Source organism: Lycium barbarum, chromosome 10 (genome assembly GCF_019175385.1).
Source record: "Lycium barbarum isolate Lr01 chromosome 10, ASM1917538v2, whole genome shotgun sequence".
NCBI lineage: Eukaryota > Viridiplantae > Streptophyta > Magnoliopsida > Solanales > Solanaceae > Lycium > Lycium barbarum.
The window spans coordinates 8,450,982-8,512,279 of NC_083346.1; the positions used below are offsets into that span (position 1 = coordinate 8,450,982).

General features: G+C 35.9%; 4 protein-coding genes and 2 long non-coding RNA genes across 10 annotated transcripts; 2 read left to right on the forward strand and 4 right to left on the reverse strand.

Moving 5' to 3' along the window:
- Positions 1-2,166: 2,166 nt before the first annotated feature.
- Positions 2,167-4,538, reverse strand: LOC132614676 (uncharacterized). The gene is made up of 3 exons (XR_009572400.1): positions 4,239-4,538; positions 4,071-4,140; positions 2,167-3,573 (listed from the first exon to the last, which is right to left on the reverse strand). It is a non-coding gene; the product is annotated as an uncharacterized LOC132614676 (long non-coding RNA).
- A 5,505-nt stretch (positions 4,539-10,043) lies between these two features.
- Positions 10,044-15,153, forward strand: LOC132614814 (protein MOS2-like). 3 transcript variants are annotated; one of them, XM_060329359.1, is made up of 2 exons: positions 10,044-11,657; positions 14,881-15,153. In XM_060329359.1, exon 1 carries the CDS (start codon positions 10,155-10,157, stop codon positions 11,520-11,522), a length of 1,368 nt encoding a protein of 455 aa, XP_060185342.1. In that variant the 5' UTR covers positions 10,044-10,154; the 3' UTR covers positions 11,523-11,657; positions 14,881-15,153. The 3 variants fall into 3 exon arrangements, with proteins under 3 accessions (XP_060185342.1, XP_060185341.1, XP_060185343.1); XM_060329358.1 differs by having other exon boundaries at positions 10,044-11,585; XM_060329360.1 differs by lacking the exon at positions 14,881-15,153 and adding an exon at positions 11,968-14,863 and having other exon boundaries at positions 10,044-11,585.
- A 198-nt stretch (positions 15,154-15,351) lies between these two features.
- On the reverse strand, positions 15,352-28,158 carry LOC132614815 (cytoplasmic tRNA 2-thiolation protein 1-like). Of its 3 annotated transcripts, none has more exons than XM_060329363.1 (9): positions 27,913-28,158; positions 26,502-26,663; positions 18,748-18,867; positions 18,291-18,403; positions 18,106-18,202; positions 17,929-17,965; positions 16,498-16,564; positions 16,259-16,370; positions 15,352-15,763 (listed from the first exon to the last, which is right to left on the reverse strand). In XM_060329363.1, exons 2-9 carry the CDS (start codon positions 26,541-26,543, stop codon positions 15,443-15,445), a joined length of 909 nt encoding a protein of 302 aa, XP_060185346.1. In that variant the 5' UTR covers positions 26,544-26,663; positions 27,913-28,158; the 3' UTR covers positions 15,352-15,442. The 3 variants fall into 3 exon arrangements, with proteins under 3 accessions (XP_060185346.1, XP_060185345.1, XP_060185344.1); XM_060329362.1 differs by lacking the exons at positions 26,502-26,663; positions 27,913-28,158 and adding exons at positions 20,345-20,487; positions 21,317-21,473; XM_060329361.1 differs by lacking the exons at positions 26,502-26,663; positions 27,913-28,158 and adding exons at positions 20,345-20,487; positions 20,714-20,747.
- Positions 23,553-25,083, reverse strand: LOC132614398 (ATP-dependent DNA helicase Q-like 2). Its single transcript, XM_060328841.1, has 2 exons — positions 24,867-25,083; positions 23,553-24,083 (listed from the first exon to the last, which is right to left on the reverse strand). The coding sequence occupies exons 1-2, from the start codon at positions 25,026-25,028 to the stop codon at positions 23,895-23,897; spliced, it is 351 nt and encodes a 116-aa protein (XP_060184824.1). The 5' UTR covers positions 25,029-25,083; the 3' UTR covers positions 23,553-23,894.
- Positions 28,159-44,598: 16,440 nt separating the features above from the next.
- Positions 44,599-50,691, reverse strand: LOC132615399 (uncharacterized). Its single transcript, XR_009572681.1, has 4 exons — positions 50,538-50,691; positions 49,703-49,774; positions 46,837-46,887; positions 44,599-45,537 (listed from the first exon to the last, which is right to left on the reverse strand). It is a non-coding gene; the product is annotated as an uncharacterized LOC132615399 (long non-coding RNA).
- A 1,246-nt stretch (positions 50,692-51,937) lies between these two features.
- On the forward strand, positions 51,938-58,693 carry LOC132614208 (putative ribosomal large subunit pseudouridine synthase SVR1, chloroplastic). Its single transcript, XM_060328612.1, has 11 exons — positions 51,938-52,228; positions 52,902-53,126; positions 54,271-54,350; positions 54,463-54,563; positions 54,665-54,737; positions 54,961-55,054; positions 55,165-55,213; positions 55,850-56,000; positions 57,104-57,160; positions 57,500-57,555; positions 58,223-58,693. The coding sequence occupies exons 1-11, from the start codon at positions 51,982-51,984 to the stop codon at positions 58,281-58,283; spliced, it is 1,194 nt and encodes a 397-aa protein (XP_060184595.1). The 5' UTR covers positions 51,938-51,981; the 3' UTR covers positions 58,284-58,693.
- Positions 58,694-61,298: the final 2,605 nt, after the last annotated feature.

Here is a 61,298-nt window from a genome sequence, read left to right on the forward strand (position 1 = left end):
TAATATAACATTGTAGTTTGTGCTCCGTATCTAAAACTTTATTATATTCGTGTTTGCTATGAATACAAAGTCGGCAAAAATTTATTAATACTTTTTAAAAGAGAAGACTTGTTTAAAAGGAAACTATTTTCTTCTCTTTGAGATAAAACAATAGCAATATTTAAGCATCAGTTGATACTTTCAATTTTAATTCGATTAATTTAAAAGTATAAAATACTTATTATTTTCTTATCAAATTTTGATTTGGATAATTCTAATTCAAATTATTAAATTAATTTTACATATTTAAAACGAAACAAAGTAGAAATTGATTTTCTATAAAACGAAGAAATACTATTTTTAAATTTTTGGTAAATATTCTCAGTTTAGCTCATTTTACTTGTCATGTTGTCTTTTGCATGGTTTTTTAAGGAAACGCGAATTAGAATTAGAATTTGACTAATTTACCTTATTCATTATTTGATCTCCATTTGATATTAATCTCTTTTCACATTTATTAGAGTAAGAATAAAAATGAAAAAGTAATTAAATTCTATCTTATTTTAAAATATAAATATTTTAAGTATATTTATTTTAGTAAACATAACAAATAAATGACATGACGGAATAGCAAATACAACAATTAAATATCTAGATTAGATTTCAGGCTAATATAAGAAAAGAAAGGAAATTGTATGTATTTGCCTACTTAACCTTTTGAAGAAAAACAATAATATGGGGTTCATGTTTTTTGTTGTGCAATAATTTCATTTGCTCCCACTAATGAGTTGATACGCATGTGGCAATGAATCCACTATTATTGACTTGATGAGACATGAATATTGTTTGATTTTTTAATATATGGGGTGCACGCTTTTTTTTTACATTATTTGTTTTTTTAATATGGGGTTTACTTTTTTTTTCTTGAGTTTGGAGAGGGTGGTGCCCACTTTTTTTTTCATGAGTTTGGAGAGGGTGGGATCCACTTTTTTTTTAATATTGCTTGGAGTTTATTTATTTATTTATTTATTTTTATATGTTTCTTATTACATAGCGGGATGGGGAAGAGGATTACAATGTGGGGATTCGAATCTTTACCAACAAGGTGAGCGTTCAGGTAGCCAACCAACTGAGCTACTAAATCCCTACTTGCTTGGCGTTTTTAGTATGGGGTCCACTTTTTTTTTTTTAAGAGTGACTGACGACGAAGCATGGGTAAACCGATGCTTCTATATAGTAGAAAAATAGAAATATAATAAAGTATTTCTATCTACTTTTTAGAAGAGTTGGTAATATAAAGTATAAAATGTCATTTTTTGCCCTTAAATAAAGAAGTGGGTGGGACCACAAACGATTTTTTTTCCCTTAAATAAAAAAGTGGGACCAAAGGACGGACGGCGATCTTGCTTATAAACCGGCTCTTCTATATAGTAGTAAAGTAATATATATATATATATTATGTTCAAAACACGATTAGTATAACATTGTAGTTTGTGCTCCGTATCCAAAACTTTATTATATTAGTGTTTGCTACGAATACAAAGTTGGCAAAAATTTATTAATACTTTTTAAAAGAGAAGACTTATTTAAAAGGAAACTATTTTCCTCTTTTTGAGATAAAACAATAGCAATATTTAAGCATCAGTTGATACTTTGAATTTTAATTCGATTAATTTAAAGGTGTAAAATATTCTATTATTAATGTATGTAGATTGAGCCTAAACAATACATATTATTTTTTATCAAATTTTGATTTGGATAATTCTAATTCAAATTATTATATTAATTTTACATGTTTAAAATGAAACAAACTAGAAATTTGATTTTCTATTTAAATGAAGAACTACTTTTTTTTTTAATTTTTGATAAATATTTTTGGTTTAGCTCATTTTACTTGTCATGTTGTCTTTTGCACGACTTTTTAAGAAAATGTCAATTAGAATTATAATTTCACTAATTTACCTTATTAATTATTTGATCTCTATTTAATATTATTTTTTATTTTATGACATTAATCTCTTTTCACATTTATTAGAGTAAGGAAAAAAATAAAAAATAAAATTAAATTCTATCTTATTTTAAAATATAAGTATTTTAAGTATATTTATTTTAGTAAACATAACAAATAAATAACATGGCAGAATAGCAAATACAACAGTTTAATATCTAGATTACATCTGAGGTAATATAAAAAAAAAATTGTATAGTTTGGCTACTTAACCTTTTGAAGAAAAGCAATAATATGAGGTCCATGTTTTTTGCTGTACAATAATTTCATTTGCTCGCACTAAACGGGTTGATACGCATGTGACAATGAATCCATCATTATTGATTTAATGAGATACTTTGAAAATTACATGAATATTGCTTGATTTTTTAATATGGGATGCACTTTTTGTTTTGACATTTTTTGTTTTTTTTAATATGTGATTCACTTTTTTTTTTATATTGCTTGATTTTGTTAATATGAGGTCCACTTTTTTTTTATGAGTTTGGAGATGGTGAACTCCACTTTTTTTAAAAAAAATATTGATTGGTGTTTAGTATGGAGCCCACGCATTATTTTTTTAATGGAGGACGGACGAACGAACGAAGCATGGGTTACCCATGGGTCTAAACCCATGCTTCTATATAGTTAAAAAAATGTTGCCGCAAGTAGATGCAAACACATTGAGCTTCGACTTAGCTTATAGTATTGTACTACGGTCATAATTATGCTCTTTGCAAACCAAACTACACTTGCATTTGAAGTTGCCTACTGTAGTTTGCATTTCTGAAAGCCCTAGGATTAAGCCTCTTGGATGTTCTGTTCATTTACGCTTACGAAGCTTGTGATGGAATATGCAGGAAACACTGGTTCATGTGTTAATGAAGGTGCTGCGTGGGAAGTAACATTTGCTGAAGAAGACTCTCATGTTGCTTATACATGTATTTTAGCTCATTTGGATTGTACATTTCGTAACTGCCTGAATTTCTTCGATATATCAGGGTTCTAATTCGTATTGCTGAAGTGTTGCAATAAGCTACTTTATAGACTATAAGTAGCTCATTTTGGTGATCGAATTCTAATCACAATTCAATACGTTGGATGAAATATAGTCAATTTGGAGATTTTTTTTAACGGAAAAGGGCCAAATATACCCCTGTACTATCGAAAAAGGGCCAAATATACTCTTCGTTATATTTTGGGTCTAAATATACCCCTGACGTTATACTTTGGGTTTAAAGTTGTCTAAGATGGACATTCAATCTTACGTGGCACTAACATTTTATGTACTGCCAATAGTTTGACATGTTAACTTCCATGTGCTTTGTTTTCAAAATTCTCCTTAACATTCTCTCTGAGGCTTGACATTGAACCTGATATTGTTCCTAAAAATAAAAATAGCAGCTATGGCCAACGCGCAGAGAATTTTAAAAAAAGGAATATGGCTAATAAATTAGAGAAGATAAATAACAATACTGATATATGAAGGCTCCTTCTCGCACTTCTGCACTGTGCTATCTCCTTCAAAAGCTAATAAGTCTCTTACAAGCTCATCTCCTTTATTACAAGCACATCTCCTTTAGAGCAGGATTAATCCTTTTATAATTCTTGCAAAAGTAAAAACGTAGAGGAGATTAGAGTAATTGAGTTGTACTTTTCAAAAATAGAAATAGAACTTTTAAACACTAAACCGACAAAAATATTTGCACAAAATGAAATGAAAGATTTACCATGAGAGAGAATGGATGTAACGAACACTACTCCGTACAGCAACACACTTCAAGTTCTCAAGTGGACTTACACAAAAAAAAAGCACAAAAGAAAGGATCTTTCTTCCAGCATTTAGATCACGAATCAAGTATGTAATGGAAGTTCAACTATTCTACCACGTCATTTTTCTTACCCACTACATATCAAATAAAACATGTTTCTTTTATCGGAAGAACTATTTAAAGTTACTGCAGAAGCAAATGCAATTTCTCAGCTTCCATACTCGAACACTTAGTAAACTTGAGTTTCACAAGGAATACACCCACATATAAAAATCACGAGAGACACACACATATAGCATGAGAATTGGAAAACCGGAATATAGAGATATTACCTGGAATAAGGTGATTCGGACAACCGCCATAGCCTTGGTTTCCTTTTCTAAAATCCGAATTCATTAGCATCTGAGTAAGAAAGAGGCGGAAGAGTCATTGGCCAAAGCAGAAATACCAAGTATATGAAGAATATTAAAATCCAATTAGCAGGACATATCTATACACACCTTTATCGTACACCAACAACATATCCTGCAAAAATCAAGAAACAGGACCTCTGAAATTTAAGAATTTGATGAATTCCTAAACACATGACTAATGAACTAAGAAATAATTAAGAAGAGGAAAAAATTATTTCAAATGAAGGAAAATTCAGGGCATGTAAGACCGAACGGAGAAGAAAACCAGCGGTGGAAAGTTGGCTCTTCAATTGAGGGGGAAGAGGAAGGTGGCGGTAGGAGTAAAAGCCACGTAGCTAATTAGTAATGCTCCACTAAGACAAAATGACTAAATTACCCTTGATTTGAAATTTGTTGCCACTTAAGCTGACATGTTGAAACCCCCTTTATATAATACTAGACGACCTATGCCCCTGCGCACGGACCCAATATTTTAGATTATAGTGTATTTATGTATATGTAATTATTTTTGAATAGTAATAATAATATATATATATATATATCATGTTCAAAATACGATTAATATAATATTGTAATTTGTGCTCCGTATCTAAAATTTTATTATATTAATGTTGGCTATGAACACAAATGGGCAAATTTATTGATATTTTTTAAAAGAGAAGACTTGTTTAAAAGGAAACTATTTTCTTCTCTTTGAGATAAAACAATAGCAATATTTAAGCATCAGTTGATACTTTCAATTTTAATTCGATTAATTTACAAGTGTAAAATACTTATTATTTTTTATCAAATTTTTATTTGGACAATTTTAATTCAAATTATTAAATTAATTTTACATGTTTAAAACGAAACAAAGTAGAAATTAATTTTTTTAAAATGAAGAAATACTATTTTTTAATTTTTGGTAAATATTCTCGGTTTAACTCATTTTACTTGTCATGTTGTTTTTTGCATGGTTTTTTAAGAAAACGTCGATTAGAATTATAATTTGACTAATTTACCTTATTCATTATTTGATCTCCATTTGATAATTTTTTTTAACCACATTAATTTCTTTTCACATTTATTAAAGTAAGAATAAAAATTAAAAAAGTAATTAAATTCTATCTTATTTTAAAATATAAATATTTTAAGTATATTTATTTTAGTAAACATAACAAATAAATGACATGGCAGAATAGCAAATACAATAGTTTAATAGCTAGATTAGATCTCAGGCTAATATAAAAAAAATTGTATGGTTTGACTACTTAACCTTTTGAAGAAAAACAATTTCATGGATTGACACGCATGCGGATATTTTTTTTAATACGGGGTTCACTGTTTTTTTTTTATACTGCTTGATTTTGATAATATGGGGTCCACTTTTTTTTCCCATGAGTTTGGAGATGGTGAGTTCCATTTTTTTCTTCCTTTTTTTTTTATTGTTCGGTGTTATTTAGTATGGGGCCCACCCCCCTTTTTTTAAGGGACAACGGACGAAAACCCATGCTTTATATAGTTTCTTTTTTTATTTTTTTATATTGCTTGGTGTTATTTAGTATGGGGCCCACTCTTTTGGACATTATTAGTTTGCACTATTTTTATACATATATATATATATATATATATACATTATGTTCAAAACACGATTAATATAACATTATAGTTCATGCTCCGTATCTAAAACTTTATTATATTAGTGTTTGCTATGAATACAAAGTCTGCACTTTCTTTTTGACATTTTTTTTTAATATGGGATTCACTTTTTTTTATATTGCTTGATTTTGTCAATATGGGATACTATGTTCAAAACACGATTAATATAACATTGTAATTTGTGCTCTGTATCTAAAATTTTATTATATTAGTGTTTGCTAAGAATACAAAGTCTGCACTCTTTTTTTGACATTGTTTATTTTTTTAATATGAGATTCACTTTTTTTTTATATATATATATTACTTGATTTTGTTAATATGGACTCCACCTTTTTTTTTCCCGTGAGTTTGGACATGATAGCTGTATAATAATTTCATTTGCTTCCACTAATGGGTTAACACGTATGTGGCAATAAATCCATCATTATTGATTTAATTGTTTGATTTTCTAAGCACTTTTGTATTTTAAGTATGTTACTATACAATAATTTCATTTGCTCCCTCTAATGGGTTGATACCCATGTGACAATGAATCCATCATTATTAATTTAATTGTTTGATTTTTGAAGCACTTTTTTTTATAACATTGTTTGTTTTTTTAATATGGGATTCACTTTTTTTTAATATTGCTTGATTTTGTTAATATGAGATGCACTTTTTTTTTTCCCGTAAGCTTGGATGTGCTGGGTTCCACTTTTTTTTTTTTTAAATTACTGGTTGGTGTTTAATATAGGGTACGCATGTGGCAATGAATCCATCAGGCTATATGGGCTCACATTTTATTTTTTTAAAAAAAAATTGGAAAACGGATTTAATATATAAATATTTTAAGTATGTTGTTGTACAATAATTTCATTTGCTCCCACTAATGGATTGATACACATGTGGCAATAAATTCATCATTATTGATTTAATTATTTGATTTTCTAAGCACTTCTGTATTTTAAGTAAAATATTGAGCATGTTGTTGCTCCCTCTAATGGGTTGATACGCATGTGGCAATGAATCCATCATTATTGATTTAATTGTTTGATTTTCTAAGCACTTTTTTTTTAACATTTTTTTTTAATATAAGTTTTTTTTTAATATTGCTTGATTTAATTAATATAGGATCAACTTTTTTTCCCGTGAGTTTGGATGTGGTGGGTTCCACTTTTTTTTTCTTCTTTTTATTTATTTATTACTGGTTGGCGTTTAATATAGGGCATGGTGTTTAATATGGGGCCCACATTTTTTTTAAAATATTAGTAGTTGTTTAAAATATACACTATAATCCAAAGCATTGCTGCGTACGGGCCCAACACTTTAGATTATAGTGTATCTGTGTGTATGTAGTTTTTTAATTTTTGGTAAATATTCTTGGTTTAACTCATTTTACTTGTCATGTTGTCTTTTGTATGGTTTTTTAAGAAAACGTCGATTAGAATTATAATTTGATTAATCTACCTTATTCATTATTTGATCTCTATTTGATATATTTTTTTTACGACATTAATGTCTTTTCACATTTATTAGAGTAAGAATAAAAATAAAAAAATAATTAAATTCTATCTTATTTTAAAATATAAATAGTTTAAGTATATTTATTTTAGTAAACATAACAAATAAATGACATGGCGGAATAGCAGATACAACAGTTTAATACCTAGATTAGATCTCAGGCTAATATAAAAAAAAATTGTATAGTTTGACTACTTAATCTTTTGAAAAAAAGCAATTTTATTTGCTCCCACTTTTTTTTTTAAAATTACTGGATTGATATGCACGTAGCAAGATATATATATTTTATAATTATATATTACTACTATTTAGAAAGGTGGATTGGGCACTTTTCGTCGTCAACAATAAGCTCACTTTTTAGAGCACCTACAGAAGAGGAGTACGTGTGATTTGCTAAAAAATAAAGAGCAATACACGTGTTTAATAGAAATAGGTCAAAGATATGTACTAAATAGGTGGGCCAAACACAAAAGTACCGTTCATATTACTTTTGGTACCATAAATGAATGCAGTGTTCGTCCCACCCAAGGCTCATTTATATTAATCGTGTTTTGAACATAGTATCCCATATTGACAAAATCAAGCAATATAAAAAGAAAAAGTGAATCCCATATTAAAAAAATAAACAATATAAAAAAAAAGTGCAGACTTTGTATTCATAGCAAACACTAATATAATAAAATTTTAGATACGGAGCAGTTGTTATATTAATCGTATTTTAAACATAGTATAGTATATATATGTGTGTGTATATATATATATATATATATATATATATATATATATATATATATATATATATATATATATATATATATATATTGCAAACTAATAATGTTCAAAAGGGTGGGCCCCATACTAAACAACACTAAGCAATATAAAAAAATAAAAAAAGAAGAAACTATATAAAGCATGGGTTTAGACCCATGCTTCGTCGTCCGTCGTCCCTTAAAAAAAAGGGGGTGGGCCCCATACTAAATAACACCGAGCAATAAAAAAAAAAAAAAAAAAGTGGAACTCACCATCTCCAAACTCATGGGAAAAAAAAGTGGATCTCATATTATCAAAATCAAGCAATATAAAAAAAAAAAACTGAACCCCATATTAAAAAAAATATAATGTTAAAAAAAAAGTGCAGACTTTGTATTCGTAGCAAACACTAATATAATAAAATTTTAAATACGGAGCACAAACTACAATGTTATATTAAACGTGTTTTGAACATAGTATATGTATATATATTATATGCATAAAAATAGTACAAACTAATGTTATATTAATCGTGTTTTGAACATAGTATGTTATATATATATATATATATATATATATATATATATATATATATATATATATATATATATATATATATATATATATATATATATATATATATGCATAAAAATAATGCAAATTAATAATGTCAAAAAAAAAAAGTGCACTCCATATTAAAAAATCAAACAATTTCATTGCTACGTGCATATCAATCCATTAGTGGGAGCAAATGAAATTATTTTTTTTTCAAAAGATTAAGTAGCCAAACCATAATTTTTTTTTTTATATTAGCCTGAGATCTAATCTAGGTAATAAACTGTTGTATCTGCTATTCCGCCATGTCATTTATTTGTTATGTTTACTAAAATAAATATACTTAAAATATTTATATTTTAAAATAAGATAGAATTTAATTATTTTTTTATTTTTATTCTTACTCTAATAAATGTGAAAAGACATTAATGTTTTAAAAAAAATATATCAAATGGAGATCAAATAATGAATAAGGTAGATTAGTCAAATTATAATTCTAATCGACGTTTTCTTAAAAAACCATACAAAAGACAACATAACAAGTAAAATGAGCTAAACCAAGAATATTTACCAAAAATTTAAAAACTACATACACATAGATGCACTATAATCTAAAGTGTTGAGCCCGTACGCAGCAATGTTTTGGATTATAGTGTATATTTTAAACAACTACAAATATATTTTTTTAAAAATGTGGGCCCCATATTAAACACCATGCCCCATATTAAACGCCAACCAGTAATAAATAAAAAAAAAAAAGAAAAAAAGTAGAACCCACCACATCCAAACTCACGGGAAAAAAAAGTTGATCCTATATTAATAAAATCAAGCAATATTAAAAAAAAAAAAGTAAATCCCATATTTAAAAAAAAATGCTTAGAAAATCAAATAATTAAATCAATAGTGATGGATTCATTGCCACATGCGTATCAACCCATTAGAGGGAGCAGCAACATGCTCAATATTTTACTTAAAATACAGAAGTGCTTAGAAAATCAAATAATTAAATCAATAATGATGGATTTATTGCCACATGTGTATCAATTCATTAGTGGGAGCAAATGAAATTATTGTACAGCAACATATTTAAAATATTTATATATTAAATCCGTTTTCCATTTTTTTTTTTTAAATAAATTGTGGGCCCATATAGCCTGATGGATTCATTGCCACATGCGTACCCTATATTAAACACCAACCAGTAATTTAAAAAAAAAAAAAGTGGAACCCAGCACATCCAAGCTTACGGGAAAAAAAAAGTGCATCCCATATTAACAAAATGAAGCAATATTAAAAAAAAAAGTGAATCTCATATTAAAAAAACAAACAATGTTATAAAAAAAGTGCTTCAAAAATCAAACAATTAAAAAATAATTACATACACATAAATGCATTATAATCTAAAATATTGGGTCCGTGCGCACATAGGTCGTTATATATATAAAAGAGTATTACTCACAATTCGCTACTACACCTTTGTGTTTCCGTTTACAGGCGACGACCTGCCCACTTCGGCTTCTACCCGAACTGACCGACGTTGAAGTTTCCGATCAAGGGACAATGAAGCTCTCGTTTTCCCTCTCTTCAAAACCCTCTTCCAACCTCAGAAACCAGCAACCTTCTTCTTCTAGAGCATTCTCCGCCAACAATCCCCAAAATTCCTCAAACCCTATCGAAAAAGAATACGTCACCGAATTCGACCCTTCAAAAGCCCCTTCATCTTCCACTAAACAAACACTCATAATCCCTCCAAAACAAAACGAATGGCGCCCCATCAAACGGATGAAAAATCTCGACTTACCAGATTCAACGGCCACAGATCAACCACTCCAATTCGAAATTGACAACGGCGGCGCTACTGCCGAACCAACTGTAGATGGTATCTCTTACGGCCTCAATGTTCGCCAATCCGAAAACCCTAACCCTAACCCGAATGCGAATTCGAAGCAGTTGATTGATCCGATGTTGCGTCAATTTAAGGAGGATTTGAAGAGGTTACCTGATCATAATGGGATTGATGAGTATACTGATATGCCTGTTGAGGGATACGGTGCTGCTTTGTTGAAGGGTTATGGGTGGGTTGAAGGTAGAGGGATTGGTAGGAACGCCAAAGAGGATGTTAAAGTTGTTGAGTATAAAAAATGGTCAGCTAAAGAAGGGATTGGTTTCGTACCTGAAGTACCGAAAATAAAGGGTGAAAAATGTAGTGTTAAAGTAGATAATGTTGAGAAGAAAGATCGAGAAGATGGAACGAAAGGGTTATATGTAGGGAAAGAAGTGAGGGTAGTGAGAGGAAAAGAAATGGGGTTGAAAGGGGTTGTTTTGGAGGTGAAAAGTGGCGGGGATCTGGTGGTTTTGAAGGTTGCGAAACGAGATGGTGAGATGAAAGTTAAGGTACGGGATGTGGCGGATTTGGGTTCGGTGGAGGAGGAGAGGTGTTTGAAGAAGTTGAAAGAATTGAAGATTAGAGAAGAAAAGAGTAATCTTGATGAAAGGAGAAGTAGATACGAAGGGACGATAGAGAGGAAAAAGGAAAGTAAAAGAAGTAGTGATGATGAGGTGTCTTGGCTTGCTAGTCATATTAGAGTTAGGATTATAAGTAAGGATTTAAAAAGGGGAAGATTGTATTTAAAGAAAGGGGAAATTATGGATGTGGTTGGGCCGACTTGTTGTGATTTATGTATGGATGAAACTAGGGAGTTGATACAAGGTGTGGATCAGGATTTGCTCGAGACGGCTCTTCCAAAGCGTGGTGGTCCCGTTCTTGTTCTGTATGGTAGGCACAAAGGTGTGTATGGTCACTTGGTTGAGAAGGATAGTGAGAATGAGACTGGAATTGTCCGAGATGGTGATACCAAGGAGTTACTCAAAGTGCGACTTGAACAAATTGCTGAGTATCTTGGGGATCCGAGCTATATTGGTTATTGATCCTAGTCTTTGTGAGTAGGAATTTGGCATTGACAGGATGAGGAATTACTACACAAATCAAAGGTATGGAAGTTTATACTTCCTTGGCCTCTCATGCTATACAAAAACACACATTATCTTTTCTTCTTTAATGATGTAAGTGCTTTGGAGGTTGTCTTTGTGATTTTGATGCATTTTAAGTATTGTTGCTAATGGTTTTTCTTTTAAGCACTTTTAGTTATTAATTCAGTTATTTCATTTTTCCTCCTCTATAATGCTATAACAATCTTCTCTGTTTGTTCTAATCTATTGCCTTAATTTTAATAAACTTTGATTATAGCAACGATTTAATGAACTTTGATTATAGCAACTCTTCTTGCATGAAACTAGCTTCCGCCAAGTTCCTTTGGTGCACAAGTTTGCTCAAAACTCTATTCACCAGTTTGACACTTAAAACAATCCACAGAAACAGAGTTGGAGTTGATAGTGGTAGCATTTTGGATCTCCTTGCCGTTTCTCTATCCTTCATCTTGTATGGAGTCACTGACTGCAGCAATGGTAATTTATCCCCAAATTTCACACCAAAATTGTATAAAACCAAGTGGACTGGAAAAAAGGTATCTCCTATACTAGAATCTTCGTAGGAGTGCATTGCGGAACTGCGGATTCCAAAAATGTATCCTAGTCAAATCAAATAGAGGCGTCAGTAAATATGGCTTCAGCACTGCCCTAGTGCTATCAACACCAATGTTACCAATTTCAAAATAAAAATAAAAATAGAGGTGTCAGTACATTTTACCTTTGCTGCAACGTGTTTCAATTCTAGCAAACCACAGAAAGATCTGTACAAGTCTTAAATTTGCAAGGGACTTTCTTAGGTGATGTGCCTATATTTGTGACGTATGCTTGAATATCAAATGTAGCTGATTAATTAAGTGAACTCTCCCCAGCACACTTCAGTGATTTATTTTTCCATCCTTTGGTTATGCTAATGATATGCTCAACTAGTTTGTGCAGGCTTAGTTTCAGCTTTCTAGAAATAGAAAGACCCTAGGTATTTTGATGGTAGTTAACCATTAGCAGACCAACCGAGTCCATAAACTAGAATTAGCTAATCTACTGATGCATGTGTTAATGTACAGATGCATATTCTGTTAATATAATGATGCAAATTATATTATTAGTTTATTATGGATATGAATTTATTTAGTAACACTTACCTCTTCTACGTGATAATTGATTCTACACTTTTTTAATCGGAAGAGGCGAATAGCGTAATAATAAGTTTTAACGAGTAAGGTAACCGAAAGGACTTAATAAAAAGAGCATGTTTCAGTTCAAACACATATTTCTGGTTCTTTAATATTATTATTTTGACGATTAAATTGTATAACCGATAGGAGTACATTTAATTGTTCGACTTTAGTTTGTGCAGGCTTAGTTTCAGCTTGCTAGAAATAGAGAGACCCTTGGTACTTTGATGGTAGTTACCATTAGCAGACCAACCGATCCAACCAAGTCTTCCTCCTCCCTCATTTGATATTCCTGATAGATGAACACATTCTCTTGCAAGCATCAGCAGAACCTTAAAATTCTTGAAAATCATGCGGCAGGCCTTGATGGACGTAAATGTGACTGCTCAGTGGCTCTAATATTGCAAAATCTGTGTGAATATATGTTGTAATTTTCACTCTTGACATCTCCAATAAAAATCAGAAGTATGAGCACGAAAACTTATGTTGAAACTGGTCTGTGAACACGTCCATTCCAGTAGCAGAAGGCTGGAAAAACATGCGCCTCCCCACCCCAACACCCACAACCAAAGCCCGCAACCACTGCCAAATAGCCCACTGGAACACCACCTCACACTGAGAATCTTGCAGTAGCTAAGCGAGTATCAATGCAATTGACAAAGAGTGGAAAAAATTCAATAGGATTCACTGAAGAAAAGCAAGAGAGAACCTGATTACTTACCATTCTTGTAACTAACATGGTTAGGTGATACAGTCTGCCTAAAATTTCATAGGAAAGATGCTGAACAGATTAGTATATTTGAAGCTGACATCTTGGGGCTCTTGTGTAGCCATACTTACGGGTCAGAGTAAAACAAGTTATACTTCTAAGAGAGGTGGAGCAAGCGCACTATGCTATACCATTGTTGGGTGAGCGAAGTGGTACACTTACTCTTCAGCCAAAAATTGGTGCTAGAATATTCAATGCAATGTGATGAACCATTTGGTTGTTTTTCCTGTTTACAGCTACTCTTGAAATTTGTTTGGAGCATTCAATTGCTGAATTGGTTAATTCTGGCATATTTTGGACTTGCATCACTCCACATAGCTGTATCAATAGTGTCAATGTGGAGTCTGTGTGCTATTTCTTTTTTAGATTAATAATGCTGTGTGGCTGTGATGTCTTCCATGAAAAGACTGCTTCTATCAGGTTTACGGTTAGTAGCACCGTATAATGATAGAAGCAACAAAGTACTAGGGGTTTCTATGAATATTTTCTTTTTTGATAAGGTATGATTAAATTAGTTCTATCAACATACTAAATTTTCTTCCTTTTATCTTTTACCCTACCTGTATTGACAAGTTTAGCAATGTTAGATGTACAATTGCAATCCTGATCCTTCTATGCTTAGGTTCATATCTTTTTGTTCTTGGCACTTAGTACCTTAACTGTTTGTGGCTTCTAAGGTAAGCTCTTGGTAACATATGCAAGTGGAGATCTTAATTTGGTTACTGGACTTGCCATATGTGCACTGATGTCGTTGATTCTTGATTGACTATCCTGTGTTGTGGTTTAGAGACAATGCTCCGAGAAGCTCTGCATTATTAGCTCAGAAGAAAAGTATCACATTACCACTTAATAAAGCATCTGAGAAAAGTGAAAGTAGTTTGAAGCCCTAGCAATTGTAATGCACATCTGGAATACATTTCCATTTATATTTGAGGTTCTTGAGTTTGTTTGTATATGCCTGATATATAGGTATTGAGTGAGTATGGAAAAAAATGTTGTCCATACTTTGGGCTTGGGTTAGAATTGATTTACTAGTTAGCAAAGTGAGGATGTACTAAGGAGAGTAACATGATTATATCTCTCATATCTTGTCTTCTCACTACGACGTATATAACGTGCAGCAAAGTTGGTTTACGTTGGTATTTCTAAAGGGGGATGTTGCCTCAAGTTGATCCAAACACATTGAGCTTTGACTTAGCTGATAGTATTGTACGGTCATAATTATGCTCTTTGCCAACCAAACTACACTTGCATTTGAAATTGCTCTACTGTAGTTTGCTCTTCTGAAAGCCCTAGGATTAAGCCTCTTGGATGTTTTGTTCACGTACGCTTACGAAGCTTGTGATGGAATATGCAGGAAACACTGGTCTGAAAACAGTGGTTCATGTATTAATGAAGGTGCTGAGCAGGAAGTCACATTTGCTGAAGAAGACTCATGTTGCTTATACATGTATTTTAGCTCATCTGGATTGTACATTTCGTAACTGCTTGAATTTCTTCGATGTATGAGGGTTCTAATTCGTATAGGCAATTTGGTGATTTTTTTAATTAATAGACCACCGATGGAGATTGTAATTTGGTTTCTCGTAGGTTAGGCAAAAAATCAAATCAGTAAAATTTAATTTTGTGAGTTAGTGTTGCATACTGTGTTTGCTATCATCAACACCAAGCAAGTATTGATAGCGTGTAAATGTGCTGTGGAAATTTTGAACTGCTAAAGTTGTATTTACCAGCTAATTGTTTCCTAGCAGGACTCTTTTTAACTTTTTCACAGAAGATTGGGGATATAGTCGACTACTTGTACGAATCATTGAGAAATTGTAGCACATCAGTGGACAGCAGGAATATTTTTTTGAAAAACTGACGGTATGAAATTTTTTGAAAAATTGCGGATGAATTTAGGAGGCTCTTTTCAACCTCTATAAATACAATAAGCTACATAGATGATTTATTAATGTGGAACTCCTAATTAAAGCCCTTCTTTTAGCTGTTCCAAACCAACGATTGCAACGATCATCACTGAGAAGCCCTTCATTTAGCTGCATACAATGATTTATGCAGCTACATGAGAATTCAGAAGTCCAAACTTCCACACTGCTTGCTTTGTAAACTCTGTGTTCCATTCGCTTGTTCCATATTCGGGTTACGTTCGCTATTGATCCCCCTCGACTTCGCCCGATCCCTAATTTTGGTAAACCACGATTGAGGCCCTCAAGCAAGACACATGCTTTGCACCATTTCTGCATAATTAAACAAGGAATGGACAAGGCAGGATCCAGTCAGTTAAATGCAAGCATTAGCAAATAGCCTATTCTGTACAAGAATAAGTTAGTAAGAAACATCATTTATAACATCCCTGCAAGATGGAATAGTAGATTTAATAAACATAAAAGACAAGAAAAATAACTCATTACAGATGGGGAAAAAAGATCTTTGCAAGCCGGTAAGTTAAAGGCCGTTGATGACAAAAAGGTCTCTGTCACATAAGCAGTGACAGTAATCCATCTATCTCAACACGGACTAACAATACTTCAGAAGAAAATTTTAACCAGTCAAGTTTTGCTCATGCACAGGAGACAGATGGATCACAGTCCAATGACAGCAATAATGTCTCGAGGAAGCAATAACCATTAAAGGGGAAGCATACTGATCGATCCACTAAACAAATTAAACTTCCAAGATTCTAGAACTCTCGAGTATCGCAGAATGTTAGGCAGTAGAAGAATCATCTTTACCTGGCTGGATATATAACCACATCTTTCACAAGTTCCTTGTTTTGGCATTTTTGTAGAGGTGGAGATCCGAAAGTCTTCACCTGATTTGATAATGTCGAGAATGGCTCTTGGTCTGTCATTATGATTACTTAGTTATTTGTCAAGAACAAAAGCATTTTGCATCCATAGAAAGACTACTTTATACAACATAATCTTTTGACAAAATTTTCTATTATTAAAAGAATTCAACTGGGAACTACCTCATTCTTTCTAAATCTTGAATGAACTCACGAGCAAAGCCACGGTAAGCATTAGGGGAATAAATGCCTGCATTTTCATACAACTAACTTTTTAGGATGAAGCACAAGGATATGACACAAAGCCAAACAAATTAGTGAGATAATATCAGTATTGGATCATATGGCCACAACAAAAGAAACAAGCACTTGGACTGCCACTTGCTCCAGACAATTATATTGAAAATCTGTTTGACACGTGCAGCAGAGAGGAAGCCCTAAGGATGTTGAGTGCTCAGACCTTCACAATATATATACGTAAAGAAGTGTCCAATAACCAGAAATGAAAGTAAAATCCTAATAAAAAGATGGCTGGCATCTGCAAGAATTTCAAATATTTAAATATAGACATTATATGTCAGTTATACTTTACTTATCTAAAAGAAGGCAGCATATTTAAATATAGACATTATATGTAAGTTATACTTTACTTATCTAAAAGAAGGCATCATATGTATGTCATACACAAAACTATATTTTGAGAAAAAGCAACAAAAAAGAACTATTACTAGTAGATGATATGTAATCTTGTTAAGTGCAAGAAGAATGTATAATGAGGTAGTTGCAGATTCAAAAACATCCAAATTACTACTTTTTCCATCCCATTCTAATTGATTAGGTCAACTCTCACAAAGCTTAAGAGTAAAATTTGGTGGATATAGTATTATACTGAATTTGATAAAAAAGAACTTCAAATAATAGTTTGAAGTGAAACAGTAGGTCGGAAAATATCATATCAATTATGGGACAATACAAGGTAGCCTAGGTCTTTATTGTTGGATCTTTGGGAGACAATGTTTACCATGGTTAAGCTAAAAGTAGCTTTGATCAAAATAGGATGGAGGGAGTACTTCAGTCCAAATGCTGCTATTTCATATAATTCTAGACAAAATATATTTGAGGTGTATTTTGCAATGTAGATAGTATCTGGTATAAGACAATCATTATGTTCAGTAAAGGGAAATAGAATGATCAGATGTTTAGCCATAAGTCAGCAAGAACTCTTTGCTTTTGGGGATTATTCCCCTGAAAAAGTATACTCAGATCAAGATGGTGCATGAAGCAGCCAATTTAGTTTCTCTCTCATCCTTGATCTATTTTCTGACGCATAAAAGTAGAAACAGATTCAAGGTTCTTAATGTACTCCATATAACTCCTCTACCCAGCCTTCTAAAATGAATTAAAACATTATTTCCTTTCAGATATTGAGAGAATTTTTTTTAATAACATGCCCACATTATCTCATACCCCACTTCTTCCACAACACCTGATGCGGACAGACATGACCACAACACACATTCTTCAACAAAATGAACGGAAATACTAACAGCAAATAAAGAAGACCAGAAGTCCTAGTACTAGAACTGAAAGTTGAAGGAAAGAGAATACACTTACATTCTGTAGAGAAGTAGTCCAGCTTTTTAAAGTATGCATACGTAACAGCAAGTTAAGGCAACACAGTCATAAGTTATCACAATCAGAAAACTATGATTTTAACAAGGAAGATGCAGCCGCTTGGGGTATCTACTATATAGTAAGGGGTAGCCCAATAAAATCCTATAAAATAAAAGGATACATGACAATTTCCTTCTCATATGTGTATTTGAAGGGCTTGCATCTGGGTATTGGCCCATCTTCTCCGGTAATTATCGATGTGCATCTACTCAACCTGGTTTATTAGAGGTAAAAGCCAGTCAATAATTTGGGAAGAACAGAAGGAAGAGAATCATAAAAAACTAAATTACAATTATTTTTACCTTGCAATATCACCTCGTAAAATATTTAAAAGGACTGTTTCAGCAATATCATCTGCATTATGTCCGGTAATGAGCTTGTCTACCTTTAGCAATGCAGCACCTCGATCAAGGGCCTTACAAATGAAAACTAATCACTATGATATCTATATTACCAGTTTCAACGAAGAAGTAGCAAGAAACTGCAACTGCTAGTGGAAAAGAAAGTATTCCGAACATATTTACTACAAAAAGAATGCAAAGAAAGCCGCTTCAGAAGACTGAACTAAGCTTGGTCATTCTCATATTGAGAAACAGAAAATTATGTTAGCTACAAGGTAGAGTTCCACATATTTCAAAAGCTGTTTGGCACTCTTGCGTATAACTTATGTGCAATGAATTGTGTGAATTGTGTGCTGAATGTTGGAGAAATTTATGCAAAATATAATAGTCAAACCCAAAGGCAAGTGTGTGGAATTACCTGCCGACGGAAAACACCACAAAATGTGCAGCTGCTCTTCAAGCCTATCAATTTCACTATTTCGTCCATTGTCCACCCATACAATTTGCTGTAGGAAACTACTTTTAAAGGAAGTCCATACTGAAAAGAGAAGATTGCAATAACACGGTCACAATAAGTAGAGAAAATATAGAGGTTAAAATTTGTAAGTTAAAAAAATTGAACTCATCTAGCGTAGAAACTGTAGATGCTGCAAAGCCACAGTAAGACTCAGAAAATGACAACTACAGATGCTGATGTGAAAATGCCATAGTAACTATTCATTAAAATTACAAAGGAAGAAAGCCATCATGAGAGGAGAATAAAACTATAGTCAAAGAACCAAGAGATATTGGTGGAAGATGAGAGCTCCTCAATTTAGAACAAACAGCAACTACGCCCCATTTCCAAGTTAGTTGGCGTCGACTATATGAATACTCACTATCATTCGCTCCATTTGATGTTTCACTCCTATATTCAATAATTTATGTTCTCTAGTATTAGAAGCTCCCAACATTTTCTAATGACACAGAAATCTCTAACAAGATTAAGAAAACTCCAAGCACACGCTGGACTTAAAGCAAGCCTACCAAACTTGACTAAGCCATAATCCCAACTAGTTCGTTTCCTCAACGTCACTTACAGGCAGAAGAAGAAGAAAAGAGAGAAGAAAACATCAGGGAAATTATGTTTTCAATTTTCACTGAGTATTGCTTAACGCTATGTCCTGGAAAAGGATACGAAATATCAGCACTTCTAAAAAATTTGTGCACCAGCCAATGCGAATATATGAATCTCCCGTGACTCTAGTAAAGAAAGGGATTATGAAATAATAATATCTGGACAAGTTATGGAGTCCAGATATTTAGTTGTGATCATAAAACATATAATTCCATAAGCCAGAGAATGTTTGCGAATAGCAAGTTCCTATTGAACATTACTGAATCTGGAAGTACAAAAGAGTTGTGATCATCTTCTTTTGCATTGTCTTTTTGACATGAAAGTGCAGATGAGATCGTCTGTGACCATGCAAGACACCATTCTTGCCCTTGCTGATGGTTCAAACTCAGATGCTGGTAAAGGAGGAGAGGTAAAATTTGGAATTTCTCTGATGTTTGACAATACTATAGGAAATATGGTTTTAATATAAATGCCTAAGCAAAAAAAAAAAAAAAAAGGGCAAAACGCCTTACAGCTGGTATATGCAAATAGAACTTGGCCAAGAAAAGAAGCGTTGATGATTCAGCTGCACTATTAATATTCGGAGTTCGTTCGGACTAGTTTAGGCACTATGATTTATGAAGGACAGGGTTCCATTCCTCTTCTCCACCAAAGGATTGTAGCATCTAGCACAAGATGGCTAAACAAGCTATGTCCCAAGATATACACAGACTATATTAAACAAGTTCAAAAGAAGAAGAAAAACAAGTGACATAAGTTGGCCTTCGCCCAGTTTTACTCTCATAATTAGCAACAAAGCCAAAGATAAAGATGAAACATAGGCAGATCACAAAGTTAATAGTTGTTTAACTAGACCTAGGAATTCAAACTAACAGCTTAACAAGATTATTTTCCTTGCCTGTATTTCATTTCTTTTGACTGTTTCGAGAGAGTCGTCCCTGTAACCAGTTATTCCTTCATCCACTGACAGTAAGAAGAGATCCAATCCATAGTTGTGTCTACGGTTCAACTCTGACATTACATATGCAAGCACTGTTGAATCTGTAAACAAACCCCATTACCATCACACCTGAGATTAATTCCATCACGGAGGAAAGAAGGCATGCTTAAAATGAAACACCATTTATCACATATGAAAAACATCCTGTGCAAACTCAATTCCAGTTAACAGAGCAGCTCTCCACTATAGGACCTTTTACAACAGCAGCACATTAACCAAGGTGACGACATACTAATTTTGACAAGTTTAATGGGGTTTGCAATATACCGTACAAATCAATGTTCATTACAGCTCGTTTGGTTGGTTGCTACCTATTGTATTGTATCATATTGTTACTTTAAACACAATGTTTTGATTGTTATTTGACTTTTATAGCAGTGTATCATTAAATCCATCTTTATATAAAAACAACAAGTCACATCTTATGCTCCGTCCGTTCCATAATAAGTGGTGTTTTTAGCTTATGCACACCTCTTAAGAAATTGCTCGCTCCTAGAAAATTAGGAATATTTTTGCTAACTTACCGCTAATTCTAAAGAAAGCTACTTTATGATTCTTGATTACGTAAATAAGGGTAATTTGGAAGAATAAGATCAAATTCTTTGTGAAATCCTAAAGCACCGCTTACTTTAAAACATAATGAAAAGCTTAAAACAACATTTATTTCAACTTTATTGTCCATTTCAAAATGTATGGCATAATAAATTTAAAGTCTCAGGTCAAAGATATCTACTACAAATTATGTGAAATAAGTAGTCGGTATAAAAACACTGTATAAAAACACTCCCTGCATATCTTTTCATAGAAAGAATACAACTTTAGCTGCTACTTTTTTAAATATGAGAAGCAAAATACAAAAGCAGTGATTACTTGTTCAAGGGTTTTAGGCCGTTTTAAGGCGGCGCGTTTTTCATTACACAGTTTGCCCTTCGCCTTTTCCATATTTTTAGCAGTCTGATCTGAGGGCTGTCACCGGTGAAAGCATATATTTTCAGATGTCTTGTTATCTCTATGGTTCTTTATGCATTCTAAAATTAAAGACACCCTTTCTTTCAAGTTGGGGTCAAATTTGACCATGTATCGTCCGAATGGTGTATTGTATCGTGCTCTTAGTTTAAATCCTTTTGATTGTTACTTTAATTTTATTATATCATTTCGTTAAGTTCATAAATGTCTCATTTTATGTAATGATTGATTTGATTTTTTTCCGTCATTATCTTATTTATTTTTTCTCATTTTATCTTTACTTATTATCTAGTAATCATATTTTATCATTTATTACGCTTTTTTGTGATAGCTCTACTGCTTTGAAAAAGGGTCAAAAATACCTCACTGCTTTGAAAAAAAAAAGGCTAAAAATATACTTCAAACTTATTTTGAATCAGAAATATACTCCTGTCTTGACTGAAATTATCCCTTAAAATAATCCGAAATTATTTTTAAACCGCTCTATCATTTAAACCCGATCCAATTAACATACCGGGACAATAAGGAGATCTTATGAGTTATTATTTAGTTGGATCGAATTTAAATGATGGAGCGGGTTTAAAAATGGATTTTGAGTATTTTGGGGGATAATTTCTATCAAGACAGAGGTATATTTGAAAACTTTAATGATGAGAGGGGTATTTTTGACCCAGAATAAGTTCAGAGGATATTTTTAGCCTTTTTTCTAAAGTAGAGGGGTATTTTGACCCTTTTCCCTTCTTAAATTGCAACAAAAGACATCCTTTTTTCAAGTTTAGGGGTCAAATTGTATTGTGTATAGTCCGAAATTGAGTAACTTTAATTTTTTATTAAGCTTTTGATCCAATGTTATTTAATTTGGAAAAAAAGTTCTGTTTTTGCCCTTATAGTTATACCTCTAATAAAAATTTTAATTTTAAGTAATTTTAAATCATCATTAAAAGTAAAGGGTAAATTTGAACCTTTTTCTTTAAAATTTGGTAACCAAATTCTATCTATTTCATGCTCGAGTTCCATAATTTTAAGAGCCTACTCCCGAGTTTCAAATTTTACTTTTCATGTTTCAGAGTTAAACTATATGGAATTTGACCAATATTTTGAAATATTTTTTTTTCATCTTATAAATATGAGAAGAACTGCAACTCATAGTATTTTTCGTGTAATTTTTGAACATCTAAATTTTAATTCTAAAATATTAAATTAATATATTTCTATTTAGCTCTGAAAATTAATCAAATTAACTCTTGAAAAGCGAAACTGACAAGTAAAAGTATACTGAGGGAGTATTTGCAAATGACAATGGCGTGAATGAATGAAAAGTATAATGAAAGATGAATTTGAGCAATTTCCTACAACACAGTCAAATTTGAATACAAAAAAGGTTCAAATTTGCCCTTGAACTTTGTGAAAAGGTTCAAATTCACCCGTGGTAATAACACATTAGACTTTTTTCCCATGGAAAACAATCTCATTTGGCCACCAAATGCTTTTGCAAAATTGTGCAAATTTCATCTTTCTTAAGTATTATCCACGATTGCTCAATCAACACCATAGCAATTGATCCTCTCGACTTTCAAAAAGCACCATTTGAAGACCAACGCTACTCCCACCACCGCACCCCAGCGACACCCACAGAAAAAACACACATAGAGACTATACAAAATCAACACTTTCAAACACCTTAATCTTTACCACTTTCTCTTTTACCTTTGCCATATGATCACCTATCCTCAACCACCATAATTCCACTTTGACTGCATGATACTGCTCTAAGAGCCTGTTTGGATGGGCTTATGCCTATAAGCTGTTTTCAGCTTATAAGCTACTTTAGATAAGCTAAGTCAAATGGGCCCAATTATTTTTTTTTGAGCTTATTTTAAGCACAAAATGACTTTAAGCTGGCCAGCCAAACACTCAAAAAAGCTGAAAACAACTTATAAGCAACTTAATAAGCCAATCCAAACGGGCTCTAAATAATTTAGAAGCTAAATAGTCTATACCCAAAGCCGGCTCAAGAAGGAGGCCAAAACGGATTGAATTTTTATGTGAAGTTGAATTGGTTTGCTTTTAGTAAAGAACACCTTATTTGCCTACGTTTGAATTCACCTTGAGCAAGAGAAAGTAGTCTCAGATCAACTACTATCCAAATAAGCCCACTTCAAGGAAAATTGGGTGATTTACAAGAATGGCCTCGGAGGTGGGTGGCCATGAACTTTTGATCTCACTTGTCCCATGGAACAAAACTTCAAGTTTAACAAGTTTTTAACTTTTGACCTTGAAGGTTTGCCCATGAGGCACGTAGGGTTCAAAAAGTTCAAGAACGCCCATTTTGAAGGTCATTGGGTGCAATTTCTTGTGGAAAATTTGATTCACCATTTGATATAGATATTACGCACAAATACTATCATTAGATTTCTCAAAAAAGATAACAAAAATGATACTAGAAGAATTTTAGTAGCCTTCCTAATGCGTTGTTGTATCTTCATGCTTCATCTTCACTACTTTCAAGGACAACAAGAGCTTTCTTGGTTTTCAACTTCTTAACAGCATTGCCTTTGGTCTCTTTGCTTCCATCTGCATCTTTTTGGGGATCTGACTCATAACTAGCAATCTCTTCAAGAATTCTGCTTCCGTATTTTTGAGTCTTCAACTTGCCAATCAACTTCTCCAACTGCATAAAGGAAGAGAGTAATTTTTGGATGATTGCATCACATGAGTAGCTGTAAGGCTGTGCTATCAATGCAATTGTGTAAACTATAGCAGTCTCAGTTCTTAGCTAGAGGGATCTTTACATTTCCATAACCAAAGAAACATTGCATCTCCAGTTAAGAGGCCATAAATGAGCATGAGTTGGAATAACTGTGTGGCGTGCACACGAAGCATACAGTAAGTACATTTGCTATGCAAAGTCCTCAGACCTTAGATTATACCATTAAAAAATCTGAACTTTTTATGTCGACTTACCTGTCCTACTTCTCTTCTTCAGCCATACCCAAAAACTATCCATTTCCCCCAAAAAGTAAACTTTTTCCTATTTAACACTAAATCGTATTACCAGATGCTCAACTTGGGACTCACTTTTTATATTACTAAAATGTCTACTTGATTTGGCACTATTACTACAGTAAGAGTTAAAATGTGAACATAAGCGAGGAAAACTGTGGAAGCCATTGCTTACTTTTCTTGAATTTTCAGAATCAAATAGAAGAAAACATTTCATGAGAGAAGTAAAAGCGGGGTCCAGAAATTTAGCGGATAACAGTGCCAGTCACTAGATTTTCCTTTTAGCAAAAGTAGATATTACTTTGACATGGACGGAAAGGAATATTGGAGGGAAAAAGTTCAAATTCCTCTTTCCTGAAGATTTTAGTGAACTTAATAGATAACAAGTAATGAAACACCAAAAGTCAGAAATTAAAACATCAACTCTATAAGCAAAGCAGTAGGAATGCACCTCTTCAGTTGATTTTGGTTTCTGTGCACTCAAGGTACCGATTTGTTGCGTAGATAATACAGAATGAGGGAATATTCCCCCATGGATGGATGTGAGTTCCTTTCGTAGCTCATCAAGCTTATCATCCAATCCTGATGATCTTTCTCGTTTGGATGATTTCATACTGCTTGAGGTCCTTGACTGTCTAGTCGACAATTCAACCTCTGTGTCTAAGCGTCTTTGCTTATTTAGAAAAATCCATGTTCATGATTTTATTTTTGTGTGTTCTGATAATGAATGCTTAAAGCATGAGTATGATTCTACTTTGGTTAAGTTAATTTATTTTTCTTCTGCTACCTGTCATACTTAAATCTTCTTGAAATCCTATTTCTTGTTCCTTTCATTTATCACGTGGATAAGCATAAATGTTGTCATGACTTAGAATATTTATTTTTGATAGGTTGTTCTTATTCATCCTTTTAATCACATGTATGAAGGTTTAATGAAAATGTTACTGTCTTGGTTCATATTTCTATGTGTTACTGTCTCGATTTATATTTTCATATGGTAGAAGTATGACCTTAGGTCTCTGTTCAAAGCTTTAGTTATTAAGTCATGATACTTTCCTTATGAACTTGAATGGACATTATTATACTAGTAGTAATGGTTAATCTTTTAATCAACACAAAAAATGATCCATGACCTCCTTGCTCGTGTAATTCATACTGTCTTGATGCATTATGTCCTGAGTCTCGGTGTTGACACTAAAGTTGTATTCTGATATTCTTGGTGGATCCCGGTTAGTCACCAAACTTCCAGCATCACTTCTAAACGATAACCCTCGGTTGTTCGATGGACGCTCGGTTCTTCTATCTCCTCTGCTGGAGAATTGACCGGGGCCTGACCTCGGCTTTTCCGGTCTGAAGCTTGTTTTCTCTGATTGAGAATATGGCCGGTATCTTTCCCTTGATGACCGTGTCTCCGGGTCGTAATTTTTTCTAATCCTCTCAGATCCTTTACTTAGGTTGACCGGACCCGGAGGAAGTTCGAGCTGATCATCCTCCACCCGAATCTTAGACTCGTATCTGTTGTGTACGTCAGCCCAGGTCACGGACTCGTATTCCAGTAAATTTTCCTTTAGTTTGAATGAGGCTGTCGAACTCCGGGGATTAAGCCCTTTGGTGAATGCCTGTGCAGCCCATTCTTCTGGAACCGGTGGGAGTTCCATCCGTTCCCTTTGGAAACGATTGACGAATTCCCGCAGTAACTCGTCGTCCCTTTGGGCTATCCGGAAAATATCCGTCTTCCGGGCCTAGACCTTTTTGGCTCCGGCATTTCCCCGAATTTTTTCAGCAAAAGGGACTCAATCTCGTCTTCTTCAACATCATTGCCCTTTATGGCACAGGTGTATGAGGTCACGTGTTCCTGAGGATTGGTTGTGCCATCATATTTCTGGATATCGGGCATCTTGAACCTCTTTGAGATTAACTTCGGAGCCGCACTTGGAGGAAAGGGCCTCTGAATATACCTCTTCGAATCTGGACCCTTTAGAATGGGAGGAGCCCCCGGAATCTGGTCCACCCGAGAGTTATAGGTATCGACCCTTTTCTCAGTTGAGTCTACCCGTTTTGCCAACGTCTCTAGCATCCTTAATACCTCGGTAGACGAACCAGCTCCGGACCCATTGCTTTCGACCATTTGAGCCTCTTCTCTCCGTGGTTCGGCAACACTCTTATTCTTCTCCGGTGCCGCCTGATCCTTCTTGCTCTGTAATTGGGCTATCGCAACCCCCTGTTCAGCAATTGCTGCCCTTTGTTCCTGCAACATTTCAAAAATGAGACGCAAGTTAATATCCTCCGGGACATCCCGCACTCTTTGGACATGTGCCCGGTTCAAAGTGACAGAATTAAAAGTATTTAAAGGATCAGTGGCCGGGTGAACGGCGTTCTCCTGGTTCACGGTATTTTGTCGATTGAGGCCTTCCCTCGAATCGATAGAATTCGGGCCATGGGATTCACTGGTACCCCCTGTAGCCCGATGTTATCATTTTCGGCCACAATCTCGTTGTTGATGTGACCAGATTCTCCACTGTTTGCCATTTTGTCCGTTTTGCAGAGACGAACAATAGAGATGAAACCCTTAACGAATGAGTTGCAACCGAAATCAAACACCACTATTATCCAATGCCCCACGGTGGGCGCCAAACTGTTTACCCCCGAAATCGGATAACAAGTTAAATTTGTAAATGAGGTATAGGATATGTGGTTCTTTAATTTATTTCTCGGTGAATGAAGATATACGTAAATGTTTGTGCTACGAAATAACTTTGATATGAATTGGTGAGCTACCGACTAGGTAAAGATAACAGGAATTATATGTTTAAGTTAAGGTTTTATATATAATCCGTGCAATATTTAAATGAAGAGATTCAATGAGCTTTTTAAACTGTAAACCGGACCAAAGTATGAAGAAACCAAAGCGAGAGAGAATTTTTATATATATTCAAAGTACAAAGCTTCTTGGATCTGAAAAGCCAACCCCAAAATTTAGGGAATGCCCCCTATTTATAGTTTTCATCTATGGACCTTCTATACATCATGGGCCCCTTTTAGGATAAAAAAAACCTAATATGGATAAGGTTAGGTAGCACGATCTGACACCCGTACGACTGTCAGAAGCAGGCGGCAGATTCTCACACGTGGCGGATGAATAACCGATTTTTCGGACCAACGGTCACGATCAAAATGGTCACGAAGAAACCAGGCTAACGGCCATGACTGGTTCCGCTATATTCAAACTGGGCGAACGGCCATAATTAACTAGGCCATATAAAGACCGGACACCGGTCCAACCGTGATAAGAAGTTATCTCCGGATACATCGAATTCATGCAGAGAATCTTCAGATCAGACACTACCGTTTATTCCCTTCCTTTTACCGATCTCGAGTTGCACCGGATAAGCTTTACCCGATTTTTATCGTATACAGGAAGAGTCATTGGCCAAAGCACAAATACCAACTATATGAAGAATATTAAAATCCAATTAGCACGACATATCCATACATACCTTTGTCGTACACCAATAACATATCCTGCAAAAATCAAGAAACAGGACCTCTGAAATTTAAGAATTTGATGAACTCCTAAACACATGACTAATGAACTGAAATTTAGGAATTTGAAAAAATTATTTCAAATGAAGGAAAATTCAGGGCATGTAAGACCGAACGGAGAAGAAAACCAGCGGTGGAAAGTTGGCTCTTCAATTGAAGGGGAAGAGGAAGGTGGCCGTAGGAGTAAAAGCCACGTAACTAATTATTAATGCTCCACTAAGACAAAATGACTATATTACCCTTGATTTGAAATTTGTTGCCACTTAAGCTGACATGTTGAAACTCCCTTTTATATAATATATATATATATATATATATATATATATAAAAGAGTATTACTCACAATTCGATACTACCCCTTGTGTGTTTCCGCGCACAGCAGACGACCTTCGCACTTGGGCTTCTACCCGATATCGACAAAATTGGCAGACGTTGAAGTTTCCGATTACAGGGACAATGAAGCTCTCGTTTTCCTTCTCTTCAAAACCATCTTCCAACCTCAGAAACCACCAACCCTATCGAAAAAGAATACGCCACCGAATTCGACCCTTCAAAAGCCCATTCATCTTCCACTAAACAAACACTCATAATCCCTCCAAAACAAAACGAATGACGCCCCATCAAACGGATGAAAAATCTCGACTTACCAGATTCAACGGCCACAGATCAACCACTCCAATTCGAAATCGACAACGGCGGCGCCACTGCCGAACCAACTGTAGATGGTATCTCTTACGGTCTCAATGTTCGCCAATCCGAAAACCCTAACCCGAATGCTAATTCGAAGTAGTTGATTGATCCGATGTTGCGTCAATTTAAGGAGGATTTGAAGAGGTTGCCTGATCATAATGGGATTGATGAGTATACTGATATGTCTGCTGAGGGATATGGTTGTTACACCCCATAATTTCATATATTGAAATTCGAGCTTATCTGTATTTAACTTATGGTTATGAGGATTTAAGTTTATATATTAAGCTATGAAATGATTAAAGGACAAGCGAACCGACAAAAAAAAATTAAGTTTGTTGGATGTTGGGGAAAATGTGAGAAGCTATTTTGGTCCAAGTTGGGGGATGAAAACCTCTTAGCATATGAATCATTTTAAGGTGAAGCAAGAGCCTAAAATGAAGTTCCACGAGTCTAGTTTCCAATGCAATAAACCGCTCTTCAATTGGATATCGGGGTAAGGAGATATGGACATTAAAATGTGGATGGGAAAGCCAGGAAAATGGCCTACGCGAACGCGCCCGAGAGTGGCGCGAACGCGCAGAAGGCCAAACGGCCGATACAGAGCGAACGCGGGCCCACGTGGTGCGAACGCGCAGAATAAAAATTTAAGAATCAAGTTCGGAATGAAGTTTGTGTTATAAGAAGGTAATAATAACATATACATGGCATTTGGAGACCTTATGGGATGAACTGGTTCATATGGCGCTCAATCAGAAATTCTCGTTACTGGATGCCTAGTGGGGCCCACACATCAGAGTTTCATAAAGAACATTCGAAGGTACATATGAGTAGTATATGGAAAGTTGAGCAAGTCCCAAGAAGAACCCTTAAGCCAAATATGGGCATAGGCCCTCCAAAAGGACGATTTAAGGAAACATTTTGGGATGATCTGACTTGGAGGGGAAATAACGGTATCATACGTTTGGAATTTGGAAAAGAATGAAGAAATATAAGTTGTTGATAATTGAATTAGCTTTCCAACCATAGGTTGTGGGCCCTCACACGATATCAGGATAAAAAGTTATGACTGTTTAACTGAACGAAGGTCCAGTTAGAAAAACTGGACCAGGGCGAACGCGCCCAAAGCAGGCGCGATCGCGCTGAAGGTTTTCTGGACGATTCTGGACATAACCCAGAACGTTATAAAAAGGGGTAAACCCCCATTTCTTCAGCCAAAGACCCTAAAAAACATCCCAAAAATTCTGGAAAATTCCCCAACCATTCCACAAACACTTTTTAGCGAAAACCAAGTATAATTTTCAAATTTCAGTCTGTATAGCGTATAGTTTTCGGTGCAGAATCATATAACGACGTGTGGTGATCTAAAATTAGCGTGGAAAAGTGAATATAAGGCAATATTAAGGAGAGAAAGGTATGAATCTCTTTCTATTTGTATGAATATTGGTTTATTTACGAAGAAGACGCGATTAAATAATTGTATACTGAGTTAATTAGTTATAAAAGTTGGAAAACAGCGTGTGGGCTGTTTTATGAGATATTTTGGAGTTGGAAACATTATAATTAATGTTGGTATTGTTGTTGTTGTTGTTGGTTGCTGAATTAAGAATTCGGGCTAGGCATATAAGCAGGGGAGGTGCTGCCCGATTTTCGGCAGGATATAAAATAGTATAATTTGGAATATGGTACGAATGTGCGATAAAGAGGCTAATGTTTGTGTAAATTCTCTTAAATGTAGATTTACGGGCTTGAACGAATAAGCGTAGCCAGTAGGAGATTGAACAGGTATGTTAAGGCTCGTCTCTTTTCTTCCAAAGGCATGATCCCCACGTTATAATGTCTTAAAGGTTTTTATCTACATCTTCTTTGCTTTCAGAAGCTAGAAATCTATGACTCCAAGGTATAATTCTTTTCCTAATAGTTTATAATTTTTTTTTTTTAAAATGTCCATATTTTCCAAAAATCAAGTTTTAAGAGATTGAAAGCTTTTATGACTAAAACGACGAATATGATTTTATAATGACTACGACGACACCAAATATGAGAAAATGTTTATGACGAATATGTTGGGGATATGTTCCTACCATGAATAAGACAATATGAAAATGTTAAGCTATTTCTTGATTTCTCTACTCTATTTATGGGCTTCTACCCCAATTCGCTAGTACCCCTTGTGTGTTTCCGCGCACAGCAGACGACCTTCGCACTTGGGCTTCTACCCGATATCGGCAAAATTGGCCGACGTTGAAATTTTTTATTACAGGGACAATGAAGCTCTCGTTTTCCGTCTCTTCAAAACCATCTTCCAACCTCAGAAACCACCAACACCATAGTAAAGTCGGGGTGTGACAAAGTGGTATCAGAGCAGGTCGGTCTAGGGGATGTCTCCTGTTTATGGGTGTGAAGCCGGCCACATTTATAAACAGGAGGCTGCGGGGCATCTAGGGATTGTTGACCTTCTTTCTGTCTTAGATCGTGTGAGAGAGCCAAGTCATAGGAAAAAGAAATTCCTTGTATAAGCCTCACGTATGACTGTAGAAGTGAGGAAAGGGAATACTGCGAACAAGTAAAACGTGAGACGTGTTGTTTCGGAAAGGTTATGGATTTGGTATGGCGACGAAGGTGTGATCACTACCCTCGGGAACTCGGAAATCCAGGATGAGAGATAATTATGTACAGGAGTGAAAAGTGAACACTGGAAACTGAAAAAGGGCGAAATGGTAATTGCAAAAAAAATGAGTAATATATTTTGACGGACAAAGCGGTACTGGGTTAAGAATAGGTTTCCTTGTGCGAGGAATAAGGGATTAATTACAAAACGGAGTAAGTATGAGCATGGAAAGAAAAGGACAAGGGGAACCCTCCCGAAGTATTATAAGACCCCATGAGATCAGTTGAACATTCGAGGACGAATGTTCTAAAGGGGGGAAGGATGTTACACCCCGTAATTTCATATATTGAAATTCGAGCTTATCTGTGTTTAACTTATGGTTATGAGGATTTAAGTTCATATATTAAGCTATGAAATGATTGAAGGACAAGCGAACCGACAAAAAAATTAAGTTTGTTGGATGTTCGGGAAAATGTGAGAAGCTATTTTGGTCCAAGTTGGGGGATGAATACCTCTTAGCATATGAATCATTTTAAGGTGAAACAAGAGCCTAAAATGAAGTTCCACGAGTCTAGTTTCCAACGCAATAAACCGCTCTTCAATTGGATATCGGGGTAAGGAGATATGGACATTAAAATGTGGATGGGAAAGCCAGGAAAATGGCCTACGCGAACGCGCCCGAGAGTGGCGCGAACGCGCAGAAGGCCAAACGGCCGATACAGAGCGAAAGCGGGCCCACGTGGTGCGAACGCGCTGAACAAAAATTTAAGAATCAAGTTCGGAATGAAGTTTGTGTTATAAGAAGGTAATAATAACATATACATGGCATTTGGAGACCTTATGGGATGAACTGGTTCATATGGCGCTCAATCAGAAATTCTCGTTACTGGATGCCTAGTTGGGCCCACACGTCAGAGTTTCATAAAGAACATTCGAAGGTACATATGAGTAGTAAATGGAAAGTTGAGCAAGTCCCAAGAAGAACCCTTAAGCCAAATATGGGAATAGGCCCTCCAAAAGGACGATTTAAGGAAACATTTTGGGATGATCTGACTTGGAGGGGAAATAACCGTATCATACGTTTGGAATTTGGAAAAGAATGAAGAAATAGAAGTTGTTGATAATTGAATTAGCTTTCCAACCATAGGTTGTGGGCCCTCACACGATATCAGGATAAAAAGTTATGACTGTTTAAATGAACGAAGGTCCAGTCAGAAAAACTGGACCAGGGCGAACGCGCCCAAAGCAGGCGCGATCGCGCTGAAGGTTTTCTGGACGATTCTGGACATAACCCAGAACGTTATAAAAAGGGGTAAACCCCCATTTCTTCAGCCAAAGACCCTAAAAAACATCCCAAAAATTCTGGAAAATTCCCCAACCATTCCACAAACACTTTTTAGCGAAAACCAAGTATAATTTTCAAATTTCAGTCCGTATAGCGTATAGTTTTCGGTGCAGAATCATATAACGACGTGTGGTGATCTAAAATTAGCGTGGAAAATTGAATATAAGGCAATATTAAGGAGAGAAAGGTATGAATCTCTTTCTATTTGTATGAATATTGGTTTATTTACGAAGAAGACGCGATTAAATAATTGTATACTGAGTTAATTAGTTATAAAAGTTGGAAAACAGCGTGTGGGCTGTTTTATGAGATATTTTGGAGTTGGAAACATTATAATTAATGTTGGTATTGTTGTTGTTGTTGTTGGTTGCTGAATTAAGAATTCGGGCTAGGCATATAAACAGGGGAGGTGCTGCTCGATTTTCGGCACGATATAAAATAGTATAATTTGGAATATGGTACGAATGTGCGATAAAGAGGCTAATGTTTGTGTAAATCCTCTTAAATGTAGATTTACGGGCTTGAACGAATAAGCGTAGCCAATAGGAGATTGAACAGGTATGTTAAGGCTCGTCTCTTTTCTTCCAAAGACATGATCCCCACGTTATAATGTCTTAAAGGTTTTTATCTACATCTTCTTTGCTTGCAAAAGCTAGAAATCTATGACTAGTCTATGACTCCAAGGTATAATTCTTTTCCTAATAGTTTATAATTTTTTTTTAAAAATGTCCATATTTTCCAAAAATCAAGTTTTAAGAGATTGAAAGCTGTTATGACTAAAACGACGAATATGATTTTATAATGACTACGACGACACCAAATGTGAGAAAATGTTTATGACGAATACGTTGGGGATATGTTCCTACCATGAATAAGACAATATGAAAATGTTAAGCTATTTCTTGATTTCTCTACTCTATTTATGGGCTTCTACCCCAATTCGCTACTACCCCTTGTGTGTTTCCGCGCACAGCAGACGAACTTCGCACTTGGGCTTCTACCCGATATCGGCAAAATTGGCCGACGTTGAAATTTTTTATTACAGGGACAATGAAGCTCTCTTTTTCCGTCTCTTCAAAACCATCTTCCAACCTTAGAAACCACCAACACCATAGTAAAGTCGGGGTGTGACAAAGTGGTATCAGAGCAGGTCGGTCTAGGGGATGTCTCCTGTTTATGGGTGTGAAGCCGGCCACATTTATAAACAGGAGGTTGCGGGGCATCTAGGGATTGTTGACCTTCTTTCTGTCTTAGATCGTGCGAGAGAGCCAAGTCATAGGAAAAAGAAATTCCTTGTATAAGCCTCACGTATGACTGTAGAAGCGAGGAAAGGGAATACTGCGAACAAGTAAAACGTGAGACGTGTTGTTTCGGAAAGGTTATGGATTTGGTATGGCGACGAAGGTGTGATCACTACCCTCGGGAACGCGGAAATCCAGGATGAGAGATAATTATGTACAGGAGTGAAAAGTGAACACTGGAAACTGAAAAATGGCGAAATGGTAATTGCAAAAAAAATGAAGTAATATATTTTGACGGACAAAGCGGTACTGGGTTAAGAATAGGTTTCCTTGTGCGAGGAATAAGGGATTAATTACAAAACGGAGTAAGTATGAGCATGGAAAGAAAAGGACAAGGGGAACCCTCCCGAAGTATTATAAGACCCCATGAGATCAGTTGAACATTCGAGGACGAATGTTCTAAAGGGGGGAAGGATGTTACACCCCGTAATTTCATATATTGAAATTCGAGCTTATCTGTGTTTAACTTATGGTTATGAGGATTTAAGTTCATATATTAAGCTATGAAATGATTGAAGGACAAGCGAACCGACAAAAAAATTAAGTTTGTTGGATGTTCGGGAAAATGTGAGAAGCTATTTTGTTCCAAGTTGGGGGATGAATACCTCTTAGCATATGAATCATTTTAAGGTGAAACAAGAGCCTAAAATGAAGTTCCACGAGTCTAGTTTCCAACGCAATAAACCGTTCTTCAATTGGATATCGGGGTAAGGAGATATGGACATTAAAATGTGGATGGGAAAGCTAGGAAAATGGCCTACGCGAACGCGCAGAAGGCCAAACGGCCGATACAGAGCGAAAGCGGGCCCACGTGGTGCGAACGCGCTGAACAAAAATTTAAGAATCAAGTTCGGAATGAAGTTTGTGTTATAAGAATGTAATAATAACATATACATGGCATTTGGAGACCTTATGGGATGAACTGGTTCATATGGCGCTCAATCAGAAATTCTCGTTACTGGATGCCTAGTGGGGCCCACACGTCAGAGTTTCATAAAGAACATTCGAAGGTATATATGAGTAGTATATGGAAAGTTGAGAAAGTCCCAAGAAGAACCCTTAAGCCAAATATGGGCATAGGCCCTCCAAAAGGACGATTTAAGGAAACATTTTGGGATGATCTGACTTGGAGGGGAAATAACGGTATCATACATTTGGAATTTGGAAAAGAATAAAGTAATATAAGTTGTAGATAATTGAATTAGCTTTCCAACCATAGGTTGTGGGCCCTCACACAATATCAGGATAAAAAGTTATGACTGTTTAACTGAACGAAGGTCCAGTCAGAAAAACTGGACCAGGGCGAACGCGCCCAAAGCAGGCGCGATCGCGCTGAAGGTTTTCTGGACGATTCTGGACATAACCCAGAACGTTATAAAAAGGGGTAAACCCCCATTTCTTCAGCCAAAGACCCTAAAAAACATCCCAAAAATTCTGGAAAATTCCCCAACCATTCCACAAACACTTTTTAGCGAAAACCAAGTATAATTTTCAAATTTCAGTCCGTATAGCGTATAGTTTTCGGTGCAGAATCATATAACGACGTGTGGTGATCTAAAATTAGCGTGGAAAAGTGAATATATGGCAATATTAAGGAGAGAAAGGTATGAATCTCTTTCTATTTGTATGAATATTGGTTTATTTACGAAGAAGAAGCGATTAAATAATTGTATACTGAGTTAATTAGTTATAAAAGTTGGAAAACAGCGTGTGGGCTATTTTATGAGATATTTTGGAGTTGGAAACATTATAATTAATGTTGGTATTGTTGTTGTTGTTGTTGGTTGCTGAATTAAGAATTCGGGCTAGGCATATAAACAGGGGAGGTGCTGCCCGATTTTCGGCAGGATATAAAATAGTATAATTTGGAATATGGTACGAATGTGCGATAAAGAGGCTAATGTTTGTGTAAATCCTCTTAAATGTAGATTTACGGGCTTGAACGAATAAGCGTAGCCAGTAGGAGATTGAACAGGTATGTTAAGGCTCGTCTCTTTTCTTCCAAAGGCATGATCCCCACGTTATAATGTCTTAAAGGTTTTTATCTACATCTTCTTTGCTTTCAAAAGCTAGAAATCTATGACTAGTCTATGACTCCAAGGTATAATTCTTTTCCTAATAGTTTATAATTTTTTTTTTTAAAATGTCCATATTTTCCAAAAATCAAGTTTTAAGAGATTGAAAGCTTTTATGACTAAAACGACGAATATGATTTTATAATGACTACGACGACACCAAATACGAGAAAATGTTTATGACGAATATGTTGGGGATATGTTCCTACCATGAATAAGACAATATGAAAATGTTAAGCTATTTCTTGATTTCTCTACTCTATTTATGGGCTTCTACCCCAATTCGCTACTACCCCTTGTGTGTTTCCGCGCACAGCAGACGGCCTTCGCACTTGGGCTTCTACCCGATATCGGCAAAATTGGCCGACGTTGAAATTTTTGATTACAGGGACAATGAAGCTCTCGTTTTCCGTCTCTTCAAAACCATCTTCCAAACTCAGAAACCACCAACACCATAGTAAAGTCGGGGTGTGACAAAGTGGTATCAGAGCAGGTCGGTCTAGGGGATGTCTCCTGTTTATGGGTGTGAAGCCGGCCACATTTATAAACAGGAGGCTGCGGGGCATCAAGGGATTGTTGACCTTCTTTCTGTCTTAGATCGTGCGAGAGAGCCAAGTCATAGGAAAAAGAAATTCCTTGTATAAGCCTCACGTATGACTGTAGAAGCGAGGAATGGGAATACTGCGAACAAGTAAAACGTGAGACGTGTTGTTTCGGAAAGGTTATGGATTTGGTATGGCGACGAAGGTGTGATCAGTACCCTCGGGAACTCGGAAATCCAGGATGAGAGATAATTATGTACAGGAGTGAAAAGTGAACACTGGAAACTGAAAAAGGGCGAAATGGTAATTGCAAAAAAAATGAAGTAATATATTTTGACGGACAAAGCGGTACAGGGTTAAGAATAGGTTTCCTTGTGCGAGGAATAAGGGATTAATTACAAAACGGAGTAAGTATGAGCATGGAAAGAAAAGGACAAGGGGAACCCTCCCGAAGTATTATAACACCCCATGAGGTCAGTTGAACATTCGAGGACGAATGTTCTAAAGGGGGGAAGGATGTTACACCCCGTAATTTCATATATTGAAATTCGAGCTTATCTGTGTTTAACTTATGGTTATGAGGATTTAAGTTCATACATTAAGCTATGAAATGATTGAAGGACAAGCGAACCGACAAAAAAAATAAGTTTGTTGGATGTTCGGGAAAATGTGAGAAGCTATTTTGGTCCAAGTTGGGGGATGAATACCTCTTAGCATATGAATCATTTTAAGGTGAAACAGGAGCCTAAAATGAAGTTCCACGAGTCTAGTTTCCAACGCAATAAACCGCTCTTCAATTGGATATCGGGGTAAGGAGATATGGACATTAAAATGTGGATGGGAAAGCCAGGAAAATGGCCTACGCGAACGCGCCCGAGAGTGGCGCGAACGCGCAGAAGGCCAAACGGCCGATACAGAGCGAACGCGGGCCCACGTGGTGCGAACGCGCAGAATAAAAATTTAAGAATCAAGTTCGGAATGAAGTTTGTGTTATAAGTAGGTAATAATAACATATACATGGCATTTGGAGACCTTATGGGATGAACTGGTTCATATGGCGCTCAATCAGAAATTCTCGTTACTGGATGCCTAGTGGGGCCCACACGTCAGAGTTTCATAAAGAACATTCGAAGGTACATATGAGTAGTATATGGAAAGTTGAGCAAGTCCCAAGAAGAACCCTTAAGCCAAATATGGGCATAGGCCCTCCAAAAGGACGATTTAAGGAAACATTTTGGGATGATCTGACTTGGAGGGGAAATAACGGTATCATACGTTTGGAATTTGGAAAAGAATGAAGAAATATAAGTTGTTGATAATTGAATTAGCTTTCCAACCATAGGTTGTGGGCCCTCACACGATATCAGGATAAAAAGTTATGACTGTTTAAATGAACGAAGGTCCAGTCAGAAAAACTGGACCAGGGCGAACGCGCCCAAAGCAGGCGCATCGCGCTGAAGGTTTTCTGGACGATTCTCGACAGAACCCAGAACGTTATAAAAAGGGGTAAACCCCCATTTCTTCAGCCAAAGACCCTAAAAAACATCCCAAAAATTCTGGAAAATTCCCCAACCATTCCACAAACACTTTTTAGCCAAAACCAAGTATAATTTTCAAATTTCAGTCCGTATAGCGTATAGTTTTCGGTGCAGAATCATATAACGACGTGTGGTGATCTAAAATTAGCGTGGAAAAGTGAATATAAGGCAATATTAAGGAGAGAAAGGTATGAATCTCTTTCTATTTGTATGAATATTGGTTTATTTACGAAGAAGACGCGATTAAATAATTGTATACTGAGTTAATTAGTTATAAAAGTTGAAAAACAGCGTGTGGGCTGTTTTATGAGATATTTTGGAGTTGGAAACATTATAATTAATGTTGGTATTGTTGTTGTTGTTGTTGGTTGCTGAATTAAGAATTCGGGCTAGGCATATAAACAGGGGAGGTGCTACCCGATTTTCGGCAGGATATAAAATAGTATAATTTGGAATATGGTACGAATGTGCGATAAAGAGGCTAATGTTTGTGTAAATCCTCTAAAATGTAAATTTACGGGCTTGAACGAATAAGCGTAGCCAGTAGGAGATTGAACAGGTATGTTAAGGCTCGTCTCGTTTCTTCCAAAGGCATGATCCCCACGTTATAATGTCTTAAAGGTTTTTATCTACATCTTCTTTGCTTTCAAAAGCTAGAAATCTATGACTAGTCTATGACTCCAAGGTATAATTCTTTTCCTAATAGTTTATAATTTTTTTTTTTTTAAATGTCCATATTTTCCAAAAATCAAGTTTTAAGAGATTGAAAGCTTTTATGACTAAAACGACGAATATGATTTTATAATGACTACGACGACACCAAATACGAGAAAATGTTTATGACGAATATGTTGGGGATATGTTCCTACCATGAATAAGACAATATGAAAATGTTAAGCTATTTCTTGATTTCTCTACTATATTTATGAGCTTCTACCCCAATTCGCTACTACCCCTTGTGTGTTTCCGCGCACAGCAGACGAACTTCGCACTTGGGCTTCTACCCGATATCGGCAAAATTGGCCGACGTTGAAATTTTTGATTACAGGGACAATGAAGCTCTCGTTTTCCCTCTCTTCAAAACCATCTTCCAACCTCAGAAACCACCAACACCCTAGTAAAGTCGGGGTGTGACAAAGTGGTATCAGAGCAGGTCGGTCTAGGGGATGTCTACAAAGTCGTGTCCGGTAGAGTCTTGTTTATGGGTATGAAGCCGGCCACATTTATAAATAGGAGGTTGCGGGGTATCTAGGGATTGTTGACCTTCTTTCTGTCTTAGATCGTGCGAGAGAGCCAAGTCATAGGAAAAAGAAATTCCTTGTATAAGCCTCACGTATGACTGTAGAAGCGAGGAAAGGGAATACTGCGAACAAGTAAAACGTGAGACGTGTTGTTTCGGAAAGGTTATGGATTTGGTATGGCGACGAAGGTGTGATCACTACCCTCGGGAACTCGAAAATCCAGGATAAGAGATAATTATGTACAGGAGTGAAAAGTGAACACTGGAAACTGAAAAAGGGCGAAATGGTAATTGCAAAAAAAATGAAGTAACATATTTTGACGGACAAAGCGGTACAGGGTTAAGAATAGGTTTCCTTGTGCGAGGAATAAGGGATTAATTACAAAACGGAGTAAGTATGAGCATGGAAAGAAAAGGACAAGGGAAACCCTCCCGAAGTATTATAACACCCAATGAGATCGGTTGAACATTCGAGGACGAATGTTCTAAAGGGGGGAAGGATGTTACACCCCGTAATTTCATATATTGAAATTGGAGCATATCTGTGTTTAACTTATGGTTATGAGGATTTAAGTTCATATATTAAGTTATGAAATGATTGAAGGACAAGCGAACCGACAAAAAAATTAAGTTTGTTGGATGTTCGGGAAAATGTGAGAAGCTATTTTGGTCCAAGTTGGGGGATGTATACCTCTTAGCATATGAATCATTTTAAGGTGAAACAAGAGCCTAAAATGAAGTTCCACGAGTCTAGTTTCCAACGCAATAAACCGCTCTTCAATTGGATATCGGGGTAAGGAGATATGGACATTAAAATGTGGATGGGAAAGCCAGGAAAATGGCCTACGCGTACGCGCCCGAGAGTGGCGCGAACGCGCAGAAGGCCAAACGACCGATACAGAGCGAAAGCGGGCCCACGTGGTGCGAACGCGCTGAACAAAAATTTAAGAATCAAGTTCGGAATGAAGTTTGTGTTATAAGAAGGTAATAATAACATATACATGGCATTTGGAGACCTTATGGGATGAACTGGTTCATATGGCGCTTAATCAGAAATTCTCATTATTGGATGCCTAGAGGGGCCCACACGTCAGAGTTTCATAAAGAACATTCGAAGGTACATATGAATAGTATATGGAAAGTTGAGCAAGTCCCAAGAAGAACCCTTAAGCCAAATATGGGCATAGGCCCTCCAAAAGGACGATTTAAGGAAACATTTTGGGATGATCTGACTTGGAGGGGAAATAACGGTATCATACGTTTGGAATTTGGAAAAGAATAAAGCAATAGAAGTTGTAGATAATTGAATTAGCTTTCCAACCATAGGTTGTGGGCCCTCACACGATATCAGGATAAAAAGTTATGACTGTTTAACTGAACGAAGGTCCAGTCAGAAAAACTGGACCAGGGCGAACGCGCCCAAAGCAGGCGCGATCGCGCTGAAGGTTTTCTGGACGATTCTCGACAGAACCCAGAACGTTATAAAAAGGGGTAAACCCCCATTTCTTCAGCCAAAGACCCTAAAAAACATCCCAAAAATTCTGGAAAATTCCCCAACCATTCCACAAACACTTTTTAGCCAAAACCAAGTATAATTTTCAAATTTCAGTCCGTATAGCGTATAGTTTTCGGTGCAGAATCATATAACGACGTATGGTGATCTAAAATTAGCGTGGAAAAGTGAATATAAGGCAATATTAAGGAGAGAAAGGTATGAATCTCTTTCTATTTGTATGAATATTGGTTTATTTACGAAGAAGACGCGATTAAATAATTTTATACTGAGTTAATTAGTTATAAAAGTTGAAAAACAGCGTGTGGCCTGTTTTATGAGATATTTTGGAGTTGGAAACATTATAATTAATGTTGGTATTGTTGTTGTTGTTGTTGGTTGCTGAATTAAGAAATCGGGCTAGGCATATAAGCAGGGGAGGTGCTGCCCGATTTTCGGCAGGATATAAAATAGTATAATTTGGAATATGGTACGAATGTGCGATAAAGAGGCTAATGTTTGTGTAAATCCTCTTAAATGTAGATTTACGGGCTTGAACGAATAAGCGTAGCCAATAGGAGATTGAACAGGTATGTTAAGGCTCGTCTCTTTTCTTCCAAAGGCATGATCCCCACGTTATAATGTCTTAAAGGTTTTTATATACATCTTCTTTGCTTGCAAAAGCTAGAAATCTATGACTAGTCTATGATTCCAAGGTATAATCCTTTTCCTAATAGTTTATAATTGTTTTTTTTTAAATGTCCATATTTTCCAAAAATCAAGTTTTAAGAGATTGAAAGCTTTTATGACTAAAACGACGAATATGATTTTATAATGACTACGACGACACCAAATATGAGAAAATGTTTATGACGAATATGTTGGGGATATGTTCCTACCATGAATAAGACAATATGAAAATGTTAAGCTATTTCTTGATTTCTCTACTCTATTTATGGGCTTCTACCCCAATTCGCTACTACCCCTTGTGTGTTTCCGCGCACAGCAGACGACCTTCGCACTTGGGCATCTACCCGATATCGGCAAAATTGGCCGACGTTGAAATTTTTGATTACAGGGACAATGAAGCTCTCGTTTTCCCTCTCTTCTAAACCATCTTCCAACCTCAGAAACCACCAACCCTCTTCTTTTAGAACATTCTCCGCCAACAATCCCCAAAATTCCTCAAACCCTATCGAAAAAGAATACGTCACCGAATTCGACCCTTCAAAAGCCCCTTCATCTTCCACTAAACAAACACTCATAATCCCTCCAAAACAAAACGAATGACGCCCCATCAAACGGATGAAAAATCTCGACTTACCAGATTCAACGGCCACAGATCAACCACTCCAATTCGAAATCGACAACGGCGGCGCCACTGTCGAACCAACTGTAGATGGTATCTCTTACGGTCTCAATGTTCGCCAATCCGAAAACCCTAACCCGAATGCTAATTCGAAACAGTTGATTGATCCGATGTTGCGTCAATTTAAGGAGGATTTGAAGAGGTTGCCTGATCATAATGGGATTGATGAGTATACTGATATGCCTGTTGAGGGATATGGTTGTTACACCCCATAATTTCATATATTGAAATTCGAGCTTATCTGTGTTTAACTTATGGTTATGAGGATTTAAGTTCATATATTAAGCTATGAAATGATTGAAGGACAAGCGATCCGACAAAAAAATTAAGTTTGTTGGATGTTGGGGAAAATGTGAGAAGCTATTTTGGTCCATGTTGGGGGATGAATACCTCTTAGCATATGAATCATTTTAAGGTGAAGCAAGAGCCTAAAATGAAGTTCCATGAGTCTAGTTTCCAACGCAATAAACCGCTCTTCAATTAGATATCGGGGTAAGGAGATATGGACATTACAATGTGGATGGGAAAGCCAGGAAAATGGCCTACGCGAACGCGCCCGAGAGTGGCGCGAACGCGCAGAAGGCCAAACGGCCGATACAGCGCGAAAGCGGGCCCACGTGGCGCGAACGCGCTGAACAAAAATTTAAGAATCAAGTTCGGAATGAAGTTTGTGTTATAAAAAGGTAACAATAACATATACATGGCATTTGGAGACCTTATGGGATGAACTGGTTCATATGGCGCTCAATCAGAAATTTTCGTTACTGGATGCCTAGTGGGTCCCACACGTCAGAGTTTCATAAAGAACATACGAAGGTACATATGAGTGGTATATGGAATGTTGAGCAAGTCCCAAGAAGAACCCTTAAGCCAAATATGGGCATTAGCCGCCCTCCAAAAGGACGATTTAAGGAAACATTTTGGGATTATCTGACTTGGAGGGGCAATAACGGTATCATATGTTTGGAATTTGGAAACGAATAAAGCAATAGAAGTTGTAGATAATTGAATTATCTTTCCAACCATAGGTCGTGGGCCCTCACACGAGATCAGGATCAAAAGTTATGACTGTTTAACTGAACGAAGGTCCAGTCAGAAAAACTGGACCAGCGCGAACAAGCCCAAAGCAGGAGCGATCGCGCTGAAGGTTTTCTGGACGATTCTGGACAGAACCCAGAACGTTATAAAAAGGGGTAAACCCCCATTTCTTCAGCCAAAGACCCTCAAAAACATCCCAAAAATTCTGGAAAATTCCCCAACCATTCCACAACCACTTTTTAGCCAAAACCAGGTATAATTTTCAAATTTCAGTCCAGATAGCGTATAGTTTTCGTTGCAGAATCATATAACGACGTGTGGTGATCTAAACTTAGCGTGAAAAAGTGAAGATAAGGAAATATTAAGGGGAGAAAGGTATGAATCTCTTTGTATTTGTATGAATATTGGTTTATTTACGAAGAAGACGCGATTAAATAATTTTATACTGAGTTAATTAGTTATAAAAGTTGAAAAACAGCGTGTGGCCTGTTTTATGAGATATTTTGGAGTTGGAAACATTATAATTAATGTTGGTATTGTTGTTGTTGTTGTTGGTTGCTGAATTAAGAAATCGGGCTAGGCATATAAGCAGGGGAGGTGCTGCCCGATTTTCGGCAGGATATAAAATAGTATAATTTGGAATATGGTACGAATGTGCGATAAAGAGGCTAATGTTTGTGTAAATCCTCTTAAATGTAGATTTACGGGCTTGAACGAATAAGCGTAGCCAATAGGAGATTGAACAGGTATGTTAAGGCTCGTCTCTTTTCTTCCAAAGGCATGATCCCCACGTTATAATGTCTTAAAGGTTTTTATATACATCTTCTTTGCTTGCAAAAGCTAGAAATCTATGACTAGTCTATGACTCCAAGGTATAATCCTTTTCCTAATAGTTTATAATTGTTTTTTTTTAAATGTCCATATTTTCCAAAAATCAAGTTTTAAGAGATTGAAAGCTTTTATGACTAAAACGACGAATATGATTTTATAATGACTACGACGACACCAAATATGAGAAAATGTTTATGACGAATATGTTGGGGATATGTTCCTACCATGAATAAGACAATATGAAAATGTTAAGCTATTTCTTGATTTCTCTACAATATGAATAAGACAATATGAAAATTTATATAGGCAGAATGGAAGAATACCATAAGGTATCACAAACTTACAAATTAAAATATGGGGGTTATGGGCATGAAAAATTAAAGTATGAGAGTTAGGGATATTACTAAGAGTAATTAAAGAGGTGTGAGTTATGAGTAGTTACTCCTTGTAAAAATATTAAATACAAAAGAGAAAAATACTTAAAGTAATAGGTGATATTCTCATTTTATAATTACAATAAGGCCAAGAGAAATAAATAAAAAATAATTTTGTTAATTGAACGCGAGATTTGAGACAATTTTTGGACATGACAGAAAGGTGATCAACTCTTTAAATAACCAAAAAAAAAAAATCAAAGAAACTTAGGAGTTATGAATCTCAGACGTGGGCAGAGGATGAGTTTTTTGCTTTTTACTAACATTTAGTATACATTAATTGGAGGAGAAAGAGAAAAGATTTAAAAATACATTTAGAGACTAAAAAATCTCAAAAAAAGGAGAAAAAAGATAAATAGTTTTCTAGGCCATAGAGAGGTGTCACATTTGTCACGATCCAGCCCCGTGGGCCGCGACTGGTGCCCTATTTGGACACCCAAACTGACTTACATACCAGATCGACATATCAAAGATTTATCCCGACTTAACGTACGTTATTTCAAACAGATATTAAGAACAACTTAAGCGGTTGCTCGTACAGAAATATCATATCAAATCTGGTAGGCTGGCGGAATACACATCGCCCAGACCTACAAACATATACAAACATATGGGCCGTTTTGGCCATAACAGCAACGGGGACCGCTTATGTCACAACCCAACCCCGTGGGCCGCGACTGGTACCCTAGCTGGGTACCCGTACATACCTACCTGACCGAATTTCGTATCGAACAGATTTTTTTTTTCAAACGGATATTACAGAAGTAGGCCGATACAGATACGGCACGCGCGCAAACATATATATATACCTGAACATGCAGACATTTACAGATAAGCCGATAAGGCTAACATACAGACGAAACTCGTAACCCACACATCTATCTACAGGCCTCTACAGACATACAGAATCAGATGACGGGACAGGGCCCCGCCGTACCCAGAATTTCCATACATACAGAACATACGGAAAACAGAAGATATATACCAAAAGTGTACGCTCCGGATCAAAGGAGCTCTTCGAACAGCAGAGTCAGAAACCTACGCTGGCGGCGTATCACCTGGTGCGTCTGTACCTGCGGGCATGTAGCGCAGCCCCCGAAGAACGGGGGTCAGTACGAAAAATGTACCGAGTATGTAAAGCAGAAACATAACAGATACAATCATAGTCCGAACCGGAGTCACAGAAATATAACGGACAGAACCATACATCAGACAGACGGGCAGAGTCATGATCCAGACAGACATACAAAATCGTGGTCCATACAGATAAACAGAATCATGGTTCGGACAGACCGACAGAATCATAATCCGGACAGACGAGCAGAATCAGAATCCATACGGACATACAGAATCATAATCCATACGGACATACAGACATAGTCGTAGTTCAGACGGACAGACAGAAGTATACCAGACAGAATTATGCATGCAGAGTAGTGCAGAGTCATACTGAATCATACAGAATCATACAGAGGCATGTGCTTATATACATACTGATGGCACATGCATACAGACATACAGATCCCGGCCCTGTCTGGGGGCGCGGTAAACAGAACCCGGCCCTCTTAGTACGGGACGCGGTGGACAGACAGAATCAGATCAGATCAGATCAGATCATATCAGATGCCATCCTGGCCGCCATCCCCATACACAGATCAATATATCATAATCATACAGATATAACAGATCCCGGCCCGCACACCGAGGGACGCGGTGAACAATGCAGAGGAATATGCACGATAACAGAACCTGGCCCGGGACGCAGTGAAGGAATGCATTGAGACAGCCACGAACAGATCCATGGGAAACCACATACATACAAACTCACATACAGACTCAATCAGACTGAAGGGTGCCAAACGACGAGCCAAAATCAGAGTATACGGATAGTATGCATAGTACGCGCCTATATCCTACTTGGGAAGGCACGACAGATTATTATCAGAATCGGATTCTCAGATGTTCAGAAGCCATTTTATAAGAATTTCATAAAAATAGTGGTATCATAATCAAAATAATAGTTCAGATGTTTTCTGAGAAAATCGGACAAAATGGGAGTATTTAAAGTATTACAAAAGATACCGGGCCTTGTGGGCCCGCCTCGGACCAACTCGAGGCAACATGTGTAGATTATCGCTAATAGACCTTATGAGGTCATCCATAATCGTTTGGAAGTGTTCCGACTCCGTTTAGGGAAGTTTTGCACAAAACTCACTTCAAAGGCAATTGCAAGAAAATAGCTTCAATTGGATTGAAGGAATTGGAGCGGTTTTCCGTCTCGAATTCCGGGGAACAGAGTCGTACTTAAGGCTCGCGGCCGAGCCTATCACATCCAGAACATGCCTAGGAACAAAGGGAAATGCTTCACATACCTCGATAGCGCCTTACGCTCGCTTGACGTCGACTTCAATTTCGTCCAAAATCTAGAAATGGTCAAGTTTACCATTTGTTAGTTTCAAACTTTTCAATAATTCAACTTAACACATACTTGCCTACCGAAATTTCGGCAGCATTTCCTCTGTATATAAGACATCCCCGAGACTTAGCTCGGCTCAATTCATCAACACAACAACCCAGAGACAACATCAAAACAATAACAGACATTAAAACATACACTATGGCATCACTAGCCATCTTTCGACATAACGAAACATCTTTCGTTTCCAACTTACATTTCCAAACCAAACTTGTTATTTTCATATTCATTATCCATCAAAATCATTACAACATACATCGGAGGCATCCATACCATTTTCACACAATATTCATAAGATATGCAAATATTCAAACTTTCCATTAAGCCACTACTTTTCCAATTTTTCCTAACCTTCAACATACAAGTTCATTATATATTTCCATCTTCCAAATTCATCAGCAATAATCATGATTTGCCTCTTGATACTTTCATTTCCATTTTTACATAAATCATAACAAAGTTGCATGTTTTCCTACAACAACTTGATAACCATTTTTCCATGACAATAAAGATTGTTATTTTTTCCATTCACTTCACCATAACACACTTAGCATACAAACAAGATCAAATTCATACTCCATCACCATATAACAATACCACACGGCCACCTCCTATATTTTCCAATTTTCACTAATTCATTCCACTTTCATTTCTAATACAATTTCCACCATACTACAACTAAATTACAACATGAATTCAAGCCATACTTGAACCTACAATTCATGCACACATTCGGCCAACCCACTCTCATTCCAACATACAAAGTTTTCATGCTTTTCATTCATTCACACATACTACAACATACATACATATATTTCATGGCATAGGAATGGTAAAATTCTTACCTTTTCTTCAAGTTTTTCACTTGTCACCAAGGTCACCTTTGGCCTCAATATTTATACCACTTTGTAGAGGGCTTTGTGCTTAGTAAGAATTCAAGAAAATTATAGATTTTTGCATCAAGATTTGAAGCTTGGAATTTTTTTCTTTCCTTTTCTTTTCTCTTCTCTTAAACCCGAAATGCCCTCTCTCTCTCTCTTTGTTTTTTTTTTGTTTGTTCTTGATTCCTTTTTCTTGAAGCTTCTTGACACTTATCCATGTATAAATAATTAACCTCTTAATTAATTTATGATGGGCTTGGCACTTACTTATGGCCGGTTGGGCCTCTCCCCAAATGGGCCTCATTTTCTCTTATTTTCTTTTGAGTCCACTTGGCTAATTTTGTAATTTATGGAGCAAGTTTCCAAAATTCCAATTTTGCCCTTGGCCACCTTTCGTAATTCCACACCATTGTATTCACAACCTACACATTCATATCAAGTAAGGTCCAATTGTGGCCTTATTCATTACAAGTCAAATTATTTCGAATTTTCGAATAAGCAAAAATGTCGGATGTAACAGCTTAAGGCACAGATCATAAACAGAAACGAACAAACATGACCTATGACCCACTTATATGACTACAGGCCTCTACAAAACATAACAGAAACATATGATGGGACAGGGCCCCGCCGTACCCAAATAGCCATACATACACAGAACGTATATACAGAAGATATGTATCAAAAGTATGAGCTCCGGATCAAAAGGAGTACTCCAAGTGACAGAACATGTATCCTATACCGGAGGATCACCAAAACAAACGTCTGTATCTGCGGGCATGAAACCCAGCCCCCGAAGAAAGGGGGTCAGTACGAAATATGTACTGAGTATGTAAAGCATGAAGTACAGAAATCCGAATCATAACTGAAGTGAGGAGTACAGAAAATGGATACAGAATTAGTATGTCAAAACCTATACTGAAAATATATAATGCAAATAAAATCATGCATAGGGCTCAAGAACGTGGTCGCCACTCCGACGCTGGCGCCACGACACATCATCTCTAGAAGGTTTCAAATCTCCGTACAATTCCCGAACATACCATATCATCAAACATATCACATCATCAGAACACATCATATGCCATATCACATCATAACTCCGTATATAAGCGGAACCCGGCCCTATGGCGAGGTCTCGGGAACCGTAACACATCATACTGCCGAATATAACATAATGCGCACGATCACAAAACCGGCCCGGGAACCGGCGAACGATGTCATAGTAGTAGGCACGAGCGGAGTAGTGCGGAAACCATATGCATATCAATAAATAAATTCCAGGACTCGATGAATAATTACATATATACATACTGATATCAGAAGGCTCAAAGTAAGTATCGAGTCAATCAGAATTAGTATACAAAAGTTGCGAGCTTTTGAATTACAAAACCTTCAAAAGAAAACATTTCATAGGTCATAATTTAGGTGTCATTCGTATTAAGAATCTTTCAAATAACATTGTGGAGCAAATCAAACGGAGCCTTAGAATCATATTCACATATCCGAAATATACATATTCAAAACTTTAGTCATATCAAATATTTTTCGGACATCATTATGGATCACATATTCATACTAGGAAACTCGCGGATAACATTATGGATCAAATCAAATGGAGACTTTAAGACCATATTTTCATATCGAAATATTCATCAAAGGCTTTAGTCTTCTCTTTTTTCTTTCGAACCACATTCGGAACATAACAAATAGAATCTTTGAATATCATAAAATATGTATCCAGCCATATGGTATGGAGGTCAAAGATGTTAGCCAACCTAGTGGCTCTAAGAATAGGATTTTCTTTATAAGCATACATATACATTTTGTTTCTTCCAAAAAGGATCATGCCAAAAAGAAGGAACGATAGGCTTTACATACCTCAATCGCTCGCTAACAAATCCCGATCGCTCGCTAGAAAAATCCTGACTCAAGTCTCGGGTTCTCCAATATCTATAATAATATTATCAATTACCAAATATTAGCTACAAGTACTTAGAGATTCAATTCTAATTAGTACTTGTCTACAGAAATTTCGGCAGCATCTCCCCTGTAATTCAACATCCCCGAGAATACAACTCGGCCAAATTCATCAACAACCATACCAACAATACCAACAACCATAGCAATAACATCAATAATCAATTCAAAACACATTCTAACATTAGTAACCTTCTTTTCAACATAATTCACCATTATTCAATTCAACTACGAAATTTCAAGTCGCTTCCAATGTTCACATATTCATTATTAATTCAAGATCGACCAAATACCATTCAAGCATTTCATACAATTCTACAAAATATTCCATAATCCCACTATCACCATATTCCATTCGAAATCTCCACAAATGTGACAAAGTCGCAACGTCGCATTTTCTTCTTCCAATTCCATCAACAACAACAACAATTTGCATCTTACAACTCCGTTCCCATAATTACATAAACTATAATAAAGTCACATACTTTCCGACGACAACTTAACAACAAATTTTTCATGCCAACTATAACCATTAATTTTCCATTTACATCACAATGCCACAACAACATAATTAACATACTAAACAAATTCAATTCATCTTCCTTTACAAAAGACACCACACGGCCACAACACACACACGGCTCACACACCACACACAACATCTCCATATTTTTCATTATATTCTACTCACTATAACAATAGAAATTTTCCATAAGAAAAGATACAATTTTTTTACCTTTTTTCCAATTTTTCCACTTGATAAAAAAAGTACTTTCTTGCCTCGAAATTTATATCCCGGTAAAGAGGGTCTTGAGCTTAGTAGGAATACTAGAAATTTATGATTTTTGGATCAAAGTTGATGGACAAAAATTTTACTTTCTTTCTCCACTATGGCCAAACCCCCCCCCCCCCCCCCTTTTTTTTTTCTTTATTGCTCTCAATTTCTTTCTCTCTCTCTTGAATGTTCTTGAATGTTGAATGATAAAAGATGATGGGTCCTCACTTATATTTGCTAATTTTTAATCTCCACATGGGCCTTGGGCCATACCCATGGCCGGCCACCACACCAATATTGAGCCTCAATTTCTTTCATTTTTTTCCTAGCTCATTTACTTTGGTTAGTATTTGTAATTTATAAAACTAATTTTTCGAAATTTCTAATTTTGCCCTTGGCCTTCCTCCATATTTCCACATCAACACTTCATGAACAACACATATATGTTGAATAAAAATCAAATATGACCTTATTTTTTACAAGTCAAAATTATTTCGAATTTTCCGAATGTGCAAAATTACGGGATATAACAACATGACCTTGTCTATGCCTAGCTTTATATTATATATAGATTGATGCAAGTAATACATTGTTTATTACTCAACTATATATCAGTGGAGCAGTTTCTAGCTGGATTGATAATTAATCAACTCAAAATTGGTCTTTTAAGATGTGAGTTTTGCTGACTGCAATGCTATCTTAAGTGGAGTCATATCTTTTAAGGGTTTGATGTATGTTCAAACATAGTAAGAAGATTTATAGAAGAGGTTTCTATGCAATAAAAAAAATTTGATTAATATCAACTAGTTGGAGTATGTTTTAATACTTTGGTTTGATGCCTTTGTTGGAGTCTTTTGCCTTTGAAGGTCTATTTATGTATCATCCAATAATGAATCCTGAACTTCTATTATTATTATTTTTACCATTATGTACTCAAAATCTTCACTAATCATATTTTTTCCCTATAAACTCATCTCGTGCCATTATTATATCAAGTTTACTTAAAGCAAAAAAAAAACTCAAGTATTGAATAAATAAAATTTAATAAATGCACTCCTCAGCAATATAATTAAAACACGAGGAGATTTCTTCACATATGTTTTAGCTTTAGTGAGCAAAATTACCCGATATTTATTACTGGTGGAAGGTGTCACGTATCACTTCGAATACTCGAAATGCATGTAAGCTGGCTCAGATACCACGATTATAAGAAAAAATAAACTAAATATTCTTTACCAAAAGCTATAACCAAACACAAATTTAACTACAAAAATTCCAAATTAAAATAAAAATTATTTTAGCCAAAAAAAAAAAAAATACAGAAAAAAGTGAATTGCCTAATTATTATAACCATATTTCCTATCATCATCTTCACAAAACCTTATCAAAAAATACACCACCGGAGATGGCTGCGATTGCGGCGGCGACATCCGCTTTCACTTCCTTCAACCTCACGCGCGCAACTCCATACACGCGCCGCCACATTCGTACATTCATTGCATCATCTTCTTCCTCAAATGAATTCAACATCACTTTTGCTCCACCAAAACCCAAACCCAAACCCGAACCCGCAAATCCAATAAACCCTAATTTAGATAATACTGAACTTGGTGGCCAATTGTATATACCTTGGATTGTACGTGATGAAAAAGGTCATATCAGTCCTTCTATCTTGCTATTTCCCTGTTTTATTATTGGCTTAATGCATAGGTAGGTAGCCCCTTAAACAAACTTGTCAGGATATTTCATTTAATCACTCGAACTAAGGTTTGTTCCAATTGAACACGTCAACTACTCCTAATAAAGTATTCCGATTAGATACTTTCGGTTCAAATTTTGGAAAACTTTTTGTGTGTGTTTTCATTCGTCTGTTAGGTAGTTAAGTTAACCACATTGAAATATATCTATCTCCTTTAATTATACGCATTCACCTCTATAAGCCGTAAAACCCCAGGCATTTTTCTACTTAAGGTTCATGTGTATAATTAAAGGAAGTGGGTATTTTATGTGATTAACTTAACTACCTAATAGCTGAATGAAAATACAAGCTAATTTTTTTTTCTTCCAAAATTGGAACAGAAAATGTCTGATGGAAACACTTTATTAAGAGTTGAGGTGTTCAATTGAAGCAGGGCTTAGTTCGAGTGTCTAAATGGAGTATCCTGACAAATTTAAGGGGCTTACAGTACTGTGTCGGATGCATTTCTTTTGAGCCGAGGGTCTATTGGAAACAACCTCTCTACCCCACAAAGGTAGGGGTAAGGTCTGCGTAGACCCCACTTGTGGAATTACACTAAATTTGATGTTCTTGTTGTTTTGGAAAAGGTAACCTCACTCTCCAATCTACACCTCCGGCTCGTCTACTCCACGAGATGGCTAATGCTAGCACAAGCAAGAAAAAGAAAAAGGGAAAAGAGATTGGTTCTAAAGCCGCGGCAAGGGTGGGTCCGACAGCTGAGCCTAAGCATTCTAAGGCGGCTCGCCGGTTTTATAATGAGAACTTCAGAGACCCTCCTCAACGCCTCGCTAAAGTCCTTGCTGCTTCCGGAGGTAACTTTTGCATCTCTAATGGTACTCTTTTCTGAATTTTCAGATACCCTTTTCACCATTGTGCTAAATTTAAGGACAATGACAACGACTAAGGGTGTGTTTGGTATGGAGTAAAATATTTTCCAATTTTCCCATGTTTGGTTGGCCAAAATATTTTGGAACAAGTTCCTTAAAAATGAGGAAAATGATTTCCTAATGGAAGTAGTGAAAACAAGTTCCATAAGTGACATTGCAAGTTCACTCCCTGCCCACCCAACACCCCCAACCCCCACCCCATACCAGTCTCGTAGTGTTTAGCTAGATTACTTATAAATGCTCTTAGTATAATATTTTCTTGCTTATTTGTCAAACACTAAAAAATAAGTAAGAAACTCGTTTTCCAAGGAAACATTTTCCTTCATGCCAAACACACTCTAAGCCTCAATCTGGAATCAAGTTGGGTTGGCAATAAGAATCTGTTATATGTATTCCCCAACATTGGGGCCCGTATCATTCCAATACTCCAGACTAGAAATATTGAGGGACTAACCACTGCATAATTGGGTCTATTCCAAACTAGTTGGGGTCGGGGTATATGAATCTTTCGATATATTCCGCTCCATTTGAGCCCATTTCAGTTCAGTACTCATTAAATGAGACGAGATTACAAAAATTGAGAGAAGAGACTAAAAGGATTTGTGTTTTGCTAATTCTTGACGCCATAGATTGTGTTATGCCATATCTTAAAGAGTATTGTAATTGCATTATCAATATCTTATGTTGTATCAACAGATAGTTGCTGATACAATGTTACCTTCTCAAAAAAAAAAAAATTGTTGCTGATGTCGTAGTTTGTGTTGAAGGGCGGACCCCATTATCCACCGAGTTTTGACCGTGAGCTATTGGCCCTCAGTGATTTCTCGGTTATCAAAAGGAAAAAAGTTTTGTGGTGGCAATAATATTTAGAACTCATTTGGATGTTACTGGTGCTAGAAAATAGTTTTTTTTGTTTACAGGGCTTGCTCTTTTGTACATGTATGTGATACTTATGAGATATTAAAACCTTATCAAAAAAACTTATGAGATGTTAAAATAATGAGAGTCAACGTATTAAGAACAATGACAATGCTAGTAGATTATTTGAAATTGAGGATTTGTTTTATAGTGGCATCCAGACGGAGCAGTGAAGAGCTGATTTTTCAAGGTCGGGTTACTGTGAACGGTTCTGTTTGTAAGACTCCACAGGTCAAGTTCAGAAATGCTCCTTATATTGCAAAAGTTGTTAGGTTTTGAATCCAGTGCATGTTTTTCTTTTTTGTTTGGATAGATTGTTGATATCTATTCTCCTTGTTGGCAGACTAAAGTTGATCCAGCTAGGGACATAATTTATGTCAACGGAAATCGTCTTCCTAAGAAGTTGCCTTCAAAGGTCTATCTTGCACTAAACAAGCCAAAAGGGTGTGTCTATCCTTCTCTTTTTATTAATGATAGTGGAGGAGTTTGGACTTTTGTTTGTTATGTCTGTTAGTCGAGTTGATTCAGGTTTGACAAAATTACAGGTACATATGCTCATCCGGAGAGAAAGAAACTAAGTCAGTCATGGCCCTTTTTGACGATTTTATAAAGAGTTGGGTACGTTGTCTTCTGCTTGTGTGGGTCTTCTTCAAATGTTTGTTCTTGTGGAAAACTGTGTCCTGCGAATAATGAGTTGTTTTGTAGAGCTAATTTATAGGAATTATGTTATGTACACAGATAGCTCTAAAAGTTGTGTCCAAAAGAGAAGCTGTTGCTTTCGAATGGCATTGCTTGTACTATACTCTTGACTTTTTATATCTGCTGTGTCTTCTTTTTAAAGGATAAAAGGCATCCTGGACAACCAAAACCTCGGCTCTATACAGTTGGCAGACTTGATGTTGCCACGACTGGCTTGATTATTGTGACTAATGATGGTATAGATGTCATTTTCTTTTATAATTCCACAGAACATGTTATTTGTGACCTCACCGAGATCTTATAAGAAAAGATAAACTCCATAGTAATCTGGTTTTTGTTGTTTCAGGGGAGTTCGCCCACCAGATTTCACATCCTTCGTCTAATTTGTCAAAGGAGTATGGTCTTATGATGATTTTCCTTTTTATGGTTTATATGCCTTGCTTTCTATTTTGGGTCACATACACAATCATCTGTACACTGTGATGATATTTTTGTGACATTTAGGGTGTGTTTAGTGGGGAGGAAAACATTTTCTGGAAGATATATTCCAATTTTCCTATGTTTGGTTGGTCAAAATGCTTTGAAAAATATTTTCTCTGGGGAAATAAGTTCCTTAAAAATGAGGAAAATGAGTTCCCTAATAGAAGTGGAGAAAACAAGTTCCATAAGTGACATTTCAAATTCATTGTCACCTCCCCACCCACCCAACCCCCCAGCCCTTGACCATCCCAACCCTGCCAGGCTGCCACCCCCGAACCTCCACTCCCCACCCCGTCTCATCCCCATAATGCTCTTGATAAAATATTCTTTTGCTAACTTAAACACTAGAAAATAAGTAAGAAACCCACTTGTTTTCCAAGAAAACATTTTCCTTCATACCTAACACAACCTTACTGTACTTGTCTTCTGCTATTAGCTGTTCTTTCCATCTTCTTCTTCTTCTTCTTCGAAACATGTGTATAGTTGAAAGTTTAAGCATTCAACCAATCTTTCTTATATGATCACCACTAACCAGATGATTCTTTTTCTAGATACATCGCAACTATCGATGGTGAAGTTCATAAGCGACACTTGATAGCCATTAGTGAGGGAACAGTTATTGATGGTGTCCATTGCACCCCACATAATGTGGAACTACTACCAGGGCAGCCTGACAAACCAAGACCTCGTCTGCGTATTGTGGTACTGTTCAGTCACTTATCTTTGTTTGTCTATTAGAAGAGACACCTAGCTCTGTATTGTTTTCTTAAAATCCTGAACTAGTTGATATAGGCTATGCTGTCAAAAAAATTACTTTTTTTTTATAGGCCCCCACCAAAATAATAGCCGCTAAATGTATATTTTTTTATATGATATGTAATATACATAATTTGTGTATATTGTTTTTGTATATTTGTTTAGCGGTGGGCCAAATGTGTTAAAAGCCCTTTTTTGCTACACATTTTTTGTTTGAGTAGGATCCTAAAGCAAATGAGCAGAAGATAAGAAGCTTCATTATGCTTATTTTAGCGGCGATACTGGTCAAACAAATTTGACAATCTCATTCTTTTTACCCAGTACTGTTTGTCATTGTGCTATATAGTTGGGAATATAACTTAGTTTTCCTTGAATAATATTCCTGTTAATGCACTTGTAGCTAGTTCACTTCATTTGTCTAGTGCAAGTATGTTTAGGGCTTGAGCAGAAGTTGGGCCATACCGGTCTAGGATAGACTAGAGTATCAGGCTACAAAATTTATGGAAGGATAGATAAAGTAGCGCATTCTATTTTTCTCACTACAGTCTATGAGTTTATTATGTGATCTCTGATTTTAGTTGCTTTTAAGTGGGTTCTACTGAACTGTTAGATTAACTGGCATTCACTTTCTTTCGTAATAAACAATCTTCTACATATCAAGTTCCACAAGATAGGCCAGTCTAGCTGGCCCTGGGGGTTAGTTCAATTGGCAAAGGTTGAGGGACTTTTGTCCAAGGTCACAAGTTCGAGCCCCACGACAAGCGAACTAACTAACGTAAGTGGAGAATGGTAGGGGGTGGGCCCCTCATCCCCGAGTTTCGAAGGCTGCGGTTGCTCCAAAGGTTCTGCTCCAGACGAATTTCTCGGTCACCAAAAAAAAATAAAAAAAAAATAGGCCAGTCTAGACTGGGCTGATGCAAATAAACCTTTTTCTTGTATATCATAGTTCCTTCAATCTGCTGTATACTATTAGTAATGCTGTTGATTTCTTTATTCGCGTGAGAAATTGACTCAGTGGACCTAAATTTCTTCTTTTCCTAACGATATAGGTTCATGAAGGACGGAATCATGAAGTTCGTGAACTTGTGAAAAATGCTGGACTTCAGGTATTTTGGTTCTAACGAGTTTTTTTCTGGCCAACATACCTGTTCTTACATAATGGATCATATCTTCGTGAGAGCTAAAGAAATTGATGTATTTGTGCGAAGATAAGATAGAGTTCATATCATTATACTGTGGTGTAGCTATTAGACATGTTCAACTTGTGATTGTCAGAAGCTTACATGCTCACTTGTTTTAGTTTCACTTCCGAAAAGATCCCTGGATTTGTTATTATGGTTTGCCTTTCACTGGTGTAAGTTTCAATTTTTGTTCTTAAATTTGTGATGTTACTTGTGTTGACCTCAACTCTGTTATTTTTTTTTATTTTTTTTTTTGTATTTCAGTTGCGTGCACTGAAGCGTATACGTATAGGTGGTTTCAGGCTTCCTGCAGATCTTGCGTAAGTTTGCCGTTTTCCTTTCTGGACTTTTTTTGGTGAAGCAGTAATATGATTAGGAAGGTCATGTTATAATGTATACATCTTCAATCTGTATAAAAGCTGATTTGTGCAGTCTTAGATAACACACATTTAAAGCTCTGTAATTGTGAAATATGTCACGCCTAAAACACAGACAAAGAACTGACTTTGCACTTCTTTATAGGGAAAATAAGGGTTTTAGTCTGGTGGGTGGCGGGTTGGGTTTACATTGGGGTTTGTTCGAAATGGGTAATTTCTATTGAAATTGGACAATTTTGGCCAGATTGGAGGTTAATTTGGGGTTATGTTTAATAAGTTTCGTAACGACAAGGGTAAAATTGGCCAGATAGTATAATGGAGGATAAAGTTGAACAATTTAATAAAGTAGAGGGGTATATTAGGCCCTTTTCCCTATTTAAATGTTCACTTTTCCTGTCTCCTATTATGCTATTTAGGCCAAAAACTTACCAGTTCCGCATTTTAACATGGGCCTGGTCGTTAGAATGGCTACATGATACATATATAGGCCTAGTGGTTGGGAATTTGTACTATTTACTTGTTTCCATTGGTTCCTTCGATTTTCTGCGTGTTTCTCAGCGTTCCTTTCTTGCAATAGTATCCCAACAGTGTTAATTCTAAAAATGTGCAGGCTTGGCAAGCATGTTGAATTAAATCAAGCTCAACTGAAGGCATTGGGTTGGAAGAGTTAAGTTGGATGAGATCAGAACACAGCTTCCCAAGAAGAACATGCATCAAACCAGCATAAAAATCGAGGATTATGCAGAAAAATTAGGCAGTGACTGCTTGGTAGCATTCACTTTCTGCATTTATCGAACCTTCCAAATTTTGCAGATCTGATAAGGTATAAGGTCTTAGTCATTGCAAGATGAGTGCACCATATGTCGGCTGTCATCAGTGAATATTCCTGAAATTGGGTGCTTAGTACCTTCATTGAATAGCATCTCTCTGCCTATATGCCAACTAACAAGCAACAGGCCTGTAAGATTGTACATAGCATAATTATGTTGTTGATGAATGTACAATGTATTCGACGACTCTTAATCCTGTCAGAGATTTTATATGCCAACACAATAGAAAATATGGAGAACTTGTACTTTTTTATTTTATTTTACATATAATATTCTTTTTTACTTTATTTTACATATAATGTTCGATTGAGTTGAGTTGAGCCGAATGGTGAGCCGAATGGAACAATATGGACAGTGGGAACTCGTCTTTTCGGCCAATTTGAACTTGTTTGGATTTGAGGCTTAGTTGTTTTTGTTGAATGAATTTACAATGATTGAAGTAAAATGATTCAGGTTATGGTTCTTGCCAGCAATTTACGAGTCATGTTCTGTAGTTCAATCCCTGGATTTGGTTTTGTACACTGATTTTTTTTTATTTTTTATTTTGGTGTCCCACCCGACATCTGGTGTATGGTACCCACCTGGGCCCCCACTAGTTTGGATTTATGTTGAGAAATTTCACTTTGGAGGATAAATACTTCCCAAAAGGGAGAGGCAAGGTCCTACTCTTCACAGACTCTACTTAGTGGAGTTACACTTTTTTTTTTTTTTTGGTTGGTTGTTGTTGTTGTTGTTGTGTTGTAGTAGGATAAAATACTACCTTACCATTTGGGGCTTGATTAATTTGAATTTATGTCAGAAAATTACGTTATAGGATAAAACCCTTCCTATCAAAAATACTCTATTTTCAGGACTCGGACTCGAGATTTCTAGTTAAAGACAGGATTATTTACATTGATAATCCAAGTGATGTTGCTCGTGTTGCAAAAATATGGTTGACTAGAACATGGAAGAGGGAATTTCCTAACTAAGAAACCACGTGCACACCCGATGGGGCATTCTTTAATATTGCCGACAGATATGGAACATAAAGATCCAGTGTAGTTCAAAAAAAGTTTAATTAAATTAAATTAAAAAAATCAATAAAGCATAAATAGAACCTTCTTGGATCTGACTATTTATTCTCTCGTCTCCTTTTTGTGTCGTCTACCGGACGGCTGGTTAAGGCTGCTAAGTCTCAGAGTTTAAGTTATATAATTTCCATTGAGTTTAAGCTGTGTATATAGTTGTCATAAACAATTTCTTACACTATCAAATTACTTAAATGATATTCACGGTAAATTTCTTTGAAATGTCTTGAAAATAAGATAAGTTTCCTACTATTTTATATAAATGTGGGTTGACTGTGTAAAAGTTTTTTACACTACGTATATACCTTAAACTTGACTAGAGGAATCAGCCTTCAGGTAATAAATGTGTAGCCAAGGACTAGTTACTTTCTTGCGGAAAAAAAATATTCACGTCTAGTATTTATTATTTTAATTTATCATGACTGAACGACCAAAGTAATAATGCATAGTATTAATTGATCGTAGAGTATATACAATTTATAAAAATAATTGTTTCAACGTTTCACGTAATTAAATGTCAAAAAATAGAATACGTCATATGCTATTTTTCTTCTAACCTCCAGCCCACCCACTTAACTTCTCTCAAAGCAATGGGAAACATATTTAACCTTCTACTTTTTTTTTTAATTGAATAAAAAAAAGTCGAACAAGCCTAAAACAAATGGGGAGAACATTTGAATTATTGCAGAAAATAGCAAGGACGTGGTCAATGTCATATTGATAGTGACACAGAGATATATTTGTAGAGCTAGCTAGTACAAGCTGGCTTAGGCCGGCAACCCATGTTAAAGTTCACATGTTTTCTACATAAATTATTATAGGTGTTAAAAGTGCCAAAAATATTGGTGAATTATGCAACACTTCAAAGTTCAAACTGTTTCAACGATTACTTCTACTATTACGAAAGCTGGATTAAATTTCTAATTTTGATTCTTAAATCAAAAGTAATCCCTACACTTTCTTGGTAATTAATGCATGGTAGTTAAAAAGTGGTCATGCAAAGTTTGTAATAATTGTTTTGCTTTCAGAAGGCTCTTTAAGTTCACAATAATTCGTGATCAATCATTAGAAAAAGGATAGTAGTGATTTCATCATAAAGGTGTTCTTTTTTCCTTTTCCAACTATAAAGATAAAAAAAAGGGTGTTCCTTTTACTTTTCTTCCCCCCTTCTTCTTTGTAGTAAGTTTTGTTTTTTTGATTGTATAGCTATATAGTAAGAAACTATAATACATGAATCAATACACACACAGAAATATACTTGATCAAGACGCTAGTCAAGAAAAGTCATCACTCAGAGTAATTGAGTAACCTTGATTATTGGCATTAAGGGTAATTTTCTTTTGGGTTGTACTTTCAGTTTTCACTAATTTGTTATCCTTGACGGTCAGATTGAACAAGGGGAAGGTCATGTATTACAATGAAGAAACTCCACTCACTTAAAATCTTGATAAAAACATTAAAGTAAAATCTTGATAAAAACATTAATTAAATACACTCTTACTTTGTAGTAACTTTCTCCTTTCCGCAGATTCATCTAACATATTCTTTTTTCACTTTGTTCTCTTCGAAGTTGGTACAGTATGCTTCGTTGGTGTTATAAATGATTAATGTCACAAGAAAAATATGTTGTCTGGTACCAAACAAGCCATAATGTATGCTACTTTTGATCATTGTGTATAAAGATATTATGCATTTTAAGTATATAATTAAAATTGTCATGCTAGTGTATCTACTCCCTCCTTTCACTTTTACTTATCCACTATGAACTTTGCACACCTCTTGAGAA

Excerpts from the sequence above, each read along its gene's own strand:
- LOC132614814 (XM_060329359.1), top strand. The coding sequence starts at position 10,155 with ATGAAGCTCTCGTTTTCCCTCTCTTCAAAACCCTCTTCCAACCTCAGA.
- LOC132614815 (XM_060329361.1), bottom strand. Across the intron at positions 18,868-20,344 it reads TCAAAAGAAATGAAATACAG|TATGGACTTCCTTTAAAAGT; the intron begins GCAAGGAAAATA and ends TTCTCTTTTCAG. Across the intron at positions 16,565-17,928 it reads GGACTACTTCTCTACAGAAT|GCATTTATTCCCCTAATGCT; the intron begins GTAAGTGTATTC and ends ATGAAAATGCAG.
- LOC132614398 (XM_060328841.1), bottom strand. The coding sequence starts at position 25,028 with ATGAAATCATCCAAACGAGAAAGATCATCAGGATTGGATGATAAGCTT. Across the intron at positions 24,084-24,866 it reads AACCAAAATCAACTGAAGAG|TTGGAGAAGTTGATTGGCAA; the intron begins GTGCATTCCTAC and ends TCCTTTATGCAG.
- LOC132614208 (XM_060328612.1), top strand. The coding sequence starts at position 51,982 with ATGGCTGCGATTGCGGCGGCGACATCCGCTTTCACTTCCTTCAACCTC. Across the intron at positions 54,564-54,664 it reads GCACTAAACAAGCCAAAAGG|GTACATATGCTCATCCGGAG; the intron begins GTGTGTCTATCC and ends ACAAAATTACAG. Across the intron at positions 55,214-55,849 it reads TCGTCTAATTTGTCAAAGGA|ATACATCGCAACTATCGATG; the intron begins GTATGGTCTTAT and ends TTCTTTTTCTAG.